General features: G+C 43.8%; 1 protein-coding gene and 1 pseudogene across 1 annotated transcript; one reads left to right on the plus strand and one right to left on the minus strand.

The window, feature by feature from the left end:
* Positions 1-20,873: 20,873 nt before the first annotated feature.
* DDX1 (DEAD-box helicase 1) lies at positions 20,874-57,296 on the minus strand. The gene is made up of 26 exons (XM_015078359.3): positions 57,193-57,296; positions 54,287-54,338; positions 53,939-54,002; positions 53,020-53,049; positions 51,957-52,053; positions 49,687-49,734; positions 47,836-47,919; positions 47,528-47,611; positions 47,077-47,153; positions 46,311-46,383; positions 44,578-44,654; positions 44,355-44,469; positions 43,512-43,650; positions 38,211-38,271; positions 34,744-34,842; positions 33,816-33,905; positions 32,661-32,849; positions 30,902-30,953; positions 28,586-28,732; positions 25,047-25,138; positions 23,709-23,781; positions 23,484-23,556; positions 23,358-23,400; positions 22,282-22,377; positions 21,878-21,998; positions 20,874-21,202 (listed from the first exon to the last, which is right to left on the minus strand). Exons 1-26 carry the CDS (start codon positions 57,206-57,208, stop codon positions 21,072-21,074), a joined length of 2,223 nt encoding a protein of 740 aa, XP_014933845.1. The 5' UTR covers positions 57,209-57,296; the 3' UTR covers positions 20,874-21,071.
* Positions 39,404-40,384, plus strand: LOC113604941 (60S ribosomal protein L5-like; annotated as a pseudogene).
* Positions 57,297-61,774: the final 4,478 nt, after the last annotated feature.

The following is a 61,774-nucleotide window of genomic DNA, read 5'->3' on the forward strand; positions in this document are numbered from 1 at the left end:
CAGATGGCGGGATCCAATAAGAAAGTTTGATTAAAATTTGGACAAATCATGTAATAGGAATGGCCGACCAACCCCGGGAGTCAAAAGGCCTGGCTGGAAATTTGCTGCAGCTTACGAGAAGAAATACTTTGTCTCGGGCTGGAGATCGGTTCATTCGTTCCACAAGCGCTGATCTTGGGCCTGGCGAGGCTTGGAGCAGGTTCAGGGGGCGGCTGCTGGCCGGGGGGCTCACAGTCCAGGGAGGAGGCCCAGCGTTAGCTGGGCAGCATGCCATCCCCTGTGATTGTTCTCTCCCAGATTCGTCTGATCCTAAGAATCATCCTAGGCGCATTTTAAAACACGGATTTCCAGCCCCTTCTCTCCAAGTATCCAGATTCCGTAGGTCTGTGGCCGGCCCTGAGAATATGTGGTTTCATGGAGTGCCATTAGAAGACTCTTATTAAAGGGGCGCCTGGGTGGCTCAATCGGTTGGGCATCCAACTTCGGCTCAGGTCACGATCTCACGGTTCGTGAGTTCGAGCCCCGCGTCGGGCTCTGTGCTGACGGCTCGGAGCCTGGAGGCTGCTTCGGATTCCGTGTCTCCCTCTCTCTGTGCCCCTCCCCCACTCATGCTCTGTCTCTGTCTCTCTCAAAAATAAGTAAACACGGAAAAAAAAAAAGTTTTAAGAAGACTCTTATTAAAGACAATTTGGGAACTTTCTCCAAGTGAATGCATCCTCTCTCCACCCATAGCCCTTCCTCATCACCCCACTCACTCCAATGAGAACAGAGGAGCCGCCCTAGGCCCCGGACCTCCCTTGCCCCTGTCACTGAGCCCAGCTGAGGATCCCTGCTCGGTCACTTCACACCTGGACTGGGGCAGTCCCTAACCTCCCTCCAGTCCTGTCTTCCCTCTCTGAAGCCATTCTCCGCAGAACTGTAGGCATCATCTTTTCAAAACATGAAGCTGAAAGTGTCTCACCCTTTTGCTAAAACCACCTTGTGGCTCCCACTGCCAGGGAACAGAGGCTCCCGCGGCCCCCAGTGGCCCCCAGCGGCCCCCCCCCAGCAGCCCAGCCCTCCCTCCTGCCCCCCACTCTGTTCCGCAGCCGCTGTTGGGGGCGTGGGTGTCACTGCTTCACCTTCAAGCTCACCCCACACACACCTCCTGCGTGAAGCCTTTCCAGATCTTGCCAGATCATATCGTCTGCCCGCCTCCGGCCAGAGCACAGGTGGAGAGAAAGGGACGTAGGAATTGAGACTGAGAGATGTAAAGGGTCCAAGCGGCCAGAGCGCGGGGCACAGCGAGGTCACGGTGGGATGTGAACGGGGAAGAAAAGGCAGCCTGGGTTGGAAAGGGCATTAACCCCAGCTGTGGAAGCTGGCCTTTATTCTGTAGGAATGGGAAAGAAATCTGGATAAAAGTTGCTTTACCTCAAGGAAGAGGCCCGGACAGCCTGGTGGGGGAGGCGGGGAGGGAGTGGAGGCTGTTATTTTTTTTTTTTTTTTCTTGTTTGTTTTTTACTGTGTATTCTGGAAACTGTCTAAAACGTTTCAAAATAGGGAAAATAGAATAATGAAGCCTCATAAATATTCAGGGATTAATTGAATCTGGAACATTCTATTCAATCAAGAGGGAACAGGGGGAGCTTCAAACTGACATATTCCAATAATAACCACCGACGCCCAGGCACCTCTACCTTCCCTCCAAGGCCTCGGCACTCCTGACTCACACCTTCTCATGGGCTCCCACCTTATTCAGGAAATTGCTGCCCAGAGAGAGAGGAGGCAGCCGCACCCCTCGCCCTAGTGTGGGCCCACTGTCTGCCCAGAAGGCCTCCCAGCCAAACTGGTAAGACCGACAGGAACACACTTTCCTTCCATCTGATCATGCTCCATTAATGCTAACCCCCCGGCACCTGCCATTTGCTGGCCTGACACTGGCCAGGCCTCCTCGGGCACCTTTCATGTGACATTCCTCCCTCTTTGGCTTTCACAGGACCAGGGGTTACTGCCCATGGTGCTAGGAGATGAGAAGCAGGCCCCGGGGCGGGGGGGAGTGGATCTGCTGGGACCCCCAGCTTCCCTGGGGCAGGAACCACAGCTCTGGTTCCCATAGAATTCAGTGTTGCTGGAGCTGGACGGGAGGTGTGAAGTCCACGGAGGGGGGTCATTTGTGCAGCCACCTCCATGTGGGGGCCCGGAAAAGGCTGAAACACTGCCTGCCAAATCAGTAGCCACAGTGTGTCACCAAAAGGCCAGGAGAAGGTCTTCTGACAGCACCCACGCTTTTCCGAGGAACCCAGAAGGGGCACCGACAGTTGTCGGCTGTGGGTGGCACTGCCCGAACCCCTTTGAGGAGGACATGCGCCACGTCTGTGGGGTGTGTTTAATAAAACCCTTTGGTCTCCAGCCTCTCAAGACAATGAGAGAATGAAGCATTAGGGATCACTACTGGTGCTATTATTTTAGGGGGGAGATTATTCGGAAGGTTATTAGTCATTTTAGGCATAAATCTCTTACAGCCAAGCTAACCCAAGAGGCAGGGAGAGAAGAGGGAATTGGGGGTCAGGGAGGGCCAAATTCGAGTCCTGAGGCTAACGCTGTCCATCCAAGTGACCTTGGCTTAGTCATGGAATCTCTAAGTCCTCGGGCGGCAGAGACAACGTATGCCTATCACGCTGGGGTTTGTGAGCTTGAAATGAGGCGATGGTTGTGAAATCCTTTCGTGGGGAGCTGGTGGGGGGAAGGGCACTAGCATCCCCTAGGTGTCAACCACCCATCAGCTATCCCTGTCGATCTCCCAACAACAGCGCGAGGTAACTCTTTTCGTCCCCCTGTTGCAAATGGTGGTATGTAACTTATCTCACATCACACAGCCCGGAGGTGGCTGCAAGTTTTGAGTCTGGGCTCAGTTACTCTCCACCATGTCACAGATGGTGTGCAAGTGCTAAATTACTGCAGGGACCCCCATCCAAAGCTTGGCCACCGAAGAATCCCACAGGGCGGGCTGAAGCCTGTGAGACCTCGGCATCTGGGTTCCCAGGGTGTGTGAGACACACACACCTCACACCCAAGAGGCAGCAGGGAGGACCCGATGGCGGTGTTGGATGTCTGTGGGAATTGTCAAGTTCGCTGGTCATTTGGAACCGTGTCTCTTTGAGGGCTGATTTACGTGCGGTGCTACTCTCGAGGCTGGCCTGTTTGATCTCTGGCCTAAGAGCTGAGTGCATTAGTGTGGCCATCCCGCCCCCTTCCCAAGGGGCTCCCATCACCAGCTGTGCCTAGCTTGGCCCAGGAGGGCCAGACAAAGAGATGGGGCCAGGCGTAGAGGCCTGGTGGGCGGCAGAAGGCGAGGAGCTGGGAGGGGGAAGGACGTTCTTCAGTAGGATTTCCAGGGAGGCAGGGCAGGATGGCAGAAAGAACAGGAGCTCGGAGTCAGAGATCCAAGAATTCTAACCCCACGTGCAGACTTACCAGGTGAGAGTCTCTGGGGGCATTTCTCGACAGTTCTTTGAGCCTCCGTTTCCCTATTTGTAAGATGGAGGTGGCATGGCCTACTTTCGTAATGAGTCTAGAGCCCCTGCTTTAGGGAAGGCACTCAATAAAATGTATCTGTCGTTATTATTTAATCAGAAAACTAGCCCTGTGACAAAAGCCCTATTGCCAATCATTGGCCCCAAATTCTAGCCTGGCTTAGTTGAATGAAAGGGAGGTTCACGGGGCTTATTTTTTTTTGTCTGAGGTGGCCAGGCAGCACATCCTGCCACCGAGCACCAAGCTAGGGCTGGAGAACTGACTTTTGATTCCAACTCTGCCTTGGACCTGCTGTGCACCTGAACCCTCTGAGCCGAGCCACGTGGCAGGCAGGTGGGCAAGGACTTAGATGAAGTTCCTGCAACTTCAGGCGGCAGACAGGCTTATCAGGTGGGGAGCATTGGTCTCACCTGGTAGGAGTTCTCGACAATCAAGGCTTGCTTAACACCTAAGTGACGTGCACGAGAACTTGACCGAAGACTCCAGAGAGCTGGAAGGGATACTGCCTGGGAAGTTAGTCTTCTTTAAAAGAGAGAAAAAGCAAAAGTGTAGCAGCAGTGGTAAGACGGGTGCCACAAAGCTCCCACGAATGGTCAAATCAGGGCCTACGGTATCGGGTGAGAGACACATGGGGCACGTGAAGAAGGCCCCCATCACTGCGAGAGGGACTTGCTCCCCTCTGCCTCCTCCTGGGCCAGGCACACCTGCACTGGTCCCAACACACCAGTGTACATCGATCCTCAACCATCTCTGTTGGTTCATTCATAGCCCAGTTTTGTGTCATGATCCAGGTCTGCCCTTAAGTCCCTGCAGCCCAGAGGTGGTAGGGCCGGACGATCCCTCCTGGCCCTTCCAGGTTGGCTATTCCAGCTTCCTGCACCTTACCAGGAGTCACTAATGTGTCTGACAATGTCCACTCCATGTGGTAAGTCCTTGGCAGCGATAAAAGAAGAGAGAGGCCCAACCCTGTAAGCCCCGGAGAGATGCTCTACGTCAAGACGGTGCTTGGTATGCGAATCGGCCACGGGATAAATGTAGGACTGAGTCGGCAGAGACAGAGCTAACATATGAAAACAGAGACAGAGAAAATACGAAAGAACCGAATTCACATCATCTACAGGAACCAGAAGGTGCCGTCAGGCCCTGGGGTTCAGGAAGGAAAAAGGGAGGCCAGGAGCCCCAGGTGCATCGGGCAGCCCTGGCCTCCCTCCTCCCCGCTAGAGGTCGCCAGATACGGCTCTGCAGCCAAGTGTGACCCACAGCTCACAGTGGGTCTGCGGCTGTATCTCCCAGGAAAGATGGGTCCAAAGATTAGATGGTCAAAAACTGGAGGAAGGAGCCATTGTCCTCTATGAGGTGAAAAGCAAAACATCTGGGAGAAAAGACAGCATCAAAGCTGTGGAGCCCTGATGGTCTCGACCAGCAAGGTAATCTCTACCAGGGTAAGCCACCGATTTGGGTTCAAGATGCCAATTTGAGGAGGACAGTCTACTGGCTGGGAAGGGGTAGGGGTAGGATGGAAAGGCAGCTGGGCTGCTCCTGAGACTTGACAGCTGCCAACATGTAAGATCACCCTAGGTTATATTAATAGAGGTCAAATGTCCAGTTCTGAGGAGGTGAGGACCCTGCTTCATTCCACACCAGCCAGATGCTACTTATGCATTGCATCAGTCCTGGGTGCCATCTCTTACCACTTTAAAATTCAGACCAAAGTGACCAGGACAAAGAGGACCTGGAGGTCATGTTAAAGAGGCCCAGTTACCCAGATCATGATCTCGTGGTTCGTGAGTTCGAGCCCCACCTAGGGCTTCGTGCTGACAGCTCAGAGCCTAGAGCCTGCTTGGTTGGGATTGTGTTGTCTCCCTCTCTCTCTGCCCCTCTCCCGCTCACACTCTGTCTCTGTCTCTGTCTCTGTGTGTGTGTGTGTCTCTCTCTCTCAAAAAATAAACACTAAAAACCAATTTTTTTGATGTTTAGAAAAAGAGGCCCCATTAAAAGGGTAATGACTCTTCGTTCTGGAGAAAAGTAGCCCAGTGGGAGGTATTTCCGAAGGGCTTGAAGGAGCAGAGATTTATCTGGTTTTGAGGGGTGGAAAAGTGAAGAGCAGTGGAGGGAACTATAGAACCTATATTTCAACGCAGAGCTAGAACTGGCCCAGAAGTGAACTCACGGCCTGGCACAGAGCGAGCTTCCCGTCTCTGGAAGCATGCAACTGGGATGAGCCAACACCGCGTGCGTGCGGGGAGGGGCGAATCCCTGTCTCTTTTTCCGTATCCTTGAGAGAAGATTCTGTGGTTATACCTGAATTCTTCCGGCGGAGAAACCCTCAGGGTGCAAGGCAAATGCGCCTGTGCAGACACCCAAGCACCGGCTGCCAGTCCCCCTTCCAACAGCGCGGGCTGAGCGTGCCCACGAGGTCCGAGACGCTGAGCCTCAGGTCCGCGCCAGAGGTGATGTCACCGTGGAAACACGAGCGTGGCGGCCCACACCTTTCCAGGTCACCGAGCTGTCCCTGCCGCAGGAAGAGGCATTTCCTGGCTCTGGTCCCTGTCAGGGCTCCCTGGCCCGGTATCCTGTTTCTCGTCTGGCGGGGCATCCTGTGATGGTCACCGGGGCTGCCACAGCCGCTTGGGGCCGCAGGCCTGGCAGAACCTTGTCCGTGCCGACCGCAGACATCACAGCGCCTGGATCAGCTGGGAGGCTGGGCAGGAGCCGGCGCCCCTGGGGACAATCTGGGGAGCAGCCTTCCCACAGCAGGAGGAAGTTCAGTCCCGCAGAAGATTCCTCTGCCTTCCTGTCACCGCCCTCAGCTACGTCCCTCATAAAATCCCTTTCCCGGTGTGCCGCAGGCTGTCCCTGGGGCCCACCCAGCTCCTGCCATGTGCCAGGCCCCATAACCAGTGGGAAGTCACCACAGGGCAAGCTAGGACACGGGTGCTCTCAGAACCTCTGAGGCCTGGGGGTCTGTCCTCGAGCAGTGCTCTGTGTGGAGGGGCCTTCGCACCCGGCGGGGAAAGAAAGGGGTTTCTGTCCCCCCAGCAGGAGCCCGGGCACAGCGGCAAGGAGACAAGCGGACCGTGCCCACTCAGGCCTGTCCACACGGGAGCCCCTTCCTGAAGGAGGCGTCAGTGGTCGGTCAGCTCTGCATCTAGGGAACTCAGGGCCTGAATACGTGGGGTGTGGTTTGAGTGTCCACAGGTCTAAGTGACCAAAATCCTAAGAGACAACAAGTGCCCTAAGGGGAGTGGGACAGACCGTTCAGAGGATTTTGATCAATATGCAGATGGGGAAACTGAGGCACTGGCCAGGCTAGCTTCTTCCTCTCCATGTTCTAAAGTCCATTTCAGTAGCATCCCTGAGCAAAGCCACCAAGCTGCAGATCTCTACAGTGTCAGTCATCCCTGTCCCACCGGGACAGTCACCCTTGCCTGAGGCGTCACCCAGAGCTCCTGATGGCAGCAGGACTGTCCTTCTAGAAGGCCCACCAGCGCTAGCCCCTGGGACTGGTACCCGTGCTGAGGGTGTCATTGCTGATGGGTGTTGCATTTGCTGCTTAGTGAGTGCTTTCAGGTGAGAGGCGCAGCCTCAACCCATTCCTAAAAAAAAAAAAAAAAAAAAAAAAATTCAACGCCCAGAAGAATCTAGCGTGCTGGGCCTACCTAAGCGCCACGCCTACGGGGCAGACTCTGCCCCCGCAGAACACTTGCCACCTCAGATCCGGCGGGTGTCCACCCTCAGCAAAGGACACCTAGCACTGCTTTCCTCAGCGGGGTCTGTGGCTTCACCAACGAGATGAGGACGTAGACAGACATGCCCAGATGGCCATCTCATTACCATGTTGTTTGGAAGGTAAAATGGAAAAGCCTCCTCCCCTGATCAGCAACTACTGGCCCCTCGAGACACAAAACTAGTTGCACCTTCCGACGTCTTTCCTGATTTCCGGGGCCCAGATCCCAACTTGCTGCTCACCAGCCACGGATGGTGGGTAACATATCTAAGCTCTTCGAACCTGATCATTTTCATCGGCGGATATGCACACCCATCCCCTCCGCACCTAGCAACGCCCATCTGTAGTGGCTACTGGGTGTTTGTCACCTTCTCCATGGCCCTTCCTTCCAGCCACAGTTCTCCCGCTTCCCTTGGGGGCCATCTTCCTTCCTCAGCCCATTCGTTTGCAGTGGGGACCTGAGCAAGCGTGTGACCTAGGGCTGGCCAATCGCGTACCAAATACCCCAGCCGCAGTGACTGGTCGTGAGTGGGCATACGATCCAAACTGCTCAAATCATCATAATATATCTGGGTCTTGTGCAGATCAGCTCTCTGCTTTGGCTGGACTCAGAGGATTTGCGCCCGGGACTGTCACAGGTCACCATGTGCAGCCTGAGAATAAAGCCAACAGAGGGAACACCAGCGCCCAGAGAAACCAAGGCTCACTGACTTCGTGTGCGCCCCTGGAAGAAGGCCCTTTGAGGCCGCTCTGTGCCTGGGCTTCTCAGTTACGCAGGCTGATACATTCTCTTTTAGGCTGTAGCCAGGTCGACTTGCATTTCCTGTCTCTTATAACTGGGAGGTTCCTAACTGATGCACATCGAGGCCTCTCATGTTCTCTCATACCATCTGAGCGAAGCAGGAATTGCCCGCAGGATATTTCCGAGGCGGTGGTGATGCGCTGCACGCTGACAAAGAGCACTGGTTGACACACACCTGTTCAAATAAGTTGATATTCCCATCTCCAAACACTAGCTCCTCTGTCTCCTCTACCTTGAACCCCCCAGGTTGGGTGTGGGGCTCCGGGCTCTCCGTGTTCTATCATCACGGTTGTGGCTCCTTTTTGTACTCTGCCTACCTGTCTATCTCCCAAGCATTAGGAGGAAAGGACTGGGTATAAATCATTTCTGTGTGCACGGTGCAAGCAAGCAGTGAAGAGATGACGGACAGAGTCGATGAGAAAAATTCACATGCATGGACACCAGATTCACATAATGCTGCCATCAAACATATAAAGTGTATGTCGCAGAGGGTGTTAGTTGCCTCCTCAAAAATCACCTAGCTGTTGTGGCTTAGATACAGAATGCCAATATGCCCAGATTTCAAGGAAGGAAGGAAGGAAGGAAGGAAGGAAGGAAGGAAGGAAGGAAGGAAGGAAGGAAGGAGGGAGGGAGGAAGGAAGGAAGGAAGGAAGGAAGGAAGGAAGGAAGGAAGGAAGAAGGGAGGGGGGAGGGAGGATGGAAGGAAGGGAGGGAGGAAGGAAGGAAGGAAGGAAGGAAGGAAGGAAGGAAGGAAGAAGGGAGTGGGGGAGGGAGGATGGAAGGGAGGGAGAGAGGAAGGAAGGAAGGAAGGAAGGAAGGAAGGAAGGAAGGAAGGAAGGAAGGAAGGAAGGAAGGAAGGAAGGAAGGAAGGAAAAAAGAGAAAACCTACATGTTCTGGCCTCCTTTGCAGAGATGTGACCTCAAGTTCTGGCTAACGAGATGTAAACACAAGTTGTTGGGTCAGACCCTGAGAAGACTCTTCAAAAGGATGACAACCAGGTAGGGGGTTCCCTTTGGCCCTTCTTTTTTCCCCTTTCTGCTGGTTTTGGTGCAGATGTGATGGCTGGAGCCCCAGCAGCAAACTAAGACCACGAGGCATCTTTGAGGAGGGAAGCTATGAGCTCAGTATGGCAGAGCAGAAGGAACCTGGATCTCTGATATAAAGGACCAACCACACCGGCTTCACACTGCCTGCCTCCACACTTTTGTTATATTAAAAACAACAACAACAACAACAACAACAACAACAACAAATCCTTTGTGTTTAAGCCACCATTTTGAATATACTGCTGTATGTAAATGAGCCTCGTCCCGATGTTATCACCAAATTTTTATCCTAATATTCATTGATAATAGGTCTTTCTTTTATTCTAATTATAAAATGAAAATTCTAAATCCGTGTCCAACATCTTGAACAGTGTGCGTGCACCAGATATCCAGGCGGCATAACGGTGGGAGATGTGGACATAGGAACAAGGAGAGGGAGACGTTTTACAATTACCTCACTTTCTCTGAAAAAAAAAAAAGGCAGGGGGGGGGGTTATTATTTTACTGATTTTATGGTATGGAAATTAGAGGTTGTTAATTTTAAAGTTAGAGTTAAAGCTTATATTTCCTTATGCTTAATTCTGGTCCCTTCCGCCCCATCAACAGCAGGTGGGAGGGCTCCGGGTGGTCCTCCACATCTTCCTGCCACGGAGCCTGAGTGGATCAAAAGGCCAAAAGAATGAGGAGACTTTTCTCCCGCAAAATAGCTCCTCGGCCCCTTGAAATGAATGAACAGCTTCTTTAACAGACTTTTCCTCCAGCTCACATTCCCCATGGTTGGTGAGGCAGAAAATTCACAAGAACAAAGCTCTTGCCCTAAAAAGATCTTCTTTTCAATTTAGGGTCAATTCCACATTTGGGGCTTCCAGGAGAGTCACCTTTAAATTAAGAAAAGAAAAAACGGGGGCTGTTGCATAGAAGCCGGGGAAATCACACACACGAGTGTGTGCACAGCGCCGCCCTCCCGCCCCGCACCACACACATACCCTTCATGGGAAACTCATGAACGCTGTTCCTCACGCAGGCTCCCAACAGGCAGGGGTGTGCCAGAAACCACTGGACCTGGGAGTCCCCAAATGGATTCATTTCCCTCCCCACTGTGCGTCCACGGGTGACTTCTAGGGGCCTCGTCTAGTCCTTCTGGAGAGTGGGCCAACGGCCTGCATCCTGCCTTCCTCACACAGCGCTTGTCTGTCCAAGGAGACCTGCCCTTTGTGAAGGCACTCAACTCCCCCCCCCCCCCCCCCCGCCCCCAGGACAGGTGGCCCTGTCACTCCAGCCTGAACATGTGGTAGCATTCTGGCATATAATCTACCTGGGATCACCTTCTCCCCTCGGCCTTTCGGGACGTATCAACATGCACTTGGGTTAATTAAAGTCAACATTCTTCACATTTCACCCTTTATAAAATGTCAGGAAGCTAGACTCCACATGGAGCCCGGTCTGGCTCCGTGGGGGTCCCGAGGCTGAACCCCTGTTGCTAACCTATCAGTCTGGGGTGAGGTTCAGCATCTTGTGTCCTGGGATCAGCTGCCTCCTGAGCCGGCCCGCCCTCACCATGAGTGGTAACCGGGATGGGGGAGAGGGGCGGCCGGGCAGCCAGTGCGCACCCGGGGGCCAGGTCAAGGTGATCGAGTTTCTGGCTCTAGTCGGAAGCCCCATCACCCCCTGGCTCCAGGGTCATAAACTCAATCGTTGGGCTTGAGCTGTAACACGGTTCATTTCTGGGCCAAATCCCTGAAGCTGAGGGTTTATTTTTAAGGACAAGCAGTTTGCTGTTTTCAGCGTTTCTCATCAGAAATAGTGCAATTCAGCCCGATCTGCATGGGAAGCATAATTTATCATCTCACACAGATGGTTGGCTAAGGGTGGGGAGGAGGTTTACTTTCCATTTTAGTTCAGCAAACATTTCCTGAGCCCCTGCGTGTGCCAGGCACAGGGCAAGGCAGTGGGGACCACAGATGAGGAAGGCAAAGTGCCTGGCCCTTGAGGCACAGTGCAGGGAAGGGACAGACCCACAACCCCAGCATTGGCATCCAAGGGCCCTGGCCAGGAATCCTGATTCTGCTGCTTACTACTGGGGTCACACCGGGAAATTACCTCTTTCTTACCACAGTTCGTCAACTTTGTTAATCTTTTCAAAAACCAACTTTGGTTTTGTTGATTTTCTATTTCCTATGACACTAATTTCCATTCTCATCTTTATTATTTCCTTCCTTCTGCTTGCTTTGGGTTATTTTGTCCCCCATCCCCACCCCCTACCACCACCACCACCACCACCAACGTGCCTTAAAGGAGAAGGTTGGACTGATTTGAGATCTCTCTTCCTTCTTAACACAGTCACTCACGGCTATAAATGTCCCTCCAAGCTTTACCTATATCCCAGAAGAGTTCCTGTGCCATACTTCTGTTTTCCTTGAGCTCAGGGTATTTTCTCTTTTCCCCTTTGATCTCTCCTTGGACTCATTGGTGGTTCGGTAATATGCTGTTTAATTCACCAAGTTCCCAAAGTTTTGTTACTGATTTCTAGTCTCACCCCGATGTGACTGAAGAACATATTCCACATAATTTCAAACGTACAGAAGATTAATTTATGCCCAAGAATATGGTCTATCTTGGAGAATGTGTATTCTGCTGTTGTTGGGTGGAATGTTCTAGAGATGCCTGTCAGGTCCAGTTTAGTGTCATTCAAGTCTTCTACTTCCTCATTCAGCTCTTGTCCAGTTGTTCCGTCTTTTGTTAAGAGTGGGGTTTTGAAGTTCTCAAGTTGGACTGCCGAACTGTTACATCACCTCCTTGGGCCTCTGTTTCCTTGGGAGAAAACAACTGTTCCTGTCTCAGAGGTGTAGGGATAAAAGACGCAAAGTGTGGCAGCACACTTGTCACGCGGTGGACGGAGCTATGTTGCAGCATGACCAGACAGAGTATGGCACATGGAGGGGGGGGGAGGTGAGGATTTCCTCCAAAGGTGGGTCAAAAACATGAGCCCTCTTAAAGAGAAAGACTAGGCTCAAAGCCTGTCTTTTCCTGTTGTCCTATATTCAAGATACGCAGATCTCCCGTCCCAAACAAAAACTAAGTAGCAAATAAATCCTAACTTCTCCTCATTTATTTTGTTAATGTCTAAAATCCCCTCAAAGAAGTTTCTTGTAATAATTCATCCATCCATCCATCCAATCATCCTCCCTTCCTTCTCAACAAATGGTTGCGAATATTCTCTGGGCCAGACTCTGCCCCGAGGACGGAAGATAATGGAACCAGACCTGCTGGGAAGGACGCACCCTATCTGGGGAGAGACACTGACATGTAAGCAGGTAAATAAAATATAGGCATACAAATGCTCCAGTGAAGGCGTAAAAAGGTTTGTAGGGCACGGAAGAGGGAAGTGACCTGCCTGGGCGGGGAAGAAGACGAGATCAGGACGGCTTCCCCACAAATGTTAACAAAACCGAAAAGAAGTCATCAACAGTGGCTGGAGTCCCGTAACACCCCCCCCCCCCCAGCCCCGCCAGTCCCCTCAGGTAGGAGGGCCCCTGGGAGGAAAAGGAGGAAAACAAGAGGATGTTACACAAAGTGAGTCATCAACCTCAAACAACCAAGAGCTGCACAGGCAGAAAGTTCTTGACTTGGAAGTTTGCCAACATCAATGCTACAGAAATAACCATGATGAATTCACATATTTCTGTGCAAGTATCGGTCCACCATAACACTGAAATCTCAGCCATAGGAAATTGGAGCTTTGGGCCCCATATGTTCAAAATCATGCTCGTATTTTGGTCAAGATTTTCTTGAAGAAGCTAAAAGCTACATTTTCCTATTAAAAGTGGTGCTGGTCTTCTTCCATCCTGGCCTGGATGAGACCACAGAATAACAGTTCCTGCTCAGGGTTAAAAGTCACGAAGTATCTTTCTGTCTTGGGTCTTAGTCTCTAGAACTGATGCCATCGGGTGGGTTGACGGACTCTCCTCATAGCCTGAAAAATAGGCTGATCAATAACACTTGTGCGCTCACTACGTACACTGCAGAGAGAGAAGGGAGCCCAGACATACCTACCCTTCACTGGAAGAGCTTTCGATTCACCTGAAAACACTGAGAAAAAGAGTCACAAACCAATTTTAAAAACGAAGAGCTACCTGAAGTATAAGGGCAAAACAAAGAGTAACATGCCGGAAGGTTTCCTCGGGGCAGAGCCTAGGACGGAAAAGCAGAGGTTCCAGAACCTGATGGACCTGGACTTCTCTCTCTGCACCTTGAATTTCTTATCTGCAATGGAAACACACACACACACACACACACACACACACATACACACACACACCAAAACCCTGGCTCTTACATGAGGCTGAATATAAAATATCTGGCTCATGGTAGGTATTCAAAAACGTGGTGTTCTCTTGCCCCCACGAAGGAGGCAGAAGTGACTCAGATCCATAAGGATGAGTGGCGTCCTGACAGGCAGAGGGGAGGTGGGAAGGTCTGCCAGGAGGCAACAGCAGCCACGCAACCCACAGCAGGAACAGCAGGGCACATATGTGGGTTAAGACGCTGCATTCAAATGCTAGCTCCACTGCTATTAGCCAGGTCATCTTAAGCAAGCAGTAACTGCCGGGTACCTCAACTTCCTCGTCTGTAAAATGGAAATACTAATAGAACCTATTTCCTGAGATTGTTAGAAGAATTCATAGACGAGTAAACACATAGGATACCTGGTACATGGTGAACGGTCAGATAATGTTGGCTATTTTTTTTGCTTATTTATTTTTTTTTTGAGGGGGGGGGGGAAGGGGCGGAGAGAGACGGACAGAGAGAATCCCAAGCAGGCTCCACCCTGTCAGTACAGATTCCGATGCGGAGCTCTAACTCATGAACTGTGAGACCACGATCCGAGCCGAAACCAAGAGTTGGACGCTTAACCAACTGAGCCACCCAGGCGCCCCAATGTTACCTGTTTTTATTACGTATGGAGGGGAGTGAGGTTCAGTATGAATTACAGAACAAAGGACATGACAGTAGGAAGAACAGGGCCAAGGAGAACCTTAAGTGCCCAAGTTAGTCTGGACTTAATTAAGGAGATAAAGGCCCATTGCAGGTTCCTGAATGGAGGTTGACACAGATTAATTATAAGTTGAAAATGATAGAATCAAACGAGTTCCTGCCATAGCTTTAAATTACATCAGAAAGGGCTGTTCTTGAATAGTGACTCAAGTCTCCTGTCTCTACCCCTCAAAGATGGTATTCTTTGGAAAAAAGGAGAAGGAAACGGCAGATCACGTATCTGGTCATTTTGCTGGTCTCTCAATTTACAATCCCATGAAGTCACTTGGTCGGCAGGGAGACTGGCACTTGGGGTGTCCGATCATTCTGACTTCTCAAATTAAGTAGCCATGAGCTACTTTCTGAAGTGACTAGGCTCATCGTTTGGGCTGTCTGTCTCAGCCCACACATCCTGCCCTCACCCCCACCCACACCCACCCACACACAGGCAGGCAAAGTCAACTGGGGCTCGTTCCGCCAATCTCCACCGTGCTCTCCAAGGGCAATGCTGTAATCCCTAGGATCAGCGGAGAAGTGCAGGAAGGTGAGTGGGCGTGAACACGATTCCCCACCTCACTTCATTCAGATCTGGGCCTCTAGAGATAGGCCGAATCAGAGGAAAACGACTGAGGAAAAGCATTCTGCATTCTAGAGATGGTAATGAGAAGGGCAATTAGCATAAAGGCAATTTTGACACGCGTGGATGTTCTCTGTACAGAGAACTCCAAACGCTGGGTCCAGGACAAAATGGGTGCCCACGATCCTGTGAGTGCTTTGTGACAGGAGAAACCACTCGCCCACAAACGGTGTGGAGCCAACTCACGAAAAAAATCCAAATGCACATTTCTTGGCCTTCAGGATCCAGAGAAAACGACCACAGACTCTGACAGATGTAATGGGCAATAATTCCTTTGAATCTATGATTTGCTTAGCAGAAAAAAAAAAAAAAAAAAAAAGGAAGTCAGGTAATCCTTAACTGACCCCAAGCGGTAAAAATACACCAGCCTAAGCGTTCAGCTCTTTGTGGGTATTCACGGTGTGACACTAGCGCCACCTGCTGCACTTACGGGGAAATGGCAAAGCGCAGCTCCACGAGAGCTAGTGTAGGTGGGGGGCCCTGCTGCGTTCATTCAGGGTCATCTTGGAGGAGAGTATTCTTTTGGTGCTGGGCGCTGAGATGGAAGTGGCAAAGGAAGTAATTTGTGGACAGAAGCCTACGATAGAGTTTTTCATTAGAGCCAAGAGAACTAACATTTTAAGTGAACGAACAGTATTTAATGAGAGGGCTATGATCCAATGTCTCCAAACTGCTAGCCTTTTAGGAGCCCAACAAAGTACCTCCAGCTCCCAGCCTGTGTGACTGCAGGTTGGCCAGTTCTGTCCCAAGTACGTCTAAGAATTCCTGGGAGTTCGTAGACACTGCTAAACCTGACTGCCACTAGGCCTGAGTGTCATCTTTCTAAGCTGTGGTGTAGACAACTGTTCCGGAGAGGGTTTTTTTGTCCCCCGCCCCCCGCAATTTGTAACGATTTCCCACCGGATGGGGTCCTCACGAAATCCCACACCCTCCAACATCACTTTGTCAAAACACGGATAGAGCCTTCCCTTTGATGCCCAATTCACACTGACAACAAGGTAGCAAACTTTTGAGGATTTCAAGGGGATCCCCATGTAGAAAAGAAAACCCCAAACTCATTATCAGACCCTGATGCTCCCACACTCAACCGACCCCATCCCTGCCGGCTCTCTCCCTCTGCCTCCAACCTCCATCCTGGCGATTCCTATCCTGACCAGGATTTCCCAAGCTGGACTCTCTTCCCGGAGACCCTGACCCACCACACACAAAACAACAGAGAAGCCCCAAACACCCAATGTTCCACCTTGCAGAGAGACGACCTCAGCTGCCTCTTCAAAGTCCTACTCGGGCAGCAGCCAGTACCTGTCCTTTGATGGGGATTTAAGAAAACACACAGCTGACGGCCAACCAGACCTTCTTGTGGTGGACAGGAGGAGGTACCAGGCGGGGGAACGAGAGCTGAGGTAAAATGACAGGTTGAACCAATGATTTTGCAGAAGTCTGTAAGGCAGCTGCAAAGCATTAGAAATGTTGTAAGTAAAAACCAAGCGATGTCAAAAACAAAAACAATTAAAAGGCCAAATGAGTTTTGAAAAATGGAAGCGTCCTTCAAAGATTTGCCTGAATCCCCAAAATAACTATTTGCAAGGGAACTGAACTCTTCTGGCTACAGAATTTAATCTTAAAATAATCTTCGCTTCTCAAAACTGACATAGGATACCATTTTTATGAAATGCTTTTGCTACAATAACCTCCTCTCCCTAATGCAATAGCAAGGGTTCCTTGAACCTGAACTATAGTTAACGTTAAGACGCGTATTAGCTTAGGCATGCGCACAGGGCACACACGATTTGCAACAGGATCAAGAAATCCCCAGAGTCAGGCTCAGTTTAAAGCAGCAGCTCTGCATCCCGGCAGCGTATTGGCATCACCTGGGCTACCCAGGCCCCACTCCAGAATGATAAAACCAGAACGTCCGGAGGTGAAGGACGGACGCCGGGATTTTCTTGTGAAGCTTCCCAGGTGATCCCAATGTGCAGCCAGCAATGAGAAGCACTGACCTAAGGAAAGGAAACAAGGTATCACTTTTCGTACAAAGGCAGCAGAACAGCACTGAATGATGATTCTAGGACCGCAAGCCTCTCTCTCAGATAACCGTTTGAATCAATCTTGCCTGAATCTTAGGGTAAAAGATTGCAGTGAGAATTACAGTTCTAAGAGCGATTTCTCTGTAATGGTGTTTCTTGATCTGTGGTTCAAGGCACATGGGTGTCAGCATCTTCTGGGGAGTTTGTTAAAATGCCCTTCCTGGGTCCCACCTGCGATCCACCGACCTCTGCGTGTGATTAGCTAACTAGAAGTCGGTAACGGCGGCCGGGGTCAGATCCGGGCCTGTCCGGCTCCAGGTTCTTCCAAATCCCCTCAACACTTTTCACCAGTGAAAGTGCAACCCCCGTCAGAGAAACCAGAGCTTTAGATGATCTTAAACGAAAGGTAATTATTTAAAACAAAAGAATGGAAAACAACCGCGAAACTTCCCTTGCACTCCTCCCTCCAAAGGAATCCTCTGTCAATTACTGTAGAGTAGAAAATACTATCCCTCCCTTTCCTTCCGGTTCCACTACATTGTTTCCCTTCTAACAAACATCCCTTTCTCCCCCAAATAAGGTCATTTGGAAAAATCCCTGGGAGGTGTCAGCGTCTGTAAGAAAATAATAAAACGGCTGCGTAAGGGAACCTGCCCCCAGAGCTCAGGAAGTATTTCCCTGCACGGCTCTCGAGTCTCACATCTCCCACACGGGCTGCAGGAAAGTGTGTACTTCCCTCTCACATCAGAATAAGGTGAAAAATATAACTAAATGGTTTTGCCCATTTAGAACTGGCTGGGAACCAACTTTTCTTTCTTTCTTTCTTTCTTTCTTTCTTTCTTTCTTTCTTTCTTTTTAATCCGGGCTGTTCTCAGTCACTGCCACATACACTTCTACCTTAAAAAATAAAAAGAAAGAAAAGAAGAGTTGCACCTTACTTACAGCAAGCTGGGACCTTGTTTGTAGAACGAGGATGGTGGTGAGGCAGGGGTGGGGGCGAGGGCGGGGTCAGTAAGGAGTCGTGTGCGAAGAAACCTCATGTGACATGTGGACAACCTCTGAACCCCACTACCGACTCACGCACCGTACAAAGAGCCAGTATGGAACCGGACTTTAAATGCAACAAGTACTATCTGTCCAGAAAATAAATCGTACAGAATTCTTCCTATATTGTCAGTGTGAATGGCACCCAGTACAACCCTTGCAGAAAGTGATCCGGTAATGACCCTGACAGATGTTCATAAGCATCATTCATTTTAATTCAACAATCCAGTTTCCAGGAATCCGGTAGAAAGCAATCCAAAGAGAGAACAAGGATGTTCACAGCAGCAAACAGCAGAAACACTAGAAAACATGGTTAGGAGTACCTGTTATCTGCTGGACTTCGCTGAATGCTTAACATAATCCTGAATGATGAGAGTTATTTTTGCCATTTCTACACACAAAGAAACTAAATCAGAGAGGCTAAGGAGTTGGCCTTCTGTCATCCAGCTCGCATGGGTTAGGGCTGGATTCACACCCACGTTCACACCCTCCTCAATCCCCTCGGTGTTCAAGGGCAGTCAGAATGCAAGTCACATATATCCCAGCACATTCCATGGACTACACAGCCATTATTTACAATAAGAAAAATACTTAGGTCACATGAAAATACAAAACTGTATATACAGTAGGACCTAACCTATATACCAAAGACCTCAAAGAAAAAAATGAACCCCAGTGTTATTGAGTGATTCCCTCTGAGAGTGGCAACAGAAGTCAAAAGTATGGAGGGTGGGTACAGCTAACCTGAAATTCCCATTTCTGTTTATAATTGGAAAATAGGTACTAATGAGGAAAGCAAGGTTTGGGCAATCTTATAACTAATGCCACTGGTCAGAGGCCTTGACAATCAGTTCTCTTTAAAGTGGATACATAAATGGAAATAGAGAAGCTCAGCTCAGTTTATTAAAATTTGAAATAGGAAAAAAAGCCCCCCCCCCCCAAAACCAGTCATTTTGAAAGCATAACTCTAGCAATCAAAGCCCGAAGCTAGCTTCCAAGAGAATGGTGAGTGCCAGACGAGGCAGACGATGAGGAGGAATGTGCCAAGACTCCCAAACCCCCAGGCCAGGTCTAGGACACGGGGAATGTGGGGCGAGTATGCAGCGGGGAGACCAACGGCAGAGCCACAGGCACAGGTCTGCGGGTACATCTCTAAGCTCTTACCCTTGCGTAGACAGCGCTGAAGCTGTGAGTCAGAAAGACTAACAGGTGATGGTTAATATTTAACATTTTCTGGACTCTGCCGTGCCCCTAGAGTCCTGTATCAGCTGGGGTGGAGGCCTAACCATAGGGTGGCTCAGAGAAGTCAACGTACTGTACCAGGCCGGCCAGAGAGGGTGCAGGTCCCCTACAAGGCCCTCCAGGTTGTCTGGTGGCCCTGCCGTGCCCTAAGTGTGACATTTTCTTAATGTGGACACTGGCTAATACCACAGCCAAGTTCCAGCTTGAGAGAGCAGAGAAAGGGCAGGTAGAGGATGTGACCTAGAAGTTGTACCCATCACTCTGACTCGTGCCCCACTGACCAGTACCCGGGAACGAGAGTCTCCAGCGAGGCGATCTGGGACCGACTCAAACTCAGGAGGTGCTATTTCTAAAAGGAATAAGGGGGCAATCAGCTTCTCTCGTGGTTCAGTGACCGTCTCTTCATGCAGACTTTTAACAGTTGCTTGCATTCGCAGCATGAATCCAGGGGCCTGAAGGAAAGGGTTTCTGGAAGCAGGGACGAGGAGTGAAGGGCAGGATTGCCGATGTGAGGAGAAAGGGCAGGCCGGGCGTCCAGGCCCGGTTACACGCAGCCCGCCCTTTATAACCTCTGCTGCCCAGGTCAGGGCAGCGGGACAGCGGTCTGAGGAAGAAAAGCACAACCGCCCCTCCCACAGCCTCCCAGCTCTTGGCGGCCGTGCTCGCTGGCCTACCCGCCTGTCCAGGAGGACTACCTTCCAAAAGCACACAAGGAGTGAAAGCTGAGCCCAGGGAAGCCGGGTTGCAGGTCCAGTGCTGCAACCTGGGCCACGTGGACACGCGCTCCTGCAGACTGTGCGGCTGTGCCTAGAAAACGAGGACACGAGCAAGGTCAGACCTGGCCCGGCTCGTGTGTAAATGGTCCGGATCTCGGTCTTTCCTTTGCCATTATACTGGTTAAAAACCCCTTCCTAAAGCAGTGATGCATGTGTGCAGACTATAGAGCGCTGTCACCGCACGGCTCCGAGGTCGGCTGGGGTCGTTCTAGGAAATCGCCAAAGAACGTGGTCAAAACCCAAGCGAGAATGGGACCCCCTCCTCGTTTCACACAGGCCAACTCGATGTACTGGGCAGCGGTTTTCCACTGCTAACGTCTACACTGAGTCTCACTCAAGATTTTGGCTGAAGAAACTATTTTGGGGCTAAGAGGTTTGAAAACCATCACACAAGAAGAACTTAGAGTAGCCTGTGTGCTTAAGGAATCCTAAGGCAGGAATAACACTTCATGAAGACACAAAATAACAATCCAATTGTACATGTTGAAATGTTCCCCTTTCCTGCTGGTATTTTGGGCAAAAGGGATTGAGGAAATGTATTCCAGAGAACTATGTTTAATTTTAAAACCTAGAGGGACAGCAGAATAGTTTTATCTTCATAGGCAACTATCATCTGCAAAGAAAGGTTCTTACAAAGAAGGTAAACTGTCCAAGATACATCTTCACTGTCACCATCACAAATCAGTCCTCAATCCTCAGACACAGAACCTTTCTGCCTCTCTCAAAAACTCCAGGCCCCTAACACTAAGCAGGTTGTCCTTCTGCCTTGGCATCACCCAATTTTCTTTCCTGTTACGAGTCTCCTCTAGCTTCAACGTCCACCTAGACGACTATAACCATCTCAAGAACGTCTCCATTTAGAACCACTTCCTGTGAAAAATTCTACTCAAGATACCCAGTGGTGTTTCCACACAGCTCCTCCAGCAAAGTCACATACCCATAAACTTGACTTCATAAACCCACCGTCTTCTTGAAAAACTATCAAGTTACTTTAAAAATAAGACACAAACCTTCATAAAAATATAGTCATCGAATTTATTATTCTCATTAGGCTGCCATTTTATGAAGAATTCCTAACAGTAACGTTTCTTGACATGCAAGACTTAGCATTAATGGCTTATGTTACTATAAATACTGCTGCTTGCAAGCAGTACATCGGTTTTAGAGTTTTAAGACTACAGACTTTTATTATTCAAATCTTACTCAGTTTACGTTAAAATCAGAAGGTTCTGAACAGCTGGTTAGGAAGGTAGCCAAGATGCAGGAAAGATGTCTGCGCCTCCTTTTCAAGGGCAGCCAACTCTTGAACGGTAGGTGCCAAAATATCCACATGGCCTTTATAGTTTCCACCTGCATCACACACACAAATTATAAAGTCATGTAAATGACAGGCTTGAAAAAACTTGTCAGCAATACTTTGGCTCAATCACGTCCGTTTAAACATTGCTTCTAGCAATAAAAATGTACTACTGGGCAAGTTATCTCCAAAAGTGAGTTTTAAAAATGTTAAATCAATATAAATAAATGGTTAGGCCTCACTAATGGTGTCCCAATACCCCTAGCAACCCCTCCCCTCTGCTCTTTTTTGGTTTGGAAAGCACTAGCTTAGTAGTCTGAATTTTTTGAAAAAATTTTCAGGAATGAGCTGAGGGCATTCCAGGCGAAAGGAGCAACCGTGCGCTGGGTTACCACTTGAATTAAATCGAAGGTTTTCAATTTTGTTCAAAATCGCCATGATTCTCTCGCTTCCTAATAATTCCATAAATGTTCAACTACTCTTTATGACATGAATACCTCAAGAGACACAGGTAAGCTGCTGTCCTTCATTGGCACACAAATCACATAACCAAAGCATGTGACAAGACAGGTACAGATAAACCGCTGCGAGAGTCATAGGAGGAAATGATTAATCTGCTAAAACAGACACTCAGCATGAGATGAAATTACCTACTCTCTTCTACACAATGAAGCTCAGAAAGGACACATTCACATTCAGAACAGAAATAAAAGTAACTCAAAGCTTACCACCAGCGGCTCTCTTTTGACCATAGGTAACTTTCCCATCAAATTCGTCCACTGGGACCTTTATATCTGGTTCAACCTGAGAAATGGTGCAATTCAGATGTTCTTCTATCTCAGACAGCAACTAAGAAAGAAAGGAAACAAAAAGCATTTTTGAGGAAAAATCTCATTTTGACAGAGTTGAATTTTAATAGCATGAAATAAGCCAGGAAGACTATAATCCTTAGAATAAGTGGAAGTTAGATTTCTGAAGAGATAAACTCACAAGTTATAATTTACAAACTCTGACGTTGTAATAAATCACTACTTTTCCTCATAACCAACAAACAGATAAACGCCGGGGTATAATTTTTATAATTAAATGCAGTCTATTTTTGCCAATTTCAGTACGTTTTTATGAGTCTTACCTGCATCTCATTGTACCATATGGTACAGCCACCATCTTCCTTAAGTCTCGTGTTATAACACCCTTTTCCACGGCTGCTACAAACGTGGTACCAAACCTACGTTAAAGATGGAAAAACACTAACATGTAGAGACGGAAACACACTAGTTATCTTTACTCTCAATTAGTTTTTGCAGTATTTTCTGTCCCCGAGGAACAAGAGAAATTGCAGGTGTGACGTGCGGTCCACTCACTACTGGCCCTCAAGAACGCGTTAACTCAGTCTGCTGAAAGAGTTCTTTTGGAGAAAAGTCCTGAGGTTTTCCTAGAATGCATGTCAATTATAGAAAGGAATTCTCAGATAAAAACAAGGGCGAACAAGTGAATGCTAGAGAATGCTATACTGAGGTTATATCAAAAATAAAGTCCACATGTTTTCTATAAGAAATAAAAAGCAAAACGAACGGCCGGTTTGAACACGGAGTGTGTGGGAGCTCCTTATTCTTGCAACTTTTCTGTAAATTTGTATCAAACTGTGTTTCCAGATAAGTCCCCATCCTCTCCCATAAGAGTTTTCTGTAGCATAATGTCAGAGAGGATTTAAATAGTTTTTGGTGAAATCGAGTACATATATTAAAGCTATTAGTGAAAATCACAGTTTGCATTTTCCTTTCTACACTTCATCTCATTATTGGTCCATGTGAAAATATAGAAAAAAAGATGCCATTAAAAAGTTCAATTATACTCCAGGGGCGCCTGGGTGGCTAGATGGTTGAGCTTCTGACTTTGGCTCAGGTCATGGTCTCACCATTTCCTAGTTTGAGCCCCGCGTCGGGCTCTGTGCTGATAGCTCAAAGCCTGGAGCCTGCTTCGGATTGTGTCTTCCTCTTTCTCTGCCCCTCCCCCATTTGTGCTGCGTCTCTCTCTCTCTCTCTGTCTCATAAACACTAAAAATTTTTTTTTTTAATAACAAAAAAAATGTTCAATTATATTCCATATGCAACTGAATTCAGTGTAAATGGACAAATCAAACTGCTTTTATTTCCAATATCTAAAACAACACAAACAGCGAATATAATACGGCGCTGAAAAGATTACCTTTTCTTTCTCTGTTGCCACCAGGGAAATGGCCAGACCCATCCTGAAAGATTTTAGAGTCCTTATTAGACTTTATTCAAGAAGCAAGCAAATATTAAAAGAACAAAAGAGAAACTCCAGCGGCACCTTTCAGCTCTTCCCACTCGGCCAATTCGGTGGACGTAGTTTTGCTTCTCATCAGGCAAAGTGACATTTATAACTGAAAATAAGAACAATTATTACCAGTCGCCATTAGTTCTACAATTTTCAAACGTATTAGATGCTTGATGTTTTAAATATTTCAAACGTATTAGAGGGTTTACTTTGAATTCCATAAAATGTAAACCGCAGGGATCAGAACTTTCTTCTTACCGTAGGGAACACCATGGATGTCAATTCCTCTGGCAGCTACATCTGTGCAAATCAAGAACCTCACATCTCCTTTCTAGAGAGAACAGAGAAGGAATTTACTGGTACGTATACTAAAAAATAAACACGAATATGGTCATCCACTGGATGAGACAGACTTCTGATAACTAACGTGTTACTATCAGACTAGAGGTCCAGATATTCATAATTCACTGGACCATGTCTTAAATTTTTAAGTCATGATCTGCTAAAATAAGACACTGAATAAATCAATAATTGGATTCATTTTTTACTTTCTTTTTTCCCACACCAAAAGTATTAAACTGCTATAATGTGGCTTTATCTTTAGAAATCCTGACTGGTAATTCAAAAGACAGATAGAACAAAATGTTAAAACATAAGTATTATCTTTACCCTTGTATTAAAATAAACTCAGAATACTAGGTGTTTTCCCTTGAGGTTACACTTTCTGTGACAACAAAAATCCTAAAGAGATAGGAACCTAGAAGGGGCCCCTGTGTTCTCACCAAAAAAATACAAATTAGCCTTTGGGTGTCATTTGTGCTCCAAGGCACAGAGTGAGAGACAGGAAGGGGAAGGACACGCTGACCTGGGGCCCAGGGTAAGGTCCAGGGCGGAGAAGGGCACACAACGTGGCTCAAGTGTGGCCACGCAGTGCGCTTTACTACCCACGTCACTTCTGCTCAGCATGGAAGCAGAATCCAAAGTCCCTCACCCAGCACCTCCCACCTTCTACTCACATGACGGGTCTGAGAGAAGATGATATTCACACTCTGCACTGGGGCAAACACACTGGTAAGCAGGGACAATGCTGTGGCTGGAGGCTCAAGCCCAACCCACCTCCACCAAGAGCTACACAACCCGGTCACGGGCTGCAAGCATGGAACTGGGACGGTGTGCCCCAAACAATTACAAATAGTCTTAATTCCACAAAACCGTATTCTGATACCTATCCTAATCAATCTATGAACTCTCTATGGATATTACTACAAACTATTAAAAAAAAAAAAAAGACTCCCAGACACGGTTTAACTATCCCATGATGCTTCTCTTAAAAAGAGCTACCTGAAAGAATGAGTCTAAAATTCCTTAAGTTGAAAATTCTTATTACAGTGGTGTTGTGCTGACAGAGAACTTACAATTTACCATTTGACTGCTAAAGATGACTAAACCCTGTCATGATAAGGATATACCAACAGGGTAAACATCGTCAGAAATTTCTAAGACAATTGCTTTAATGATATTTGCCGGAACTAATTAAAACTGGCTACAATTCCCCTCTGAAGTATTAAAGAAATGCAGTCAGCTAAATATTAGTACCTTAAATCTTTCCAAGTTTTGCTTCCTCTCATGAGGCTTTCTGTCACCATGAAGACAAACACATGAGAACTGGTGTCCTTTTTTATCAGGTCCTAGTGAAAAGCACATTCAACAGTTAACCCTGGAAGACATTACACCTAAGACCATGTCAAAAAACCAATAGCATTCAGACTACACTGTTACCATATAATTCCACAGAAATCCATACCCCAATCTGCCATAAACCATGATTAACACAATTTCTATCATAGGTGAAATGCCACTGAAATAAACTCTATGAGCATTAAAACTGATTTGCTTTGAAGGACATTTTTAGTCACTCTTCCTGATCTACAGAAGTAGATGGAACAGTGTACCAACTAACTGTGTTAGTGAAACTGTGTTCACTAACTGTGTTAGTGAAAGGAAAACATATGTGTATACCAGGAACTTCACCTATCCCATACAAAGCCAGGAACCAAAAAGTAGATCCGAGATCAATCTTGGAAGAACCAAAACAGGCTTTATGAAGTTGAGGCCCTTACCTAAAAGGTCACTCCCATAACCCTACCCTCCTCAAGGTGTCCTAAGCAGCTTAGTTATCCGGTTCCCTGACCGAAGCAGATTAGAAGAACCAAATTGGTCAGATGAAGAGGAACTACTATAAAGTGCAGTGGTAGCCAATCCCGAAAAGAAACTCAAGCAGATACAGTAACAAAAGCAGTATAGTACAGACTACAGTAAGAGCAAACAACCTTCCAGAACTTAACAGAATGTACAGGCTCCACTATGAGATAGCCCAGGGTAACAAGTATGCCATTACTACTCTCCATAGCAAATTTTAGGTTCAATACGATATACTTCAGAATTCAAGGAAAAACATATTATGAAGAGCTATCCATCCACTCAAAATGACTCACACAAGAACTAACCATGCAGAGGAGAGATGACAGCAAATCAGAACTTGTAGGCCAACTTACAGCTGGTCTGCCACATTCTGAGCTCGAGTGGCTGAGGAAAGTATCCTAGATACACTCCTACTTCTGGTGGAGCTGTGTATAGAGAAGGGAGGGATCCTTCATTTTCCCCTTTCTTCAACCTCTGAAGTCTGGTATACGCTGTGTTATTTTGGTTTTAATCATGGTTTGGGAGAGTTGGTTTTTAAGTAAAAGTATCCAGAATATTTAGGGAAGGAAGGTGAAAGGAACTAGGGAATAGTACTGCTTGATTAACAGCATTCCCAACCAAATAATCAAATCCTCCATTCAAAACCAACATGGACAGGAAGAAGTATTTATTACGAATCAGTCACTATAACTCAACCAACCAAGCAAGTCTGTTTGCCATGACTTGGGGGAAAAAAAGGTACTAAACTATTCACTGTAAGGAACGATGTAACATGTTCTTTATATGACCATTACTTCAAATTTTTCATATTTTCTATTTTCTTTTAGAGTTTTCTGGTTCCTTGATATACAACAATTATAAAAAGAGATATGTTGGAGTTTTCCCCATTATGAAAATAGGATTTACCTGTTACCTTGTACATCTGTCAATTTTGCTTTATATATTTTTACATTTATTATATTTCTTAAAAATTTTTTTAACGTTTGAGAGAGAGAGAGAGACAGAGCACAAGAGGGGGAGGGACAGAGAGCGAGGGAGACACAGAACCCAAAGCAGGCTCCAGGCTCTGAGCTGTCAGCACAGAGCCCGACATGGGGCTCGAACCCACAAACCACGAGATCATGACCTGAGTCGAAGTCAGACGCTTGACCGACTGAGCCAGCCAGGCCCCCCTACTGTATTTCAAACACAGCAACAATGAATGAATTCTAAAAGCGAACAGCTATATTTTCACCTCCTGGATTATACCATTAACATTTACTATATTTGCTTTACTCCATATCTGTCCCTCTGTCCTATCAATTCATTTTTATATTTCTGATGCATTTTACTGTAAACTGCAAATATCTACACACAGTTTAGCACGCATTTCATTAACTAGAATGTAGTTATTTGGTTAGGTTTTACTGTTTTCCTCTAACGTGAAATACTACATACAAGGAAATGTGTAAATCTTAAGTGTATATTTGCTGAGTTTTGACAAATGCACGTACCTATGTAGCCCAAAGCCCTACAAGATAGAGAATATGAATGTCATCCCACAAAGAACCCACATGCTTTCCCAGATAACCCCACTCCCGTTGTCCCAGGGAAAACCACTGTTGCGGGTTTTTTCTCCATCAAAGACTAGTTCTGACTCTTCCAGAACTTCACGTAAGTGGAATCATACAGTATACACATATACACTCTTGTGTAAGAAATCCTTCCCTCAGCATCATGTCTGAGATTCACCCAGAGTCGCTGCCTCCACCAGAAGTCCATTCCTTTGTACTGCCGGGCCGGACTCCACGGTATAAATAGTTCACATCTGGTTTAAGCCATTCCCCCACTGATGCCCACTCAGTGTATTTTCAGTTTGGGCCTATTATAAATAAAGCTGCCATGACCATTCTTGCCCATATCTTTTCTCACTGTCTTGGGTAAATTTTACTTATCTTGGGTAAATATTTAGGAGTTGCATTACTAAGCCATAAGACAGCGATGCTAATTTTATTAAAACATGTAAGACCTTTTACCAAGGTGCCTGGACAACAGCAGCATACGAACACCCCAGCGGCTTCACATCGTTGCCAAAGTCGGGTGTCGTATTTGCAATCTAGCTATTCCAATGAGTGTACGTGGTACTACATTGTGATTTTGCATTTCCCTAATGACAGATCCCGTTGGGCATTATTTCATGTTGATTCATACATATCATGTCATAGGAGCATAATATTAGAATCATCATATAGTCATTGTAGATTAGATTTTTTATTACACAGTGATCTTTATTTCTAGCTAATATTTTTGTCTTAAATTCTCTTGCATCTCTTATTAATACAGCTAGACCAACTTTCTTTCGATTAGTAGTTTAGCTAATACATTTTTTCAGCCCCTTTTGATCTTTCCATGACCTCAGGTTTTAAGTATGGCCCTTGTAAACAGTATACGGTTAGATTTTATCCAGTCTAACAATGTATGCCTTTTAACAGAAGGCTTTGGCGCACTGATATATACTAGAGCGAGCGTTCACTCATACAGATTTTTCCACCAGCTGTCTTACTCTGTAATTTCTAACCATTGTCTTTCCCATTTTTTTTCCTCTTCCTTTCTTAGCCTTTTTTCAGATGAAGGTTTACTCCTCATTTATTGGTTTAGAAGACATACACTCTATTACTTAATAATCACCCTCAAAATTTTAATATTAAATAATACCATCACCTTTCTTCCAAATGACAGCAGCGCCTCAGAGCACTGGAATGAAACTGTGCCTGCGTGGAAAGCGGTTTTCCTGGGGCTTATCATATGGAAAAGTACTGGACAAGCACAGACACTGACAATGCGCCTCCACTGCTTTAAATTCAGCGCACGCGTTCTCGACCGCACCAACATGAGACTAATAACCGACTAAGTGAGGAAATAAACACAATTTATTTCAAGTGAGGAAACATTACCTCCTCCTTGTTGCATAAAATATTGCTCCAAGTTATCGCAGTCAATTTTGGTTCTACAGAAAATAATTGCTTGATCCATCTTGTGTTCCTTGATCGCCCGGACAGCATACTCCCCCTTCAGGATTTTAATAGCTTCAGACCACATCTCTTGAATACCACCACCACCACCACAACAAAAAAAAAGAATTTCAATCTAAAATTGTTGTGAACACACATAATTACAGTCACAGACTTACTGCTTTGCCCACCTGAAAAAAACTCTGCTTTAATATAAGTAGTACAGACAAAAATAAGAAATATTAAGATAGGGTGAAATGGTGAGAATATCCATTCGCTCATTTTTCTTTAAGTTTTATTTTTATTTATTTCGAGAGAGAGAGAGGGTGCATGCATGAGAGGGGGAGGGGCAGAGAGAGGGGGACAGAGAGAATCCCAAGTGGGCTCTGCACTGTCAGCACAGAGTCCAAAGTGGGGCTCAATCCCACAAATTGGGAGATCATGACTGGAGCTGAAACCAAGAGTCAGACGCTTAATCCACTGGGCCACTGAGTCACCCCAACTCATTTATTTCTATTTCTGTTAGTGTATGTTTATGCCATTTTATAGTGTGCCAAAAACACCTATGCCACGCCTCTTATGAAGGAAAACAGACATATAAACACACAAATAAACAGAACTTCATACCCACAACAAAACTTTGCTCTTACCTCTCATGGAGATGTTTACTCAATTATTTTAACCCCTTTTAAAAATAATTAATGGACTTTTTAAATCAATCTAACACCAGAAAGTTCATACTTCTCAACGAAATGAAAACTGTACGTCGAACTCGGTAATTTCTTAGTCATCATCCTCCCAATCTCTATTTTTCAGTGTGAAGCTATACTACAGTTACTCAACTATCTAATGCAAAACGTTAATTCTGTAATCCACCATATTTCTAAAGGCTCTCCGGTCATACCTAATTGCAGTATAAACTAAGCAAAACATTTATAAGAAAAAATTTATTTTGAAGAAGTAAAAATTTTTATTTTATGACATGCATTCCCTAACAGTGGGAGGATATATTATTTTGAACTAGCAAGGTCTCTGCTCTTCTCCAACGATAAGGCTAGTCGAGCATGCACCTTATCAATTTGGAACTGCACATAAAACCGAATTCAAAGGAACTCTATTTAATCAAGATTTCAGAGAATTCACCTTTTAGATATTGGCCATAAACCTACCAATGAATCCAACCATAAAGTAAATGCAGTCTAACCCTTCCCAATGATCTGCCTGAGACACCTGAATCCACACATCGGAGACCTACTCTAGGCTGGACGAGCACTATCCTTCCAATACAGCGTACCTTCGCAGATCTTTAACATATGAGGCACCTGAAATCGTCTCTGCTCTGCACAGAAGCATCTTCAAAGAATTAGGATTTAATGTTAGACTTTTTAAAAACTGGTAAATATTTCATGATACGGAGTGTCTGTTTAGGAGGATGAAAAAGTCCTGGGGCACCTGGTGGCTCAGTCGGTTGGGCGACCGACTTCGGCTCAGGTCATGATCTCACAGTTGGTGAGTTCGAGCCCCACGTCGGGCTCTGTGCTGACAACTCGGAGCCTGGAGCCTGCTTCGGATTCTGTGTCCCCACCTCTCTCTACCCCTCTCCTGCTCACACTCTGTCTCTCAATAATAAATAAAAAAACATTAAAAAAAAAAGTCCTGGAGATGGGTGGCGGCAATGACTACAACGTAGGGATGAACTTTATGCCACTGAACGTGACCACTTTAAAAATGGTTAAAGTGGGCAATTTTGTGTTGGGAATATTTTACTGCACACAAAAAGAACAGATAAGCGATTCCAAGATAATTTCTGTATCTTTCACAAAGTTGTAAACTAAAGACATTTTTCTTTATTAATTCCCCAAATGAAGAACCTACATGACGTTTCTCCTGGGATTCAGGGCCAATGTAAAATCTGTTGCCAGAGAAATCTGCTGATATCCTCCAATCAATAAGAATTCCATAATCCAAAATACTTGTGACTTAGATGTCAGGAGACTAACATCTGAAATTCAGTGGTTAATACTGCTCTAAGTTGACTGACACCAGTCAATTTTCCCCCATTTCTTTATTATTATTTTTGTTACCTTTATTGTCAAAATTCCTGTTCTAATTTTGTAGGTCACCTCAAATCCTTCATGAGAACAGACAGGGCATAAATTCAGTAAGACAAATCAATTTGTTTTCAAAATCTTTCAACCCCATTCATTCATTCATTCACTCACTCACTCATGCATGCATCTGTTCACTCATTCAACTTACCCGGACTATTAGCACCAGGCCTTGTGTTATCTTTTGCATGTACATCATCAGTCTATGAAAAGAAAAGGAGAAAAACAGGGTGGCAAGTGGGTAAGTAAGGATTCCAAACAGGTATCGTTTTTTTTCTTAAAAAGTGTATCTAACTTTAGATACAGACATATGTCTTTAAAGTATGTGGGCAAAACCATTCTTCAGATTCAGAAAAGCCTTTTATTAACTGTGGGTCTAAGACTAATCAATTTTATTTTATTTTATTTTTATTTATTTTTTTAAATATATGAAATTTATTGTCAAGTTGGTTTCCATACAACACCCAGTGTTCATCCCAAAAGATGCCCTCTTCAATACCCATCACCCACCCTCCCCCTCCCTCCCACTCCCCATCAGCCCTCAGTTTGTTCTCAGTTTTTAAGAGTCTCTTATGCTTTGGCTCTCTCCCACTCTAACCTCTTTTTTTTTTCTTCCCCTCCCCCATGGGTTCCTGTTAAGTTTCTCAGGATGTACACAAGAGTGAAAACATATGGTATCTGTCTTTCTCTGTATGGCTTATTTCACTTAGCATAACACTCTCCAGTTCCATCCATGTTGCTACAAAGGGCCATATTTCATTCTTTCTCATTGCCACGTGGTACTCCATTGTGTATATAAACCACAATTTCTTTACCCATTCATCAGTTGATGGACATCTAGGTTCTTTTCATAATTTTGCTATTGTTGAGAGTGCTGCTATAAACATTGGGGTACAAGTGCCCCTATGCATCAGTACTCCTGTATCCCTTGGATAAATTCCTAGCAGTGCTATTGCTGGGTCATAGGGTAGGTCTATTTTTAATTTTTTGAGGAACCTCCACACTGTTTTCCAGAGCGGCTGCACCAGTTTGCATTCCCACTAACAGTGCAAGAGGGTTCCCGTTTCTCCACATCCTCTCCAGCATCTATAGTCTCCTGCTTTGTTCATTTTGGCCACTCTGACTGGTGTGAGGTGATATCTGAGTGTGGTTTTGATTTGTATTTCCCTGATGAGGAGCGACATTGAGCATCTTTTCATGTGCCTGTTGGCCATCCGGATGTCTTCTTTAGAGAAGTGTCTATTCATGTTTTCTGCCCATTTCTTCACTGGATTATTTGTTTTTCGGGTGTGGAGTTTGGTGAGCTCTTTATAGATTTTGGATACTAGCCCTTTGTCCGATATGTCATTTGCAAATATCTTTTCCCATTCCATTGGTTGCCTTTTATGTTGTTGATTGTTTCCTTTGCTGTGCAGAAGCTTTGTATCTTCATGAGGTAAGACTAATCAATTTTAAATGTAATAATAAGAATGCAAAGGTGGCTCTTAGGATATCGTATATTTACAATATGTAACAAACCCTTATTTTATATGGGTAAATCTACGATCAGTGGGAAAATGACTAAATGGGCGCATTAAATTGATTTTTAGGAAAATAAGGAACCTCAAGAGGACATCAAAACACTACTAAAAACCACTGTATCTGAAATTAGACTTACATACATACATAATCCTATTTATTTATAAAAATTACATCAAGATGATCATAAAAGTAACTCTCACAGAGGAAAAAAGAAAAGTTGAGCCCATCACTTATTCTGTGCCCTCAAGGCCTGAACTTTTCTGGTCCATGTGCGGGACTCCTCTTTTCTTAGGTATAGTATCTGGCTGTAAGAATCACGAAGAGCCCAAGGTTAAGCTAGTTTATGGATGTTTTATTCCACACAAATGTTAACACTGTAAAGTACTTACTCTAATGTGGTTTTTCCCAAGCCTTTCCCAGAGTCTGTCAGTTTTGGGGTTCACTGGGACAACCACATGGTGCACAGTATCCGGGACAGAATCTTCTCCTTTTAAATCAACCCACGTGGGAAAATGCATTATCTTCTCAGACAGCTTCTTTACGTCAAAAGAGTGCAAAGTAGCAGAGCAAACAATCACCTAGGGAAACAAAAAAATCAAAATTTAGCTAAACTGTTCTAATTACAATTCCACCTAACGTGAGGCCCAAAGTATGTCAACCTGGCATCTAAGCAACAACTGGTGGCATGACTCTGGGCAGGTCGGTCTCAGAGCCGCAGCCCCTCACCCCTGCGTAAACCACGTCTCTATTCCACAAGGCCCGACAAAAACTAGGTAAGATGAGAAGGTGTTTGAAGATCTAAAATCCTAAATTACCGTGTGTCCCCTTCCCTCCCCTTGAAGCCTCTACATCTCTCAAATTCTTCCTAGGAAAGAAGGGTGAGAAAAGCAAGAGTAACATCTTAAGAAATAATTACAAAGGAAACCACTGTTTTTCAACAGCTCCAGATATTTTCCCCTCAAAGAGGAAGCAGTACTCAGTCTGGAATATAAACTCTAATGCTCTGTAGGAAAAACCAACTAAGAATGTTTTCCTTATCATCCTCAGCGACCTAATTTCCTCAGGTTCTCTTCCTTCTTTTCTACGGGCAGCTTTTAAGACTCTTTCTTTGTGTGTGCTATGTAATCAGGTAACAAAGAAAATGTTTTCTACAGTAGTTAACTTAATCAGAAGACACTAAGACAAGATGTAAATGTAAAAGAAAATAGGGGCGCCTGGGTGGCTCAGTCGGTTAAGCATCCGACTTTGGCTCAGGTCATGCTCTCGCGGTTCGTGAGTTCAAGCCCCACGTCGGGTTCTGTGCTGACGGCTCAGAGCCTGGGGCCTGCTTCAGATTCTGTGTCTCCCTCTCTCTCTCTGACCCTCCCCCGTTCATGCTTTGTCTCTCTCTGTCTCAAAAATAAATAAACGTTAAAAAAAAAAAAAATTTAAAACAAATTTCAAAAACATTTGCAAACAAATGCTTGAAAATGTTTTGAAAACAAAAAACATTAACACATAACAACTGTCTACATGTATTTTAGGATATATCAGTCATTTCATACCTGAAGTCTTTTCCCATCAGAGGTAATCTGAGGAATCTGACTGTGAATCCTATTTATAAAATCAGAGTAACCTTGAGAAAGAAGTCCATCCTGAAGGAGAAGGAAAGAAAGCATAATTTTTAAATCAACACCTAGATCTTTCTTTTGTAAATCAAGTGTAGAAAGATAATGGAAACAAATTCATAAGCATACATATCCCCACCATATTACCAAAATGATTATTTTCTAACGGATAAAGACAAATTATAAATTCAGCTTTAAATTCCATGTAACTAAGATATGAAAAAGCTGACAATAAACAACCCAAAATCTATACTCTAATGTTCTAGAATGACTATGAGAGTTAATAGCTCCTACCACATGTCCTTAAACACAGGATTTTAATTTGAAAAAATGAAAACAAAAATCATCTCAGTGTTATAAAACTACTCAATCCATTTTGAAAATACTCTAGAAGTCTGTCAAGACATTAATATCCTTACAGTTCACATTTTGCAACTATAACATAAAGAAATAATTGTACTGTGTAATTTATGTACCAACAAAGATCACTATTTGGAGTAAAAAAACAAATCTACATATCTAGTAACAAGAGTAGTTAAACAAACCATGAAGTATCCATGTAACAGAGCACTAGTCAGCCTTTAAAACCTATTTACAAGTAACGATGTGAAATACATATAATACTACATTTAAAAAAAAAAAAAAGATTTCCCAGATCCTACACAGCTTGATTTACTATATAAAATAATATTAACATGAATACAAAGAGTGGATGAAAATATGCCAAACTGGTAACAATGATTATTTCTACATGTTGGGATCATGAATGAACTGTATTTTTCCATCATTCTACATATTTTTACCTCCAAACACATAAGCAAACTTTTTTTTTTTTTTTTTAAAGCATGACTATAGTCCAACATACAGCTTCATCCAGGACCAGGAATCTAACTTGGGATAAGTTCAGCTTCCCAGTTGACACCAAATCATCTAGTCTTCCTGGGGTGCCAACGACTATATCTACCTGAAAAATATCAAAAGAAGAACCCAGTGAAAACCGAAGCACTATTATAATCACCATAAAACAGCAACCAATAACGGTCTACTTACCATGAAAACATGCATACTGAAGCAGTGACAGCTCCAAATTCAGAGAAAAGGAGCTATAGATAATGCCCTATTACCAAACCTGTATTTGGCGTGAAATTAACGTGAAGATTTTAGTAGCTGATTTTGACATCCTTAACTGATACAGCCTAATACATAAAATAATATATATATAATCTAACATATAAAATAATTTATAAAACTGCAGTCTAATATATAAAATACATAAATATTTTCCAAGTGAAAACCAGATGAATCTTATGGGAACTCAAATCAAACCAGGACTCGATTCCCAGCTCTGCCGTTAGCCAGCTGGATGACCTCAACTTACTTAATTAATCTCTTCTCATTTCAATTTTCTCATTTTTGGAATCTGCTTTGCAACATGGCTGTGACAACTGAGAGATGAGATACAGAAGGCACTCGATGCCCAGTTTGTGTGCCAGGTGCTCAATAAATGCAGTTATAATTAATAACGATGATGCTCTGACTACCCAGGAACGCAATCATGATGACTCCTTGTCAAGTGCTTATAATGAACAGGCACAGTGCTAATGTTTTACAAGTACTGTATCATCTCATGACCACTACAGAAAACAATACTATCTTTATTCCTATTTTTAAATGAGGAAACTGAAGTTTAGAATACTGAAGTCATGAGAATTTAAATGATACAGCTCCAAAGTACCCAAACTAAATTTCAAAATCAAAGTCCAAACCTGAGTAAAGGTCTAAGTCAAATAAGAACAAGTTTTACTTAACTTTTTATTATAAAAATTTTCAAGTATACACACAGGGAACAGAATAAGTCCCCATATCAGTACAAATAACAAACATTTTCCATTCACACACACGTCTTTTAATCAAGCTCAAAGGTAAAGTGATCAGGAACATGGACTTTGAAGTAAGGTCTACCGGTGAGGCATAAGCTCTTGGGCAAGTGACTTAATATTTACTATCAGCCCTCTTCCTAGTCTGTAACAATGGAGAAGAGCATCATTTCAGAAGGCTACCATGGGAACTGAATAAGACAATGTAGGTAAGCATTTAGCTGGGCTTGGTCCAGTTCTAGAAAGCAGTCAATAAAGGTAAACTGTTTTAAAGTGTATATATAGATCTATGTGTGAGCACAAATATTACATCAAACCATTCAATTAGACAACTCAAAACTTCTACTCGATTAATCGGCATGAAAACTCACTCCTATTCTTCATTTGTTTTCTCCACTGTAGACTAAAAACATAATTTTCTCGTAACAAATTTATCACCAGAGTCTCATTACTTCAACATCTCACAGACACTTGAAGAAGCAGAATCCTGTGTTGGCTTTTAATTTGAACCAACAGAAGGCATTTATAGTCCCGTGAAAAATAAAACAGACATTTCTGAAGTGATTGTTTCATCGGTACTGACAACAATAAGCAAATTTCAGTTCAATGTAGAGAATATTGCCTGAAAATCTGAAGATAAAGGCCTGTTTAAGTGTGTTAAGAACAACCATGTGCCAAGCACCGTGACATGGGCTGTACAGGGCAATGAACAAAATATCACTCTGATTCTGGATGTAACATCTCTTTACTATAGGATTCTAACCCACATATGAATTTCCTCTCTTCTCTATTTCAGTAGCAAAAAAACTCACTTTACATGAAATATAGACACTAGGTCTCACAGGTTTAAAGAAAAAAAGTCAGTTAAGTTGGAAATATTTACATAACTTGTGTAAGAGCTCCAACAACTCCCCTAGGCCTCAACTGCACAGGCTGCATTACTGTGCAACTCAAAAATATTTTTTAAATTACACAGTTCTACTCTCTTACTCCAAAGCTGACTTCTGGTCCAGCGTAAGATACATCACAGGACTAGGGCTGAGCCACAGGATGACGGGAGATGGAACAAGGAGAGAATACAGGTGGAAAGAAGAGCAGAGAGAGAACATACGAGATCCGCTAAGTAGAATGGAAGCAAATCTGGTCAAGAAAGCTACAGAATAACACTGCCTTTACCTCTGCCATTGGATTTAGCCAGTACCAAATGTTAGATGACTGACAAATCATATAGAATTCCCTAAAAGCTCTGCAGCTGGAAAACAGGAGTTAAGAAGCTTAGTAACTTACGGGGAAAATGGATTGGGGTTTGAGAAACCAAGAATAGGAATGAACATATTAAATCTCTCTCTCTCTTTTTTAATTTATTCATTTATTTTTCAGAGAGAGAGAGACAGAGTACGAGCAAGGGAGGGGCAGAGAAAGAGGGAGACAGAATCTGAAGCTGAGCTGTCGACACAGAGCCCGACGCGGCGCTCGAACCCACAAACCGTGAGATCATGACCTGAGCCGAAGTCGGATGCTTAACCCACTGAGCCACCCAGGCACCCTGAACATATTAAATCTCTTACAATCCCTAAAAAATATAACACAGCAAATAAAAACCTATCAAAGCAATATTACTATCTTAGACCAGTATTAACAGGTATAGCAATGGGATTCTTTGCTTTTAATATATCATACCAGGTCAAATCCAAACCATTTGGCATAAAATTTCATTTGATAGAGACACCAATGGGCCTGGAGGAAGCAGACACATTTCCTCACTGTGACTCAGTATCAGGAGGTTTAGATTAAATGATAAAATATTTAGGGAAGGAAATGGAAGAGAAATTTGAAAGGAGCAAGTTATTTCATACACATGAAATATTTTATGAAGTCCTATCTATATCTGGCTTCACAGAATTGATGAGCACAGTTAAGAATATCCCAAGCTTCTTCCCCCATAATGAGGATCACTGTCTTAGCCTTGTCCTTTGTAACCGCCTGCCTGAGCAGTCTGTGAGACTCCCCCCACCCTTATCTAACTTCTCTCCCTCCTTCTGGAGCCACATTGTATCGTTTTTCATCCTTCCTTTGGGTCCCTGCGACAACTTTAACATTCTCTGCAATCCAGCTGATCTCCCTTTCTACCCTTAACTCTACTTTCTTCTTTCTCCATTATCCCCAAAAGAAAGGACTCTTAATTCATGAGAAAGCAAGAAGAAAATCCTCAAGTGCTCAAAAGGTAAATGAAAAAAACCAAACATCCTGTATGCTGAATTTTGCGTGAGGGGTGCAAAGAAACTGCTGTACACTCTTAGGAAAAGAAAAGACACCCCCACAAGGTGCTTCCGAATACATACTTGACCTTGTTCTAATTTCAGCCTCACTTGATTTTTCCTGAAGCACAACAGAACTACATTGCGAAAATGACAACCCATCATGCCACCTCTTAGAAATTAAAAGTACAACTTACCCCATTATCCAAAACAGAGAGCTGATCTCGTGCTGCAACACCTCCAATTATCAGAAGCTCCCTGAAATAAATACCATCATGATAATGAAGAAAAAGATTAAAGCGCTTTACTGTTTGACTTGTATTGTTTGACTCATACATTACTAGTAGGAAAGTAAAACAGGGGTGTCACTTGAGAACACAGCTGGACGGCTCCTGAAAACATCAAACGTGAGGCTACTATGTGATCCAGAAAGTCCACTCCTACGTACAGATCCGGGAGAAATAAAATGACGTCCACACAAAAACCTGTATACTAATGTTCACAGCACAGTAGCCAAAAAGTGGTAACAACCCAAATGTCCATCAGCCAACAAATGAATAAACAAAAATGTGGCACATGCATCTAACGGGATACTTTGGGGCAATAAAAAAGAACTAAGCACTGATACATGCTGCATCGTGAACAAATCCTGAAAACATTACGCTAAGTGAGAAAAGCCGGTCAGAAATGAGCACATACCATCCAATTCCATTCATGTAAAATGTCCAAAAAAGGCAAATCTATAGTCAGAAAATGAACCAGGGGTTGCCCAGGGATGGGAAGGTTATGAGGACATGGAATGGCTGTCAATGGGTACAGTGCTTCTTTTGAGTGTCATGAAAGGTTTAAAAATTGGTTTTGGTGACAGCTGCACATCTCTGTGAATAGAATAAAAACTAAAAGCAATCTGTACACTTTAAGCAATGGATTGTATATGTGAATTAGATCTCACTAAAGCTATTTGCAAAAAGACAGTGTTTTTTGTTTAAATATTTATTAACTTTTGAGAGAGAGAGAGAGAGAGAGAGAGAGAGCGCGCGCATATATGCACACACACAAGTGTGGGCCTGGGGCAGGGGCAGGGGCAGAGAGAGAGGGAGAGAGAATCCCATGCAGGTTCCACATCCTCAGCACAGGGCCCGAAATGGGGCTAGAGCACACGAACCGTGAGATCATGACCTGAGCCGAAATCAAGAGTCGGGTGCTCAACTGATTGAGCCACCCAGGTGCCCCACGACTGTCTTTTTACAAAGCAGACAAAATTACTTTCTGATGCAGCCAGATAACTTTCAATCAGAAGTATCGACCAACCATCTTTATTTTATTCTTATTTGATCAATCTTTTAAAAAAGACTAGAAAACATTAAGGAAATAAATGACAGGGTCTCTGTTCTGCAGGATGAAATTTGTTAAGGTTGTCAAGAATAAGGCTTACCTCAAGAGATACCAAGTGAAATTTAGAAGATGATGAGAGGGTAAAACTGATAACTATGCTTGGAAACACTTGGAAACTTGGGATAAGAGTAAATATAACACACCTAAATACAGGATGATAGCTCATGTAACCAACAGGGATACCATTTGTCAGATTGCCTGTGCCCTAACAGAAGGAGACGTGATAGTTTGTGCAGCTCATGTTCACAAACTCCCAAAGCATGGTGTGAAGGCTGGCCTGAGAAATTAAGCATACCGTACCGGCCCGCTGCTGGCCTGCAGGCTTGTCAACAGGTTTGACATGGATAAGATCTACGAAGGCCAAGTGGAGGTGACAGAGATGAACACAATGTGGAAAGCATTGATGCTCAACACGGTACCTTCGCCTGCTATCTGGATAAAGGGCTTGCCAGAACTACTACTGGAGATAAAGCTCTGGGGGCCCCCAAGGGAGCTGTGGATGGAGGCTTGTCTATTCCTCACAGTACCAAACGATTCCCTGATTATGATTCAGAGAGCAAGGAATTCAGTGCAGAAGGACATGAGAAGCACATCATAGGTCAGAACATGGCAGACGGTATGTGTTACTAGTGGAAGAAGATGAAGATACTTATGAGAAGCAATTTTCTGGACACCGAAGAACAATATAACTCCAGATATGATGGAGAAGATGTGTAAGACAGCTCACAGTGCTACCCAAGAGAATCCAATCTATGAGAAGAAGCCTAAGAAAGTTAAAAAGAGAGGTGGAGCCATCCCAAAATGTCTCTTGCCTGGAACAAAGATCAGGTAGCTCAGAAGAAGCAAGCTTCCTTAAGAGCTCAGGAGAGGGCTGCTGAGAGCCAATAAACCAAAACCACAATTTGCTACAAAGATTTTTCAGGTAAAGACAGTAATAAACTTATTCCCTAAACAGCTAAAAAAAAAAAAAAAAAAAGCAAGTAGGTGACCTTAACAGAGTCTTATAATTCTATGGCTGATTAAAGATTGGCTTTATGGTTTCCTATCTGCAACTTGAGCAATTCAGGCAGTAAAAACAAACAACACAAAGAGACTTCTAGCCTATGAACGTGCATGACCTTGGCATATTCCCTACCTACTACATTAGAGCCATTATGTTCCTAAGTCTGATAACACCAGATGCCAGAAGGTCTCTAAAAGGATCACCCAGAGGAGCTGCCATTCTTCCTCAAGAAAACAAAAAAGTTCTAATTCCTCTTCCCTGGAAATCCTGACTCCGTGCATTCAGGAGAGGACCAACAAATCTATCCGTATCGTTAAAATAAGGCCCCAAAGTTCCCAGGTTTGGAAACTATGGTCCTAGATGCATCATTTCATCTCCTACAATGCTTGACTCTTATCCATAATCCCAATCAGATATATTGATCCCTATAAATTTAGCAGAAGATACCCACACACACACACCAATCTATGCTGGTGTGCAGAGCACTGTAGGCTTGAGGAATATAAAAGAACAGCCCCTGCCTTAAGCAGTGTAAAACTAGCAAGCGAGGATGAGCAACACCGTGCATATTTAAAACAAGGACCGCTAGCACATGACCGTGTGTAAGGGTTAAGGCAAGGCTTACAGTCAGTGGTATCTAAGGAAGGAGAAAAGGACTGGGCTGGTACGATTCGGTTAGTTTCACAGACGGGAACTTGAGCCAGGTTTTCAAGGAAGCCTCGTTTACACAGAATACTAATGAGTATTCTCACAATTTTACCATCTTAATAAACAAACTGATTTTACCAGTCATCTTCCCTTCCAGTCCTTGTCCATAGGCATGTTAACCTTTACACCTAATTGTAGCACAAAAATCAATTCACAATAGCATTTTACTTCTTCCAAAAGCACTCTCTTACAAATTCCAAGTCCCTTACACGAAGCAGGTACCCTGGTTGTGTCCCCTGACCTCATCCCTAAGGCATTTTACCCAACTTGTTCTGCTGTTTCTCTCCCCTTCACACCATCCCCACATTCCCACACTTAATTCTGGGAATGCAAAAACTTTCTCATTATTATGCTCCTGACACCAAGCTGTCTTGGAAGGAAGTGCCTTCTGCCTGGAGAGGGAGCGGTCCGAGGGCCCGAATGGAAAGTTCTCATCCCCAATGGAAAGTTCTCATCCCCGGGAGACAGGCTGGACTCAGCCGCCCCAAGCTGTTTACCAACATGCCAGAAATAGTGATACACCTTCTATGCAAATGAAGTGACGCATCCTAGCACCGAATGAAACGTTCCCTTAAAAAAGTGTGTAGGGCACCTGGGTGGCTCAGCCAGTTAAGCGTCCAACTCTGGATTTCAGCTCGGGTCATGATCCCAGGGATGTGGGAGGGAGCCCCACATCAGGCTCTGCACTGAGCATGGAGCCTACTGGAGATTTTCTCTCTTTCTCTCTCCCTCTCTCTCTGCCCGCTCTCTCTCTCAAAATATATAAACATTTTTTAAAAATTTAATTTTTATTCTGATATTGTTTTGCAAACCATGACACTTCATGGAAGAGCAAAATCTCAATCTACTTTTTTTTTTTTTTTATGTTTATTTATTTATTTTTGAGAGAGAGAGACACAGAGCACGAGCAGGGGAGGAGCAGAGAGAGAAGGGAGACACAGAATCTGAAACAGGCTCCAGGCTCTGATCTGTCAGCACAGAGCCCAACGTGGGGCTCAAACTCACAAACCGTGAGATCGTGACCTAAGCCGAAGCTGGACACTCGATGCTCAACTGACTGAGCCACCCAGGCACCCCCAATTTACTTTCTATTGAACTTATCAAACAGGAGTTTTATATAAAAAATAATTGCTGGGAGTGCAAGCTGGTGCAGCCACTCTGGAAAACAGCATGGAGGTTCCTCAAAAAACTAAAAATAGAACTACCCTAAGACCCAGCAACTGCACTACTAGGCATTTACCCAAGGGATACAGGTGTGCTGTTTCGAAGGGGTACATGCACCCCCATGTATACAGCAGCACTATCAACAACAGCCAAAGTATGGAAAGAGTCCAAATGTCCGTCGATGGACGAATGGATAAAGAAGATGTGGTATATATACATATATACATATATATATATATACATAAGTTTGTATATGAACAAGTATGTATATACATATATGTATATATATATACACATACACATATATGTATATACATACATATACATATACACATATGTATATGTATGTATATACACATGCATATATGTGTATGTTATATATATATATACATAAACTTATATACATAAACTTATGTATATATGTACATATATATTATGGGGTATTACTCGGCAATCAAAAAGAATGAAATCTTGCCATTTACAACTACGTGGATGGAACTGGAGGGTATTATGCTAAGCAAAATTAGTCAGAGAAAGGCAAATATCATGACTTCACTCATATGAGGACTTAAAGATACAAAACAGATGAACATAAGGGAAGGGAAGCCAAAATAACATAAAAACAGGGAGGGGGATAGAACATAAGAGACTCTTAAACACAGAGAACAGAGGGTTACTGGAGGTGGGAGGGGGGATGGGTAAATGGGTAAGGGGCACTGAGAAATCTACTCCTGAAATCATTGTTGCACTATATGCTAACTAATTTGGATGTAAATTTAAAAAAATAAAAAAATAAGACAAGTTAAAAAAAAAACAAAAATAATGAAATAACATGGGATGCTAAATAACCACACACTCAGGATCAGAAATAAAATGTAATACTCGGGATGTTCATAAAATTTTAGGGATGAATGAAAATTAAACATTTTGAGCATGGAGAAATGGTCCAGTATTATTTGCCTAATGTTTATATAGTATGTAAACATACTGGAAGAAACTTACAAAACTAAGTGGTGTACATTCAGAACATTATTTTGTGTAATAAAAATGTTCAAAGAGAAAAAAATAATTGCTACTATGTATCAAAGTTAAATCGTTACACACTCCCACCTGTGCATTCAAATGCATACTGAATTTCTACCTCATTTTTTTTTTTCTATCTCACTCTTCTTCCAAAATACCTCAAACCTAAAAACAACAGGCATGTGAGCGCAAAAGGAAGCTTTACCTTAATTTAGGATTATCAATATATTTCTTAAACTGCTTGACGTTATTCAAAGTTTGTTCAGCTAACTCTCGGGAGGGCTCGACGATGAGAGCTTTCGGAGCATTGGGGAGAAACTTTGTTTGTGCCACCTGCGCATTACCTTAAGAAAACAGAAACGATTGGAACACGTTCAAATCACACCTCAATACTTTTACTTGTAAAGCACCAGCGCAAACATTCCAATATCGGAATTTTCAATAACTGTCGAAAAGTATAGGAGGTGGTCATAAAACAAAATAAAGCTAAGATTCCTAAAATGAACTGTGGCTTCTTTAAATTTACCTGCAATAGATGCAATTGATTATATATTTTGTGATAAAGTAAACAAGCTATGAAATGTACTTACTTTAAATAATACAGTGGGTAAGAGCACGAGCTCTGGGCTCGAACTGCTTGGGTTTAAATTCAGTTCTCCCACTTGCTGTGTGTGACCTTGGGCAAGTTACGTCAAGTCCCTGCTCCTCGAGGTCTTTGTCTGTACGGTGGGAAGAGTGCTACCTTACAGGGTAGTGAACACCGATCCATGTAAAGCACTTGACACGGTGCCCATGGCACTGAATACACACAAGTTCGGAGACACTAGACATCATCATCATGATCAGGTTCCCCAAAAGGCCTACGCTGACACTGAATACTCAAGAGTTTATGAATTGGGTTCTGAAACTGGATTTTACTGACATGGTACGTAAAGATGTGTGACTAAACCAGCAAAGGGAGCATACGGAACTCACTACGAGAAGCCTCCTTACTGGAGTTTTTGCCAGTACCCCATTCCTGAAATTGCTACCCTCTCAGGGGCAATACCTGTGTGCTGTGATTTGACAACATAACCATCCGCTGCCTTGGAAAGAGCAACAAAACCATCTTTTGGTGGAAACTTAAATTCTTCTTCACCGAAGTTAAATTTTAGTTCAGCATTCTAGCATTGAAAAAGAAAAGGAAAATTCTTAACCTACTAGCACACTAACTAATACAAAATAGTGAAGATCAGAGTAGCTTAGAATCATAGCAACATTTTTCTAATTACCTTCAAAACACAAGCAGGAAAGAGGGCTTGGTTCTTCATATGTGGTGGTATTTCAAATGCCAGACCAAGGTCTTTTCCTTAAAAAGAGAGAGAAACCAAAACTATCAGAAAAGAACCTCCCCACACTCGCACCATCACCACTATCAACCCAACTGCATTCATGCTTTCGTGTCCTGTTCCCATGGATAAATTGTCCTGCCCGATGCCAGACCTTTCACTTTTTTACTTTACTCCTAGAAGTGCCCTTTCTGCCCCCTACATTTCTAAACATTCCCTACCTACTGGATCACTTCCATTAGACGCTTCAACCAGACTTTCCATGGCATACAAGCACGCTGTAATAGCTCCCATATTAAAACACAGACAACCTCCTTGAATCCACATCTTCCTCCATTCACCTTCTATTTTCTTTCTCTTCTGTAGCAAAACTCCCTGATCTCCATTTTCACCATGTCACTTCATTTCATCTCATTCTCTATTCAAGTGATTCCCCATCAGGCTCCCCCAACTCACCCATCATGCTCACTAAAAGAGGTCCTTCTCAAGCTCATCAGTGATACCTTCTTGCCAAACCCCGTGGCAAATCTCATCCGTCACCTTCCCAGGTTACACCCATCAGCAGCACTGGACACAATCTGACTATTCCCTCCTCCTTCAAATACTTTCCTCACCTGGACCGCAGGACCTCAACCGCTCTTGCTTCTCCTGCTGGCTCTTCTCCTCATTCGCCTCTGCTGCATTCTCCTCCATCTGCCCACCTCTAACCAAAGGAACACCCCAGGCCTCAGATCTCTCCTATTCCTCATCTATTCTCCTTCCCTAAGGGATCTCATCCAGTCTTCCAGCTTTAAATTCATCATTAAGCCAATGTCTCCCAAAGATGTATCTCCAACCCTGACCTCCTGACTTACACACTTAACCAGTTACTTGGCTTTACCACTTAGATGTGTAGGAAGTACCTCCAATTTAATACACCCCAAATAGAAACCCCAGCATCCAAATGGCTCCCTATCTACTGCCACCACCCTCACCACTCTGTTTTTAACACAGAAGCCATAATGATATGGTTAAAGATGCCAATTCTCTACTCAAAACCAATCAGGCTTCCAATCTCACTCAGAAAGTTTGTATCATGGCCTATAAGGCCCTATCCTACATGGCCTGGCCTCACTACCTCAACTGACCTAACATTCTACCACCCCTCTCCACGCCCAGTGTTCTCCAGCCCCATTGGCCTCCTCGCTGTTACTCAAATACCTCAAGCACACTTTCCTCCCAAGACCTTTGCGTTTACTGTTCCCTCTGCTTGAAACACTTGGAAGATTTTTGCACAGCTCACCACCCGACTCGTTCGGATGGCTACTCAGATGTCACCTTATCAGAGAAGGCTTTTCTGACAACCCTGTGAAAGTAGCACAGCCCTAGACTGCTATCACCCTCCATCCCCTTACCCTGCTTACAATCTCCTTCGGGGCACTCGTTCCCACCTGGCACATTATGCCTCTGTCTCTCCCCACCGGTAGGTAAGCCCCACAAGACTAAACGTGTTTGTCTATTCCATCTTCTACTCATCTTTAGCACCTACCGGTGTGCCTGGCATACAGGAAATGCTCAGTAAGTATTGGTTCAAAGGTAAGACAGGGAGGGAGAAATGAAGAAGAGGGTAAGGGAATTGTAAGTTATAAATATTTGTTATGTATTTTCTCTAATAAGATAATCCACAGAAAGCTCACCATTTTTGGAGAACTTGACATGCCCTTTATCTATATCTAGGTAACATCCAATGGTATCATGCATAGTGAATTCCTAGAAAAGCACAAAGTCAAGTGCTGTTAACAGAAAGCAAAATCATAAAGTTACAAGTTCACATACAGCTACATCAAAAGTACACGTCAGTTCTTTAAAATAATTCCTTGAGGCCCTAATGTAGGTGTTTAAAACTGCTATTATTTCGGGTGCCTGACTGGCTCAGTCAGTGGAGCGTGCGACTCTTGATCTTGAGGTCGTGAGTTTGGGTCCCATGTTGGGGATAGAGATTACTTAAAAATAAAATCTTTAAAAACAAAACAAACAAAAATGCCTATTACAGCATATCATATGTAACAGCAGAGGCATCTTGACAGGCTTTTTAGAATCAACAGGATACTCAGGCTCATCCACATTAAAAACTACATTTAGATTCATGATTAGATTTTCATGATCAAAAACAAGAAATGAGAAGAACATAATGCATTCAAGTCAAAGCCAAAATCAAAATGGATGAAAACAAAACAAAGTAGTATATTTGGAAAGGCTAATAAATGGCCACAGGGAAAAATATTTAGCTCATTTTATAACATTTCTTCACTGAAGTCCAAATCTGAACTTTCTGTGGAAAACATTCAGAAAATCCACTTGAATCTGAGAGTCACTTTTATATCCTCAGTCATGTCACAAGTGATCAAGTAAGTACGCAAGAGAACTTAGTAATGCCACGATTAGGTCGAGAATACAACTTACCTCTCCATAATTATCAAACTGTTTATTATGGGATTTCTTTCCTGTTCCACCAAAGCCAAATCCAAACTTGTCAGTACCTAGATTTTAAAATATATGTTATTTATTGGTTAAGAGCAAACGTAAAACTAAACACTCCACCCATAAAAGAAGTTCACAAATCTACAATAACTTGAAGCATCTATGCTACACTGTGTGGTACATATTTATTCATACTGACTTTACTCTTTTTCTTAACTTTGTTCCTCCTCATTTTATACTGTTACAGTATGTACTTCTGAACACTTCAAATCCTTTTGGAACACAGTGAGTATACATACATTTATTTCCAAGTTTCTAAAATATAAACTTTATATGGTTATGTTATGCTTATTTATTTTGCTCCCCACTGTAATAAATGTCAACAATCCACAAATATAAATCCGTAAATTCAGTTTATCTTACAAATGCTTACCTAGGTCTAAGGAAGCCTGCATGGAAGACCAGCCAACCCTGCACAATCCTTGGTCATGACAGGATACTTCATAGTAGTGCTTTCCTGTAAGGGCAAATACTCCGAGATTTATACACACCTAGCATTCATTTGCCATGTAGCCACTTTCCCATTGTTTCTGAATTACAACTTGTATGTTCCAAATGAAGAACGGTCTTTTTGTAACATTAGAAATCTTCTCAGATCCTTACTTAAAGCTACAGAAAGCAAGCTCATGTATTAATACATTACTGCACAAGCTGAGACAAGTACAAATGCTATTTAAATACCTTTCGTCAACCCTTTAGTGGCTCTGCATCCGTGCCACTCCTTCACTTCTCTGCTTTGACAACAAAGACCATCTGACCCAATTGCTGGATTTGAGAAAGACACACAAAAAAAATGTCAGTACAATTATATAAATTAAGCATTCAGTCTCATCAATAAAATAATTCTTTCACTTGTTGCAATGTTCCAGACGCTGAGACTTACTGATCCTGAGTAACAAGATCTTCCCTACAGGTAATCACCCTTATTCATCCCCTGGAAGGCCCTGGCCATGTGGCGGACTAGTTTCTCTACTGCTATCTACACTGTCATCTATTAACTCAGATGAGACTTTACTGCATCAAGTCTGGAAAGGAGTCACCACGGCACCTAATCTCACTCACACCGAGAACTCAGCTGCATCACCAACACAAATGTGTTCAGACAACCCTTGTCTAGAGTCTTTTAAAGAAATGGACACTACGAGGTGATGCAGCACTCACTCATCAATACCTATTGCTCTGACTTGACGCTTAAACTAGAGCTTGAGCAAATACGACACTAAAAGGAAGACGGCAACTATCTCTGGCTCGTTCCCCAATCCACGGATCCAGAAACCGCAGAGAAAGCAGGGAAAAGCACAAATAAATAAACCTGCGGTGGTTATTTGCTAATATTAGGACCCTACTAAACGATGCTCTGTATTATACCTCGTGGGCAGTCACAGTGCTTGTCAGCGCTTACTGGCTCTAAGTAAAGCATACAGCCTTCGTTTGTCCTGGAAAGAAACTGTAACTTCTGTCCCGGCTCAGGCTTACGACCCCAGTTCCCTGCCTGAACGTACAACAAACCCTCAAGGAAAGCATCTCATCACACATTTTACTTCACTCATCAGAAATTAAATTATTTATTCAAAGTATAAATTCTTATTCGTATGGGTACTATGTTTCATAAAACTTTGAACTCTTTAAAAAGTTATCTAAGCAATGGCAAATCCTTAAAATTTCTACATTTAAAATTCTTTACACATGCATACAGATAGAAACTTTATACAAACTAGAAGTCACGTGGTGGAGAGCAGCAGTTTACATGTTCTGTGGGTCTGTTTGGGGCGTGATTACTCACACTCCCTCTACTTCTTTGTATCCTGCTTCGGTTCTCACCCACGCCTGGCGAAAATTCTTCAAGTCAACACTATAGTTCTGCCTCATTCTCTATAAAGGCCACACGATGGTCCTCGGATACACCCTAATCTTTGTTAACCAATCTCTGGGCAGTAATGGCTTTCATCCTCTTGTCAGTTTTTACCATTTACAAGTGACGCCACATCTAACAGCTCTGTGTGTATATCCTCACATACGGACACTCATACTACAACGGGCTAGACCTTCCAGAAGTATACACATATTTTTAACTAGCAATGCCAAACTGCTTTCCAGAAAGGCAGTAATTTGATAGGCTGGTTATCACTCTGTTCGACTGCTGCCAATCAAATGGGTATAAAACGATACCTCACTGCAACTTTAATTTCCACTTACCTGCTATCTGTAAACATTGTCTCTGAACGACTGTTGTCATTTGGATCTGCTCTCGTGGGCACTGCTGATTCACATCCTTCAGCCACTTTCTTTACGGGTTATCTTTCTTACCAAACAGGTAACTTGTTATCTACATGAGACCCCTTGCCATTTTATACGGTTTCTGCATCTGTCATCAACACTGCAAGTGTTCTTTCTGCACTTTTTTGTTTTTGTCTATTGACATTCTTCTGTGGTATCTCTTACACATATGTCTTTAAATATTAAACAAATACACCTCTATCTTTTGCAATTTCCAAGTTTCCTATTTGGGTCAGGAAAAATCTATCCACTTACCAAAAGCAGATCCTCTATCATATGGGTTCATTTGCCATTTGTTGAGCACTAAAAATAAGTTACAAACATATGAAATTGAAAACTCTCTAAAAAACAAGCCCAATATTTTATATTTTACATACCTTAATTCCTCTAGATTTAATATGGCTTTATACATTATTTGCAACATACAAGTAAAAGCTCTGCTGTTTTTATTCAAGGCAAAATTGAAAGTGAAAACTGAAACAGGTCAAAGGCAATAATCACGGGCCTTCTGGGCTAAAACCTTTTCTCCTCACTTCCTTCACTGCACTTTGTAGTAGAAGGCACTGATCCCTGTAAGAACTATGAAGGCACTGATAAATGAATTTTTGGTAACTAAACAACCTGATTACAATCATAATGGAAATAAATGACCAACATATCAAAATCTAGTTAAGCATCACTATCATTTTTAAAAGAAAAGTTCTTTATTTTAATTAAGTCAATATCACATTCAAAAGTCACAATTTTTTTTTCCTCCTCCCTTGCATGGGATCAGCATTTTCCTTTTCTAAAACACCTTAATAGTCTATGGATAACCAAAGAATTGTAATACCTAGAGAGCTCTACATGTTTTCAGGCCCAGTTTCCTGACCAATGTAGAAATCTTTCCTAGATTACTTGTGGTCAAATGATATCTATCGTCTGCTTAAACACTCTGATGGAGAAGTAACTTCCCCTGAGGCTCTCTCTTTCTTTGTGGGCTCAACCAAGTTAATTAGTAAGTATTTACACAGAAATCTTCATTAGGTTATTTCTAATTAGTCCTGCTCCTTTCTAGAACAATTATTTTCTCTCCAGATCCCTTCAATGATTTCAATGATTTAACAATTATCCCAACACTTTTTTTTTACTTATTTCTCTATGTTTACACATCTAGTTTCTTGATCTCCCAGTTTAAGGTGTCAAGACCCGACTAGGCTCCCATGCTGATAGGGCAGCGCCTGCTTGGGAGTCTCTCTCCCCCTCTCACTCTGCCTCTCCCCAACTCGCGCGCTTTCTCTCTAAATAAATAAATAAATATTTTAAATCAATAAATATCTAATTTGTTTATTTCTCACAGGCCATGATATTCAAAACTACTACCATTCTGGTTATCCTCCTTTGGAAGCATGCTCCTGTATCACCATCTCTCATAAATGATGGTTTACTGTTGTTACAAGTTCTGAAACTACTTTCAAGTAGGCCAACAGTCTAAAGACTTCATATCCATTACCTCGCAATTCCTCTACAAATGAGTTCATTCTACGAACTATGCAACATTGTATCTTTAAATTACTGAGAAGAAAAATGTTGATATACCCAGTTCACGCCACTTAAGCTTGCAATTTTGCCACAATTCTGTTTTGTATCATGAAACAAATAGGACTTAAAACATAAAATTTTTTCAAATAAAAATTTAAAATTTAAATTTAAAATTTAAAATAAATTTTGTCAAAGTATTAACAAAACCATAAATTATTCAAGGTAGAATGGAATTCAGAACCATTTAACAAAAGCAACACAATTTACAGATGAGGAAATTGATGTAAGATTGTTCATGGCACAGACAGGACCCGAAATCCTAATAAAAGACCAGTCTCCAAGTAAATGGGACTAAAACTGAGTTTAAAATTTACACTTCACATTTTAACTTCCTGGACCCCTTTCTTATCTTAAAGGGAAAATGCATGCCTCTTTTCCCTGTGGAAGGCAATACTTCCCACCATCATGGATTTTTACTCCATCAATTTTTTTAATAAAATCCTTAATACCTTTGTAAAATATTGCACCAACGTATCTTTAATATTAGACATAAGGGTATTATTCTTTCAAAGAGAGCACTACTAGTATTTTAGGAGACAATCTTTTTTTTAATGTTTATTTTTCGGGGACACAGAGACAGCAAGTGAGCGAGCGTGGGGGAGGGGCAGAGAGAGAGGGAGACACAGAATCTGAAGCAGATTCCAGGCTCTGAGCTATCAGCACAGAGCCTGACGCAGGGCGCGAACCCACGAACCAGGACATGAGCCAAAGTCTGATGCTTAACCGACTGAGCCACCCAGGCGCCCCTAGGAGGGACAATCTTTCACTGTTTATGCTGTAAATGACATTCAGTATCCCTGGTTTCCAAGGCACCAAATGCCATTACCGAGCCTCCCCTCAGATATCGACAATAAAAATGCACGCTCTGACCTCCCATCTGTCAATGCCAAGAATGAGAATTACTATTTTTATGCAAAAGGTAAATATTACTATGCAAAAATTACCTGAAGCACCGGTTTTAATTGTTGTTTTTCCTTTTTTGCCTTCCTGTTGGTCTTTCAGAGTTTCATAAACTATCTGGATAACTGGAATACTGAAAGCCTATCAAAGAAGCAATTGTTCTCTACATTAGCATTCAGATATTAATGACAGTTTGACAACAGACATTACAGAAGCTATGCATGCACATTCAATAATTACATATTCCAGACTGCTACTCTAATTTCATTTGTCCAAACCCAAAACATGAGCAAGGTAATAAGAGAGTTGATTAAATGAAGGCAATAGGAGACAGCTGATAGCCCAAAACAATACACAAAGGGGACCTGCATAATGAGCCTAAACTAAAGCAGGAAACTACTTTCCAGGCTGACACACTACTTCTCTGGTCCAGGCCAACAGGAGAGCAACCCCTACTGTCAGCCTGTTTATTATAGAGCCGTTGCACTAAAATTCAGAAATAAGTATAAATACAGAAGATACTACAACTCTTTATACAAGACCAGTTTAAAACTGTACTATTCTTAAAGGTATACTCTTGTAGATCCTATTTCAGAATTAGCTGGCAACAAGAATATCACCCTCGGTGGCAATCAATTCCTTACATTTTTTTAAGTGTTTTTTTCATTTTTGAGAGACAGCGTGAGCGTGGGGGAGGGGCACAGAGAGGGAGACAGCACGCCAAGCAGGCCGGAACTCATGACTTGTGCCAAAGTCACAAGCCCAACCGACTGAGCCACCCAGGTGCCCCTCAATTCCTTACATTTTGGAAAAGGTTGTTTTATTAAATACTTCAAAGCAGAAACTACTGTTCAAACTTACTTTAAAAATTAACTCTTACAGGGGTGCCTGGGTGGCTCAGTCTTGATTTCGGCTCAGGTCATTATCTCACAGTCGTGAGAGCCACATGGAGTATGGAGCCTGCTTGAGATTCTCTCTCCCTCTCTCTCTGCCCCTCCCCTGCTCTTGTGCATGTGAGCTCGCACTCTCTCTCTCAAAATAAATAAATAAACTTAAAAAAAAAAACAAAACTCTTACAAAGTAAATCAATTTAAGTTCATTACTTACACCAGTTTTTCCACTTCCTGTTTCTGCAGCCTAAATGGAAAAAAAAAAGTTGATTTTATCATTTAAGTTGCCAATTAGAAAAGCCAAATTAACATGATACTGCGTAGAAATCTTTAAGACTTGACTAGCTACCTTTATTGTCACAGTGCCTCCAGATGACTCAGGCTTCTGCAGTCAACTCTATTGCCAATCTTGTCACTTCTCTCCCATCGCTCAAGAATCTGCTCTCCCATTCTTTTCCCACTGCCACCATTCAAATCCAAGCCCTCATCATTCTAACCTAGATCACTGCAGAAGTATCCTACGAGTATCTAAACTCTGAGCTATACTACAAGCTGCTACCAAATCAGTCTTCATAAACGCGGTTACAACTGTGTAACACATCCCCACTTAAAAATGTCCAATGAGCCCCACTGCCAACAAATATCAATTCTTTAACATGATACTTGAGAAAGAGCCCAAGTAATTTGACCCACTATGTACTTCCCATCTTACCTCAATTTACACACCCCGCCCCCAACACACACATTTTATGCTACCATCTAATTGAATTACTCAGGGGTCAACTCCTGCATCCTCCTGCTCGCTGCTTTTGTTGATACGCTCTCTACGTATAAGGTTTTCTCTTTCAGTTTTCCCTTGTCCAAAATCTACTTACCCCAAGTAGAGCCTCTTGTACAACACTTACCTGTGTACCTGTCTTACTGTGCCACAGGGTTTCAGCTTCTCAAGAGTAGAGCATATCTGTTCCACCTTTGTGTTCCCTACAACTTCTACCTCAGTACTTTGAATACGGTATGAATAAAAGTAATTTGGTGAAAGTATCATTTCTAAGCCTGGGGAGCTCTTAAAGTGGTCACAAACAGTCCCAGAACTGTGTGTCCTCAACCCAGAAAGACCTCACCAAATGTAAACATACCATAAGGACATCACCGCCTCCTAGGATCAGTGGAATAGATTCAGCCTGGATATCAGTTGGGAGCCTGAAAGAATCATATTTCGAAGAATTTTCGTTAGTAAAAAAGCTAAATAAGTCATGCTAAACTATCAATCTAAAAGAGAATTTTATTTGGTAAACAGTACCCATCTTTTCCAACTAAAAATATATCAGAGTATAAAAGGGAAGCTTTCTAGAGAATAAGAGAATCCTAAGAAAAACTGAATCTTACTTACCAACTAGACTCGAAAATTTTTGATAGAATCTCTAGCAACTCCTTAAATTACTGAACATTGTTGTCACAGGTGCATTTAAGTTTTATGTACTTACAGCCAATCCATCTCCTCTACAGCTTGAGCAATCTCAGGCATAACACCCATCTCTGAAAACAAAAATGAATTGTAAGAAATTGAGCACACTAAATTGAAACCATACTGCTCTTAAAAGGACTGTTCAGAGAACAGGGAAAAGGCTTTGAAGCACAGCTGTTCTTCAGCACTTCCTGCGTACGGCACCATTAAAAGAGTATAGTTTTGGAGAAAGACTTGAGTTCACGAATAAACTCTCACTTACTAGCAATGTGACCTTGGCAAGCTCTACAGCTTGCAAAGCTATACACCTATTTTCTCCACATAAAATCAGACTGCTAGTATCTGCGTTGTAGAGCTATAGAAGATTGTAGATGAAAATAGGTGATACATGGTCGTCACTTGATACACAGTAGCCACCAGTCCTTCCTTCCCAGGGCTAGTGAAGAAAAATCTACCAGACTTGGAGAGAAGGTTCTATCTTGACCGATATCTTGGTTGTTTCATCTAGAAATAATGTGGAAGTTATGCACCTTCACTATTTGAGAACCATGTGATTAGCCTCAGCGACCTGAGAAAAGTGAACGGACAAGTGGAGAGAGAGGCCCACGCTTATTGGCAGCCGGGATCAAACTCCGACTAACTGAAAAGGGAGGGGCCAGTTGTGAAAAGTTGGATACTTAGAAATCACAGCTGAAGAACTACTGTTCTTAATTGTTCTCATATTTAAATAATTCACTTTGAAGCCAGTCCTAAATGAATAGACTGGGTTATTTCTGATTGAATTTTGTCATTTCTCAAATGAACTGTAGTAGCTGGCACACACGGAGTAGTTAGTTGGATTGTGTAAACCTCCCTTCCAAATAAGTGATTTTTAAGTCTCCATTTACAAAAATGCAGCTTTTATTACTATTACAAAAACATATATTCTTATGAAAAATTTAATAATACTCAAACATTCCTAAACCCCAGGGATAACCAATTTGAATTTTTTTTTTTAATTTTTAAGGGAACTTTTTTATTTCTTATAATTGTGAAATGGCATAAATCTATAAATTGAATATATCCAGTGCGAAAACTGCTTTTTCTTTGCATTAGGTGAGAAGAATCACCCTAGCAAGTAACACAACGAAACAGGTAGAACACTAAAATTTTAGTACATAGTAAACTAGTTCATATAAGTACTAATGACATGGGAAAGTAGGAAAATCGTTTCCAAAAAAGGTTCTCCTACCTCTAAATCTCCCCAGGAAAATCCACAAATCAAAAAAGAAATCAAGATCTAAAGCTGTATATCCAAGCAGACCTTCCTAAGAATTGTTCCCATTAGGGTCTAGCTGTATTCTCTCTAAAATGCAAACTGCTAGAAAAAAGGAGACGGTCTTAAATACGCTGCACTGAGTATACTGCAAGCTGAGGCTGCTGGTGAAATTGTTACACAAGTAGTAACCAGAGACCGCTTTCAGCAAGTTCCAAACTTTCTTTTTTTTTTTTTTTTTTAGCTTATCTACTTTTTGAGAGAGAGAGAGCAAGAGGGAGCAGGGGAGGGGCAGAGGGAGTGAGGGGGAGAATCCCAGGCAGGCTCCACACCGTCAGCACAGAGCAGGATAAGGAGGCTCAAACTCATCAACCCTGAGATCATGACCTGGGCCGGGTAACCCCGGACAACTTCTTGTTTCATTCTGGTCATGTTCTCTGCATGTTTGCTTCGAAACCATGTTTTCTATAAATGTAACACTTAAATATTTAAGGGAAAAATAGGAATATTCATGTTCTGTAATCCTGCTTGTCTTTATTTCATATCACACACTCTTCTAGTCCTTCACCCTAACATCACTGAAATTTGCACATGACTCCCAAAGAAGTGAACCTAATAAAATGACAATCTGAAACTGCTCTGCGCACCTTGGCACTAACATCTTATTCTAGGAGAGTTGGGCGAAGAAAAACTGGTACCAGTCTAAGTACATTTCCCCTTGCCTCCTATTATAAGATGCAACTAAAACAAATCAGAAATCGCGTCTCGTGACTAAAGGCGGGGAATTCCTAATCTTCTTGTAGGTGTAAGCCGAAGAAAGTACAGTACTCTGTTATATCTGAACTCATCTTCATAGGTTAAGTGCATTAAAAGACAGTAGGCCTCACTTGATACGTATATGGCTACATAAATTCGCCACCTTTGGTATACATAAGGCTTATGGCAGCTTCGTAAAACTGGATGTAAAAAGGAGGACAGAGAAGACGGGAAAGCGACAACTTTGGGGTTAGATCAGCCACCTCAAATCACTGTTTGGAATAAAGGAGGGCATCGTACCGCGAACTAAGAACAAATGAGTTTCCAAAATGTATGCTGGGCTGGTGTGTCTGCGAATATGCTTCAATATAGAACGTTAATGTTGCTACAGCACCGTTTGGCAACAAATGATCAGAGGTGTGCCTGCCACTTTTCGTTTTAGGAAGGCCTGAAAAGACTGGACAGAGGCAGGGCGGGCATTTCCGACTGACCCTTCCCCACGCCCCGCTGCTTCTCGGCCTGGCCAGGCCCGGAACCGGCGCGGGCAGAAGAGGGCTCCCGAGCGCCACTGCCACGTACGACAGGCCGGAGGCCCAGCGCTACGCCGCCGCGTCGTTTTCGCTGCCGCGGGTGCCCGGGCAGGCCGGCCGACGGCGGGGGAGAAAGGCGAGAGGGTGCAGGGGGAGGCCCGGCGGGCAGCACCTGCAGAGAAAGGCACTCGCCAACACCGAGGCGGAGGCCGCCACTGGTCCCCCCGCAGTTCGGGGACCGCTGCGGACAGCTCCCTCCCGGAGCGCGCCGCACTTGTCCCCACCGCCCCCATCGCCCCCACCGCCCCAGTGGCTTCCCGCCCGCTTGCCGGCGCCGCGGCGTGGAGGGAGCCGCCTGCACCAGCCCCCGCTTCAAAGACGCACCAGAAAAGGCCGCCATCTTCGCCCCGTCCCGCGCGGCTCCGCTCGCTCTCCCTCCCTCCGCACTGACACGCTTCGCCTTGGCAGCGCGCGCTTCCGGCCCTCGGCCTGCAGCTTTCCCAGTCCGGGTAGGACCTCAGGCCGGGGAGAACGGTTCCGGCCGAAAGAAAGGCCAGGCCTGGACCCCGCAGCGCGTTGACCAGGTTCAGCCGGACCTCGCCTTCGTAGGTAGCCAGGACCCGTCGTCATTAGCCGCGCTAATAGTTATGTTGTTTAGAGCATGCCATGTGTCATCAGGACCACTTTTCCACATGTGAGGAAGCAGACGTTATGTGCTGAAGGTCACACAATGGTCCTGGATGATCAGGCGGTAAGACGTTGCCCTCTCCGCTGCCTCACTCAGCACCCCGACTTCTGAAAAAGCAGGGCCTTGTGGTGTGTGAATGATGGAAAGGATGCACTGCGCTCATTGCCCGCAAAACCTATACCACTGAGGGTCTGCACCCAGTAGGCATTCACGTAATACTTTTGATTTAGGTTTCCCAACGTCCATTTTGCTGTTTGATGTAGTACTGCTGATATCAAGTTTATTTGACTTCCATACAGTTTTGACTCCTTTCTCTTTGCAGAGAGATGGGAAAAGTAGATCAATGTTTAATCCTCCCTCTACGCACAGGAAGTATCAGTATCTTCGATGAGGACACAGAGATTCAGGGAAGTTAAGTAACTCATGTAAAGCCACCTGCGGCTACTAAACGGCAGCAGGGGATCCGAGCCACATCTGCTTAACTCCAGGGTGCATGCTGGACCATCTTTAGCTGATCACAGAACGACAAGATGTATGGGTGGAGTTAGACATCCAGCTTCAGGATCCCTACTTCCTTGAGTAACCTATGTAACCTTAGCAAGTCTGGGCTTCAGTTTACTCATCTGTAAACTATCCATGAATAATTGTCCCTGTCTTATAGGGTTGTTGGGATAATTAAGTAGGTAAAGCATAGCACATGTAACAATATATAAGTGTTAGCTCTATTACTGTTACATGTAACGGGATTCTCTTGAAGCTCCAACAGCCAGGGACAATACATTCAGGCCTGCAGCTTCACACCTCCAGGGGGCACCATTTCCCTTATATTCTATGCTGTCATACGTTTTATATACATTTCTACAAATGATACCCCTGAGAGTTATGCAGTGTGGCAATTCTGAATAGATGCCACATTCCAAAGACAGACAGAAGTTCCCGTATCATGCAGCATTTGCAAAAGGGAAATCTGAAATCTGCTTTTTGGTCCTTTAGCCATTCCCTACCTAATATGTATGAGAGGATTGAAGGCATAAGAAAAAAGGTCTCTCTGAAGACAACCGTTGACACCCTATGGCATTTTTCCTCTCTCAAGAGTGAAAGTATTTTTCCGGGCACTACGCAGAGACCTTTTCATCTCTGGGGTTTGGGGAGCATAAGGCATGCTGTGAGAAGATGTGGCAGGAAAGGACAAAGCGGAAGACCAGGCTGCTGAGGGAGCGGGCCACATTTCTAACACCTGAGGCAGAAACACATAAGATTTTTCTCCCAGGGGCTAACCGGACCTCTGGGAACAGACTTGAAGCTATCTTTAAAGGCAATGTGCTCAAGAGAGCTGCCTGGAGAAGCTAAAAGACACAGCAGAGGGACTCCCAAAGAACCCTGTTGTACTAGTCTTCTAACCAGAGAGAGCTCACCTGCCTTATGTGAGTTAGACCTGGAAGATACCAGCAAAAGAATCTCCCAAACACCTGCAGAAAGTACCCCCTCAGAGAAAAAAAATCAGAAAGCACCAGAACCAGATCACTATGACACCAGCCGGATGGAGGTAGGTACCTTCCCCACCACGCATGACTTTATCTCTCACCAGACACCAGAAACAACAGCTAATGGGAGAGGGGAGAGCAGAGACTGACCACACTCCACCCTATGGCCAACCCGGGGAGGAAGGAAGCTATAATTTGGGTTAAAGTTGTGAATTTTGATCATGACACTGGACTTGATAGTTAAATATGTTTAATGTTTATTTATTTTTGAGAGAGAGAGAGAGAAAGAGAGAGAGAGAGAGAGTGGGGGAGGGGCAGAGAGAGAGGGAGACACCGAATCCGAAGCAGGCTCCAGGCTCTGAGCTGTCAGCACAGAGCCCGACACGGGGCTCAGACTCACAAACCGTGAGATCATGACCTGAGCAGAAGTCAAAATGCTTGACCGACTGAGCCACCCAGGTGCCCCTGGCCTTGATAGTTTAATTAAAGAAATGAGGCTACAATTGTGATGAAAGTAACCAGACAACTTTTCATTATTTGAGAGTAACCAGAAAAGCTTTAGAAGATGCCAGAGGCATCTACCTAGGTCAGGAAAAGAGCCCATGGAGAGGGTTTCCAGGTGATGAATGATGTTTTCTCCCTATGCCTTATCAAGTTTATCTCATTTAATATACCATTTTAATAAATATCGTGCGTGTGTGTGTTTGCGTGTGGTAATACCCTCAATAATGTGAGTTAGGATAAAATGTGATTGGCTACCCACCTTGGCAGGTAAGTACAAGGTCAGGCAAAGAAGTGGCAGGCAATTCCTTCACTAAACCAAGAAATAGAGGATGGGTGCTCCCAGTCCAGCATCCTGCTGGTCTACCCTTCCCAGAACAATCTGATAAAATGGAGGCCTACTGTTAGGAAACAGTGCTAGAATCCCGGCCTACTTCCAGAAATCCAGCTACCAGGAGATAATTAGGCAGGAGGACAGCCACCACTAGGTGGCCCCAAACTGCAGCTAAGCCTAGTAAAGTTTGCACTGGATTTAAAACTACCAGCTGGGACTGCCCCCCACCCCCTGGGGATTTATTTCTATAACCTTACATAGAACCCCACATTCTATGTACTTGGGTATTATGTAACGTGACCGTGCTAATCATGTTATGGTGGAATGTTACTACATTACCCATGCACCCAGAAAGATTGTGCTGTGTGTTTTCAAGTAAGCTATTCTTCTCCACGGGAAAACACGTGGTTGATTTTGCAAGTAAGACAGACATGAGAAATAATGTCTTTCTCATGGACAGCATAAAGAGCAGGGGCCCAGGGAAGGACTCTGTAGACTGGCCACCCAAAAGCCATACACTGTCCTCTTCCTCCTTCCCTTTCTGTGTTATACAGACTGGGAAAAACAAAACAAAACAATCAGTTTGCAGACTCCTTTGGAGAGAGAGAGATCCATGAGCCCCAGTTCCGCCTGGAAAGGTGTAAGTGGAAACCCCACGTAAGGACTCTTTAAAACAGAATATCCAGACTGGCATGTGACCTTCTTCCTCCTGGCACATGGACACGGGACCTGTACAGGCGGCAATGCATCATGAAGATGGAAGCTTCGTGCTGTGGCTATTGAAACATGAAACGGGAGAAGATTGGATCCTTGGTGACAATGTAATACAAGTTGCCAGCCCAGATCCGTCTACCTCTAGACCTCTTGTGGTTTGAGAATGCCTTATGTAGTTAAGCCACTGATAATTCTCTCTGGTTTGCAGCCCAACACATTCCTAACAGGTACAGAAAAGAACGGAGATGAAGCATTCATCGGGATGGATTTCGTGTAATGAATCCTTCAGAAATTTTTTTCAAGTGATCTAGAATACAGCGATAAGCAACCAACAGTGACTCTAAGGAGGAGGAGACATTTTGGCCTGGATCGTGAAGGCACCATCGAAAACAATGTTTGAATGTATGGTCATTTCCTTACAACCAAAAATAAGAATGAAATGTGTCGTACATGGTGGAGGAAGTGACCCTGAAACCAGGCTAGGAAATAGAAGTCAGATCAGATAGTTTACTTTGTCCTTTCATTGGCCCCCATCCCCCTCCCAGACTCCACTCTGGCTCTTGATGAAGGTAAATCAAGTTGCCTGGTTCCCAAGGATCCAGCCTCCAAGAAGAAGGAAGCAGTAAGGGAGAGAAGTTATTTTAATGTAAAAGAAGTTGGTCAGATAAGGTGATAAATTCAGTATATAAACCCAAGTCCTTCCTCATACGATACAAACCCACCCATCATTCCACACAAGAAACCACAAGCTTCTGCCTCTTCAAATGCTACCCAGGGAGTTTGCCTTCACATCCCCAGGGAGAGGGGAGGACTCTAGAGTACTTGGCTCTGGATCCTGAATCCCACTCTCAGTAAACCTGATGTGACCAACCTTCACCAGGAAGCTCCCTTTCCTCTGATACAGCTCATAGTTGTTAAGGCTCCCGGATCCACTCTCCTTAGGATGCCACACACCAAACCCTCCATTCCCAGCCTCCTGCTTACGTCTGGCTTTTAACCTGGGGTCATTTCGCCCTCTAGTGTAATAAATTATGTAGGATTCCTTGCATACACCAGATTGCCTCTTACCGCTGTGTATTTTCTTATGTTGTTTCCTCTCCTTAGAAGAGCCTTTCCTTTTAAGTTTCAGTTATCTGTTGCTGTGTAACATCCACTCCAAAACTCATACAACAACCAGTTTATTTGCTTATGATTCTGTGAGTCAGGAGTTAGGGCAAGGCTTAGCTGGCTGGTCCTTCTGCTCCA

The sequence above is a fragment of the Acinonyx jubatus genome, chromosome A3 (assembly GCF_027475565.1).
Source record: "Acinonyx jubatus isolate Ajub_Pintada_27869175 chromosome A3, VMU_Ajub_asm_v1.0, whole genome shotgun sequence".
Classification (NCBI taxonomy): Eukaryota; Metazoa; Chordata; class Mammalia; order Carnivora; family Felidae; genus Acinonyx; species Acinonyx jubatus.

Bases quoted from the DNA above. Each gene is read 5' to 3' on its own strand.
- DDX1 (XM_015078359.3), bottom strand. The intron at 43,651-44,354 runs GTATTGCCCCTG...TGTTTTCTTAAG, and splicing joins TGTCAAATCACAGCACACAG to GTAATGCGCAGGTGGCACAA. The intron at 38,272-43,511 runs GTAAAGCTTCCT...TATTTATTTCAG, and splicing joins ATTGATAATCCTAAATTAAG to GGAGCTTCTGATAATTGGAG.